We start from the raw sequence: 72,089 nt of genomic DNA, 5'->3' as shown, positions 1-72,089 counted from the left end.
GCATGAAATTGATCTCTGAGTGTGACTCTGAAAGGGGGGGGTGATCTCTTTGCCTCTGTTTCACATTGTTTTAGTCTATTTTTCCTGCATAGTTCGCAGATAAAATACAAAAACAATTTCTTTGTTTCTTTATTTTTGATGAAGTTCAGTTTTCTAATTCTAATTTTATATCCTGATTGCACTTCCCATTCAACTCTCAATCATTCTCTGTTTTGTAAATAATTATCGTTCCTACCATATTGAACATAGTTTCTTGTAAGGTGAATTGTGCTCACATGTTGCTAAGTAATTATCATCTTTTACCATGGTAGAGAATTGGGCCTTAAATTTCTTTTCTGTGTGCACATTATATGTATTTTTGCATCTATCCTCTAGAACTTGCCCTGTTTCTTAATTGAATTTGCATTGTGTAATTTTTTATCTAGATGATTGAGGTCTTCTTTGCACATACCCACCCTAGAACACCCTCCCGCCAAATTTCCCTTGTTCTACAAACCCTTCTTTTGCTAAACTTAGTCTACAAACATAATTTTTTCCCCTAAGAAAGGTATTTCTTTTGAGTTGCATCAAGAATGATTGCAAGAAACTAAGTTTGGGGTGCTAATTGTGGCTGTAGTTGCTTGAGGACAAGCAAGATTTTAAGTTTGGGGTGGTGAGCATTATACATGTCAATATTACATGTAAAAAAAATGCTTGAATTTGAAGAAAAGAATAATTGCCAAAGTCCAATAAATTACAAAAATGAATGAATGGAAGAAAAAGAAAAAAATATATAGAAATACAGCAAGGCATTTTTGATGGAAAAAGAAATTTCCACATAAGGCAAAATAATAAAAAACATGGTGAAAGAGTGCTTGCATCTCACTAACTGCATCATTTAATGCATTCCATTCTAGTTGTTGTACTCATTCACTCAAAAGAATTCATTCCTCTTATAAACCGACTTGAGCTTTTGCCCTTCCTTGATAATAAAAAAATAAATTGAACCTAATCTAACCACATTTGTGACTAACAAAGCCCTTATGATAGGTGGTCCATTGTATATAGGCAAAAGAGATTGAGAATATGGGCAAGTATATGGTAGGATGAGGCAAAATGTATGAATTGAGAGAACACACTTAGCCTGAAACATTAATGAGTGAAGAGTGAAACACTATATTATGAGCTAGATGATTTTTTTGCATTGTGTGAATTACATGAAACCTTGCTGGATTTTTGTTTCAGTTTAGTGAGACTTTGCATGAAAATAATTGGTATGAGTGTGATTGCTTTGTTGAATGAATCCATGATTTTGAAAATATTAGAAGTGCCAATTAGGGTCTAATATTGGGATGAAAATTTTGAGAAATTTTTTTGGATAAATCTAACCCTTTACCCTCAATTTTCTTGAGTTTTGATTTGCTTGAGGACAAGTAAAAGTTTAAGTTTTGGGTTCTGATGAATCCACAATTTATAGATATTTTGTCTAGCTTTTTATAGAATTTTAATATGAAAAATAGATTTAGAGATTGTAAATAACATAAAAACCTCATTTAGGTCAAATATTATAGCTTTCTTAATTTTTGTCTTATTTCCACTAATTTTTGTGAATATATTTTACAATTTTGATCATTTGAATAATTATGCAGGAAATTTTAGACAAATTTCATGAATTTTTGGCTTTGGAGAAAATATGAACTAATAGTAATCACTCTCAGGTACCATAGTGATCACTCTAGGGAGCTGATTCCAAGAGGTAGGCCAGAGTAACCATTTTCAGAAGCAGCAATGATCACTCAAGAGTTAGAGAGAACCACTAGGCCTGTGCGTAATCACTCTCAGAAGTGAGAGTGATAACTCTAGAAAGGAAAAAATCTGAAGTTGTTGCGCTTAAACACTCTTGTTTGCAGAGTAATCACTATGGGGCCATGTCAGACTTAGTATATATAAATTTTTAGAAATTAGGGTACAGATCTTTTTCATAATTTTAGATTCTTTTGCCACTTTGGAGCATTTTTGCAGAGCATAGGATCCTTGGGTGATAGCCAAGGCCAATCTTAGGGTTTGATTTACAATTTCTCTTCACTTTCCTTTAATTCTTGCATTAATGTCATTGAATTTCTTTTGCTTTCATCTTAAATCTGTAAGACCCATCCTCATGGAGGGCTAAACTTTCTTGTAATTCTTAGTGAGTTCATGAATTCTTGAATTCCTGGCTACGAATGTCAATATAATTCCCTTTCTTTTATGAATTTATATTTCTCAACTCTTTGAATTGAATTAATGTTTGAAAAAGGGGACATTGCTTAATTAACCCTAATTTGTTTTAATGAAATTCTTAACTTGGTTTACTTAATCCTAAGTTAGTTTCTAAGGTTGCGTAATCTTAGAAAAAATGGTTGGAGCCCATGTAAATTGCTTAATTCATATGGGACTCTGAGGTTAATTCTTACTTTTTGAGTTACCCTAATTCAGAGAAAGAAAAAAAGTATTGAATCTTGAGAGGGATAGGGATAGAATTACATGAACAAACTAAGGATTGCACATTTCATTGATTAGATTCATTAATTTCATCACTTGCCTTTACATTAAAATTGGAATCACACAAAACCCCCTTGTTTTAATTGCTTTCATAGTAAATGTTTACAACATGTTCAATGTATGTTACAAACCAAAGTCATTGGAGACAACCTAGGCTTGCATCCTAGACTACATAAGTTTTTCTGCATATTTTGATGAAGATTGATGACAAATCTTTTATGCAAAACGAAAATAATCTCGTTCATCAAATTGAAATCAAAACCTAAGATTGGCCTTGGCTGTCACCCAAGGATCCTAAGCTCTGCAAAAATGCTCCAAAGTGGCAAAAGAATATAAAATTATGCAAAGATCCGTACCCTAATTTCTAAAAATCTATATATACTAAGTCTGACATGGCCCCATAGTGATTACTCTGTAATGAAGAGTGTTTACGCGCAACAACTTCAAATTTTTTCCTTTCTGGATTGATCACTCTCACTTCCTAGAGTGTTTACGTGCAGGTACTTTGAATCTGGAGCTTTCTAGAGTGATCACTCTCACTTCTGAGAGTGATTACCGCAGGCTTGGTGGTTCTTTCTAGCTCTGGAGTGATTGCTGGTGCTTCTGAAAGTGGTTACTCTGGCCTACCTCTTGGAATCAACTCCCTGGAGTGATCACTATGGTACCTGAGAGTGATTACTATCAGTTCATATTTTCCCCAGATCCAAAAATTCATGAAATTTGTCTAGAATTTCTTGTACAATTATTCAAATGATCAAAATTGTAAAATATATTCACAAAAATTAGTGGAAATAAGACAAAAATTAAGAAAGCTATAATATTTGACCTAAATGAGGTTTTTATGTTATTTACAATCTCTAAGTCTATTTTTCATATTAAAATTCTATAAAAAGCTAGACAAAATATCTATAAATTGTGGATTCATCAAGGAGTGCTCTCTCTAATTGATCCTCCTTCTTGAGACATTCTACAAAACAATAAAATTAATGCAAAAAGAAAATATTTTCTCCTCTCACTAAGTGTTTTCACTCAATATATATTCACTCGTGTTTCACTGTAAATTGGCTCTTGTGTAAGAATTTCTCTCTTGCCTATTTCCCCTCAAGTGCTCTCAAGAGTTCTTGTGGAAGTCAACCTCCAATCCACACAATCAACCAAAACTAAGAGACGATCAATCAACGAGAAACAAGTGAAACCAACAAAAGAAAACTCTAAGACAAAACTAAAGAAGCTAACAAGACAATAGGAAAAAAAAGGACTAAATAAGAAGTAAACACACTCAAAAATAGATTGCAAATAAGACAAAATTGGAGAATTTAAAGAAGATTATGTAACGTTAAATAATAACTATTTTTTTTTCTTTTGGTATGGAATCAAGCACAATAAATGGCAGATTGGAAGAAATATATCAAAAACACACTTTTGTATGTTGCAATTTTTTTTTGTAGTATATATTTCTCTCTCTCCTCTTTTTTTTTTTAATGAGCATTACATGAACAATGTGCGATGAACAATACCTTTCAATCCAGTTCTAACCAAAGCTTTTGATACCAATTAATGATAATCACAATCCGTGTCGCCGAATTAAACGATCTTGAATTGGATTTCACACAATAATAATGAAATTATTAGGGTACAAATAGGAGTTGAAATAAGAAGAAAATTAATAAAAGTGAAAATAGAATAGAGACGAAAAATGGCGCCACAATCGCAAGATTGATAAGCCAAAGAATGATCGCCACAAGAGTCTTGGTCTCTTGATAAGATCAAAGAAAATTGGCTCACTGAAAAACCTAGAGTCACACGCTCTCACAAGATTGTTCAATATCAAATTGTATTCCAAACTAATTAAAAGTGTATCTACAAGAGCTTATATATGCCTAATGCTTGTAAACTAATACTAACGTAAATCCTAATGGGCTTCTTGTACCAACAAGCCTAAATTCAAATAAACTAAATAAAATAACAAGATTTTAACCTAAATAAAAACTCAAAATAAGTAATGACTAATATTAAAATAAATAAACTAAACATAATAATTAAACCCTAATAAAACTCGTTAGAGTTCAAATCTTCTAAGCATATTTAATTGACTATCTTGGGCTTTTCTAACTCTAAATTGGGCTCCCTTTCAAATAAGATAGCAACAATCTTTTCTAAGTCTCCATTTATTCTTTTGCCCTTACCTTTGAAGTCCTTCCAATGTCTTCAAGTCTTTGTCTTCAATGGGCCCTCTTTGATTCTCATCATTTACTGATTTTAAAAATCATTATAAAAAAAAACGTGAGATGTTGATTGATCTAAAATTAGAGTTATGTTTTTCTTTTACTTTGCTTGTAGCTCAACCTAAAATTTGTATCTTTTATTCCCTATCCTCTTGATGCTTGATTGTTGCTTGAATCCCTTAAGTTGTATACCATCGTTATTGACCATAACTTCTGCATCATTCCTATTCTTATCATAACTTTGTGTTTGTAAGCAAACCTTTGTGATTTGACTGATTAAACTATTACTATTGTCATCGACTAGCTGAAGGTGATGGTTTTGATGTGCAGTACTAAGTTTATGATCTCCTTCCACCTATTTTCCTTTTATATTGTGAATAATCACATAACAATTTTATGTTGTCCATCTCTTAAGTATGTACTTTTTAGGGACAACCTTTACGTCATTAGCTTCAAACACTTTCAAATGTTTCAAACTTTTTACAAGAGCAATATATAGTAATTGAGGACCGATCAAATGTAACTATCCATGATCTTTATTGATTGAATTTAGTTTCAATTAAAGGAGGAGTTTCAATCCTTTGTGATATGTAATAAGCCAAGAGTTGAGCAAACTCTTGTTGAAATAAGTTAAAAATTGCATATGTGTAAACCTTAGCTATTTGTATTAATAGTGGAGACACCTCATATCACAACATGGTTAACTTATGACAGAAATCATATTTACACTTTAACTTGTTGTAACGTTTGTCTTCTACAACCAATTCAAAGTGATCAAGTAATTTTTTTATGTCAACACCGAGTTTTATACATGCCTTGAAAACAAAATTTAAGCTTTCACTTAATTGAGTACTTTGCATTCTAAGTGTGAACACATCATTGAGATAACATGATGCCCATTTCTCCTTTATAGAATAAAGTAAATAATCCAAGAATCTTCTTCAACATTGGATTCTGTAATAAACTTTCTCAAAGTCTCCTAACAGTTCATTGAAGTATCAAACTCATACATGCATCTTTTCAAATATCTTAAAAAGGACTTCCTCCTTTCATCAGATTGTCAAGGTGTTTTATTATATTTTGCATTAAGTGTCATGTATATATAAAATGATATGTCTTAGATATTATTTGGACAAGCGCTTTGGCCATTGCTTGATCTTGATTTGTAAAAGTTGTTTAATGTAATTTTTTTTATTGTGCTTCCAAGAATGTTTCAAACAATCATTTAATCATACAACAAAGTTATCCCAAAGATAATGTTAGAATCTTGTAAATATAGTAACTGTATATTTTGTAATTATTTACTCCTCTATAAATTGGAATAACTCCGCTGTGCCCTAAACACACGGATTCAATATTTACTCTCTCAACATGGTATCAGAGCCTAGAGAAGCAACCTTAATCCTTCTTCTTTTTTCCCCGTGGACCCACTGTTCACCGATGCCTTTTTTTTCTGGTGCTGCTGCCACTGTTCTGCCACCACCGCCGCCGCTGCTGCCGCCGCCGCTGTCCGACCTCTGATCACTACGAAAACCCCGCCGTCGTTATCGCCCTTGTCAGATCAGCCGAACCCCGCTGACCGCGCCTTCATTAGAGCCCTCACGCGCCACCACGTGTCGCCATCTCCTCAGGCAGTTTTCTCATGCGCCGCCTCCTCTCTCAGCGCGTGACGGCGCGTCTGGCATCCGTTCCTGACACCGTCGATCGGGGTTTGCTCGCCCCTCTCTCCTTTACCTGTATATGGTCTCGGTATGCTGTTTGGACATTTACTCTATCTTGTTTTGCCTTTTTTCGCTGTTGTTTGGGCATTTTCTCTCTCTTCTCGCTGACCAATGGCTGCCTCTTGCACTCCAAAAGCTGATACCTAGATTTTTACCAACCATGTTATTGCTTCTCTTTCTTCTGAGCAATAGGATGGTAAGCACTACTCCTCCTGGGCTTCTCACATTGAACTTTGGCTTATTGGACAGGGTTATGAGACACATCTCACCCAAATAGCATATGGTGTCTCGGAGGCCGACCGTCCTCTATGGAAAAAGGTTGACGCTCAACTGTGTTGTATCATCTAAGCCACCATTCACCCATCTCTTCGTGATGTCTTTCGTACTCACAAAACTTGCAGGGCTGTTTGGACACAAGCCCAACAACTCTTTACAAACAATTCTTGGCGACTCTACCAAGTTTGTGAAGACCTCATGACTGTCCTTAGTGCCTATCAGATTAAGGATTCTATGTCGACCTAACTTGGCTCGATATCAAGCCTTTATTCTGAGTTCAACAAATTGCTTCCTCCTGCTGCCACTCCAGATGCAGAACTTGACAATCGCAAGAAGTTTTTCATGTCCTTGGATTTATACGATCTGCCCCCAGAATATTCTCATGTTCGTGATCAGATCCTGGGGAGCCTAACAGAAGCTACTATGGATAGTACTTGGGCGACCCTCCTCCGTGTGCCCCCCAAATCCTCCTCTGAGCCTTTGCTTCCCATTCCTATTGACTCTTCGACTTTGGTTTCTCGCAACACCAATCGACCTCCACAGTGCAAGGGCGGCAAAGGACGTCCTTGGTGTGATCATTGCCACTTCCTGGGACACACAATTGATAAGTGCTGGACTCTACATGGTCGACCTCCTCGCACTGCCCAGGTGGCCCAAAGTTCTGTGTCTCCTTCATCCACTTCTGCTTCGTCATTGGCTTCGGATCCACATTCATCACCTTCCTATGACGATTTCCTGAAATTGTATGACGATCGTCAGGTCTGGTTCTACTGCTGCTGTTGCACACACTGGTAATTCCTTCGTTGGTCTCTCTCACTCTTCAGGCCCTTGGGTTCTTGACTCTGGGGCCACCGATCACATCACTAGTAATAAATCCCTTTTTTCTTCTCTTTCTACTTTTGGTTATTTACCTTCTGTCACCATGGCAAATGGGTCTCAAACTCAATCCCAAGGTGTTGGTATTGTTCATCTTCTTCATTCTCTTTCTATTAACAATGTCCTTTATGTCCTTGGGGCACCCTTTAATTTATTGTCCATTAGTCAACTTACTAGGTCTCTTGATTGTGTCATATCTTTTACCAAAAATTCTATTTCCCTGCAGAATCAGATTACAGGGAGGACGATTGGCTCTGGATGTGAGTCTCATGGTCTCTATCAGCTCAACAAGCCCTCTTTTGTTGGTTCAGCAGCAGCGTCTCCACTTCTGATTCATGCTCGATTAGGACATCCAGGTCTTGATAAGTTGAAGCAGCTATACCCTAGTCTTTCTAAGTCAAAGTCTTTGTCTTATGAGTCATGTCAATTAAGCAAACATATTCGTCATTATTTTTCAAGTCGCATTATGAGTTGGGCTTAGTCCCCTTTTGTTTTAGTTCATTCAGATGTTTGGGTCTAAGCCGTATTTCCTCTACATTAGGATCTAGGTATTTTGGCACTTTTATAGATGATTTTTCCCGTTGTACTTGGTTATACTTAATGAAAGAACGTTTTGAAATTTTTTCAATTTTTCAGTCTTTTTTTAATGAAATAAAAAATCAATTTGGTATCCCTATTCGAACTTTACAAAGTGATAATGCCCGTGAATATTTGTCTACTCAGTTTCAGACCTTTATGGCATCGCATGGTGTGTTACATCAAACATCTTGTCCTCATACCTCCCAACAGAATAGAGTTGTAGAACGCAAAAATAGGCATATACTTGAGACCACCCGGACTCTTCTTCTCCACTCTCATGTTCCTCATCAATTTTGGGGTGATGTGGTACTTACTGCATGTTATCTCATTAACTGCATGCCTTCCTCTATTTTACAAGGTAAAATCCCTCATCAAGTTGTATACCCCTACCACTCTCTTCATCCTTTACCCCCTCGTGTCTTTGGTTTTACATGTTTTGCTCATGTTCTTGGTCCCGGCATTGACAAGCTCTCTCCTCGGTCTCATAAGTGTGTTTTTCTCGGGTATCTACGATCTTAAAAAGGATACAAGTGTTATTCCCCTACTCTTCGCAGGTATTTCATTTCTGCTGATGTTACTTTTTTCGAGTCCATTCCGTTCTTTGAACTTAGAACATCTACACTCGAGTCTTCCCCATCCATAACTGCCCCTAGTTCAATCCTTTTCTGTCCTCCAGAGGCGTCTCCATCCCCTCCACACTCATCTCCTCCACCTTTGCAGGTATATCAGCGTCGTACTCGTCCTATTTTGGAGCCACCGAGCACTAACAACACCATGGACTCACCTCTTTCGCCTCATCTTCCGGTCCTGCCCTCTGAATCTGACATTCCCATTACCATTCAAAAAGGTATACGTTCTACTCGTAATCCTTCTCCTCATTATATTTCTTTAAGTTATCATCGTCTTTCTCCTTCCTATTATTCTTGCCTTTCTTCCTTGTCCTCTGTTTCTATTCCTAAGAGTGCGGGTGATGCATTTTCCTATCCTGGGTGGAAACAAGCTATGCTGGACGAGCTGTATGCATTTCAGAACAGTGGGACTTGGAACCTCGTTCCTCTACCACCAGGGAAGTCAGTTGTTGGCTGTCAATGGGTGTATATAATCAAGGTTGGTCCAGATGGCAAGGTTGACCGGCTTAAGGCCCGTCTCATTGTCAAAGGCTATACTTAAATCTTCGGGTTGGATTATGGAGACACTTTCTCTCCCGTGGCCAAATTGCCCTCTGTGCGACTATTCCTGTCTATTGCTGCCATACGTCATTGGCCTCTCTATCAGGTGGATATTAAGAATGCTTTCTTACATGGTGATTTGCTCGAGGAAGTCTACATGGAGCAACCGCCTTGCTTTGTTGCTCAGTGGGAGTCCTCTGGTCTTGTATATCAATTGCAAAAATCTTTATATGGCCTCAAGCAGTCACCCAGAGCATGGTTCATCAGATTCACTACTGTGATTCAATAGTTTGGCATGACTCGGAGTGAGGCTGACCATTCTATCTTCTATCGTCACTCTTCTACCGGTTGCATCTATTTGGTCGTTTATGTTGATGACATTGTCATCACAGGTAGTGATCATCAGGGCATTGTACAGGTGAAGCAATATCTCTTCAAACATTTTCAGACAAAGGATCTTGGCAACTCAAATATTTTTTGGGAATAGAAGTAGCACAGTCCAAAAGTGGGATCATCATTTCCCAAAGGAAGTATGCAATGGATATTTTGGAAGAAACAATAATGTTAACTTCCAAGCCAGTCGACACTCCCATGAATCCCAATGTCAAGCTCCTACCAAATCAGGGGGAGCCTCTTCTAGATCCTGAAAGGTACAGACGATTAGTAGGAAAGCTGAACTACCTCATTGTTACCTGTCCAGATATCTCATGCGTAGTGAGTGTAGTAAGTCAATTCCTCAACTCTCCATATAAGGAACATTGGAATGCAGTGATTCGCATTGTTCGATACATCAAAGGAGCTCCAGGAAATGGTATTTTGTATGAAGACAAAGGACACACTCGAGTTGTGGGATATTCTGATACAGATTGGGAAGGATCTCCCATAGATAGAAGGTCCACCTCTGGATTCTATATATCTGTCGGAGATAACCTTGTCTCTTGGAAAAGTAAGAAGTAGAATGTTGTAGCCCAGTTGAGTGCGGAAGCGGAGTATCGAGCTATGGCTATAGCAAGTCAGGAGCTTATATGGCTCAAACAGTTGCTTCAAGAATTAAAGTTCGGAGAGGTCATACATATGTCACTTATATGTGATAATCAAGCCGCTATGCATATTGCCTCAAATCCAGTATTTCATGAGAGGATAAAGCACGTTGAAGTTGATTGTCACTTTGTTAGAGGGAAAGTCATGTCCGGAGAAATATCTAGTAGTTTTGTCAATTCCCATGACCAACTAGCAGACATCTTTACCAAGTCACCAAGGGGTCCTCGGATTAACTACATATGTAACAAGCTTGGTGCATATGACCTATATGCTCCAGCTTGAGGGGGAGTGTTAGAATCTATTAGAATCTTGTAAATATAGTAACTGTATATTTTGTAATTATTTACTCGTCTCTATAAATTGGAATAACTCCGCTGTGCCTTAAACACATGGATTCAATATTTTCTCTCTCAATAGATAACAACACCTCTATAATGGTTAAAAGCTGAAACAATGCTAGAGGATTATTAGCATAATTGGTGCAATATATAGTATTTAGCGATATGACTTCACCAAAAAACTTATAATCAATCATCATCTTTGCATCTGCCTCAAAAAATATTTCTGATTTGTTCCTCAACATCTATTTGATATGCATGAAAAAAATATTGGGTTATCTAATAATTATCGGTGAAAGTATTGCATTTGAAAACATACTTCTTTGTATACCATTCCTTTTCATCTCTTTGCCTTCAAATAAATTTTTTATGTCTATGTGAGTATACCCAACATTAGCTTGGTGTCCTACACATGTGCTCATGAGTTGAAATGATGACTTTTGTTGCAATCTTGAGGATCAAACCGAATCAATCTCATAAGCTTAGAATTCAGTCATCTTATGATGCGAAGCAAACATGTATGTTGTCTCTGAAAGTTGTAATGGGTGATTATGCTCTTCAACAAACTCATATATAACAGATTAATTATTGTTTTCCAAAGACAATGTTATTCTTGCAAGATATTTAGTTCTTATTTTTGGTTTGTGCTTAGTAACTTGTGCATTTCTTTTATCTTCCTTTCGAAATCCCTCTTTACAAAAAACATATTTACAAGATGTAATAACATCATCTACCTTTTGCTTGTCAAAATATTATTTCCTCACACCAAATCTTTTTAGTCTTCCATATTCAAACCAAAATTGCCATGCTTCTTGAAGACTTTCAAACTGTAACCTAACTTTCGGCTTTGATGCAACATACTTTCTCGTCATTTTCATCCTTACTCCACCAAAATAAGAAGGAACATTATAATAATTAATTCCTCAAAAACCTATTCTTAAATCAAAATAAAATGTCAAATAAATGTGCACCTTTAATTTACAATGATATTCATATTGTAAGGTTGGAAGTTTGTGTTTAAAGACACTGTTTGACACAAACTTGCTTAGGACATTACAAGGAGTTAGAATCAAATTGGTCCTTTCTTTATCAAATCTTTTCACAAGATAAATTAGTTCAATGTTTCTTCCCTTTAACATTTCTTCCCTAGGGAATCTTTATTTCTTCCTTAATATGTCATTATACTTATGTTTCGCACCAAAAAAATAAACATATCTACTTAAGCAAGAATAATTCGCTTAAATGTGAGAAATTTGCTTGTGGTAGAAATTTGCTTAAGTGAGAAAAGGGCACTTTATGATGCTTAGAATTTTTAAAAGTAGAATTTGTAACACCCAAAAAATATCCTTGTCTCCTATATGTTAAAAATTTAGAGTTTTGATCTTAGTTATTTTTTTCTAATATTCATTGTTAGCTTTAATCTATTTAGAATACTTCAATTAAAATTTTACTGAACTCACACAATATGATGATTTCTTCTCACTAATTCTCTTATACCACTTTGACTTTATTTCCCTATGCATCTACATGACATAACATGCAGCTCGGTTTTATTTTCTTTCCCTCCTATAAATTTTAGTCACAGTGCTCATTTATAAAATGCATAAGGAGAGGATGGTGTCACTGTTATTAGATTCCATGTCCACTTCTTCCACTCACAAAACTTTGAGTCTAAAATCCTTTAAAATGCCGAACCATCTCCCTGTTTCATTTAACACACATATTGCAGCAACCAAACAAGAAGCTTTGAATCCCAAGTAAACCTTGCATGAAGAAGAATACGATTGCATATCCTAGGGGCAGCAAGTGTATTTTCACTGACATATCAGCCTTAGTTTTGGGATTATGTGGCTAATGTGCAAACATGTGTATATTAAGGGAGAATGACAGTCTTTGAGTCATCCTTTCAGCCACCATGACACATTTTCTTCTCTTTGTTGGCTGTTGCACGATGTTCCACTTTGACTTTGAAAAGACTAGGTTGCTGAACCATCATCTCAAAATTTATGGCAATAAACTTCTCTTGGCATTTATGGCACCTTAGTGGCCTTGGAAATCAAAGTAATGTTGTCAATGATCTCGTCAAGTCTTACACAATTGCGCTAAAAATTTCTAAGATCTATATTACCGAAATAAGGCAAACAAAAAGGAGTATAACTCTAAACCTTTCTTATTTCAATTCCCACTAACTTCAAGCTTTGACATCTCTCATTCCTCCACATTTCCTCATTGTTCTGCATCCTTATCCATCATCTATAAGAGAGAAAAATCGAGGACTATACTAAGGTAAATGATTCACAAATTACACATTTCTACCTTCTAAGTTTTTCCTTTTATGTTCCTTCTTTTCCTTTCACTTTAAATCATTCACTGTCCATTGTGTAGCAAAATTGTGACATCCAAAATCTATATTTCTCTACTTTCTCGCAAGACTCATATTACCAAGTTAGGAGGAATCCATATTGCTTGAAACTTTGCTAAAATCTCTAATTGCATGTGACTAAAAAGTTCATTTCCTTACTATAAAATGGTGAATGGTAATGTATAAAACGTGAAAAAACTTGAATCGAAACCAAATAAAGGCTGGACCATTTTCTTTAGCCCTTGCATGTGGAGATTGTAATGTAGGATGTTTCGTTCAGAGCATATGCATGTTAAATAACTGAATAAAAATTAGATAAGAGTACTGGATGATCACATTTTATATTGTATGTGGTGGACACTAAATTGAATATGTTGTGTGCTATGTGTGTATGTTAGGTACTCTATTTTCATCTTTGAGTGTGGTTGTTCTCGTACTAAATATTTTGTGTGAAGTGTGTGCATGTTAAGAGAGACAGGACCGAGACCAACAAAAGAGTTGAATGAGTTCTCACTTTGTCTTGCATAATACATTATTTGATTATTAGTTCATTTTTTTTGCTACACGTAGTAATGATTATAGTATTGGATAGTATTAGCTCTCTGATTGTGAAAAGTTATGATTTGATGTTCTGTCAACATATGGAGGAAATAATAGTGTGAACACTTGTATAATTTATCTATGTTTCCCTCTCCCACAAAGAAGTTATTATATTGAATACAATTGAATGATTTTGTGTGAAAATATATTAAGTGGTAAAGCTAGTATAAAAACTGTAAACTAAAGATACCATTTATTTTCACTTTCCCTGCACCTAATACGCAAGGTTAGCTATTGATTTGAAAAGTAAACAACTGATGAGATTATAATACTGCATAACTATAGCAACCGTGAATACTAGAAAACCTTATAACTTGTGTAACCTTGACACGTCTGCTGACAACTCGCCTTAACTTAGTTTTAGGAAAATATAATATCAATTAGTAATAATCTAACAAAGCAGATGAGGGTCAAAAGATTTTAGTTAGAGAGAAATATTAGACACGTAGGTGGCAAGTAAATCTTATGCACTTTGGAACACAAAGCAAATATTAGGAGACTTGGTGTAAAATGTTAAGTAGGACCAAACATGGAAAAATGAATAATTAATTTAGGGCCTAAGAAATTAAAAGAAAAATTGAGAAGGATGACGAGAGCAAGAATGGAGTAAAGAGACTAGTAAAACACTTTAGACCCTAATAATCATACCTTATTTCATCACCTAGTTCAATCCCATTAATAGAAGAGCAACAAGACATCTGACAAAGCCTTAAAATTTGGGGACCTTAAGAAAAATAACCCATTAGTAAGCAGTTCCAATGTAGACAACTTTTAGATTAATAAACATTAATAAATGGGAATAAGTAGATAGTTGAATAATGGGAAGAGTACAAATGATAAATTCTCCTGACATTTAGAATTTTAGAATCCAATTTTCGTAAATTAAAAAAGCTATAACATGAGAGATAATGAGAGGAGACTTGACTGTTATTAACTTCCTAGAAGAATAAAGTGTAAGGTATTTGTCATATTAACCAAATTAAAATTTTGAAATAAACTGTAAAGAATTAAAAAGAGCATATAGTATGATCATGCATCATGTTCAAAAGGAACGGAGACAAAAATGAAGGTTACAGATGGCACAACTGTGGGGCGCTTTGTGTTAGGCTCAACGACGAGCCTTGAGGGTAGCAAAGGGTGGGATGACCCAATGGTGCATATTAGCTCACTGTGATCGGATCACATCGCCAACAAATCCTTGTCAAGCTTAACATGAACACCTATTACCAGGATCTTTGTAGGCCCATTCCTAAATGATGCCCTTGCAACATGAAAATAATGAATATTACAAATTGAAAATGTGCTGAATATGATAGTAGGGAATTGAGTCCTCCGATCACCTTGAGGTTTGAAATTGATGTTATTTTGAAAGGACACGAGATTCCCATACATTGCATAAAGCCAGCTAAATGAAGAGAATTTCTAGAATTAATTTGCATTATTACATTCATACTATAATTGATCTTATTGTTTCCACATGTGAATATGATAATATTTAATTATTCGATGAATAAGTCATTCTTGTATATCCATTACGTGATTTCATTTGATTACATGAACTCACCTTTTTCTCTTTTCTTTCATATGTTTGTTCGCTGATGTGTATTGTGTGTTGCATACAGATAAGGTCAGATATGATTAAGATGTCAGTGCTACCGATAGCAGATGACTTATGGATTTTTTATAATAGCACTCAGCAGATCATCTACCAAGGGTTTGCTAGGATGACTCTTGGTTTGATTACTGAGTTGGGATGGGAACCCCGTTATACTACAGACCTCCCAGTCGAGATTATTTTTCCTTTATCTTTGTATGCTATTGCTATCCCTTTTCCCCTCTAGAACCGCTTCAGCCCCATGGATAATGATATCCCTGCTCCTAGTCCTATCCTAGATAGTGCCCCTTACTCCCATGTACCTCAACCTTTTTCCCCTCCTCCTGTCGAATCTGAGTGCGTTGACATCCAAGGGATTGAGTCATTTGTCCGACCCTGCTCGCCTACTCCATCTCGTCGACTTACCCATTGATGAAGCTAGACCTTCCCACCGTAGCCCTTCACCACCTTTATCCTCTCCACTCTCTCACATACCTCCACCTACCCCTGGTTAGCTGGAAGATATAGATGAGGACCTGCTCAGTCTGCCTACCGATCCTGATGCGACATTATTCACGTCAACATATTCTGATCCCTCAGAGTAATATACTCTTCTGGACTGATGTTTTCATATACTTTACTTTTTGCATGATGAGACTGTTTTGGGGATAAGATTGAGAGTTGATTATTGCTTTTTGTTCATTTTGGCTTATATTACGATATTCTCCTTGGAGCGTAATAGGTGTTTGACACTCCACTTTTCTCTCCTTAATCTTTTAATGGTTTATGTATGTGACTTTTGTATTGCTAACCAACTTGTTATGAATGTACAATGAAAGTTTGCTTAACCTTTAAATTGTACTTGGATTGCATATGAAAAAATTGTTCCCTTAATGATGATAATAACGTAAACCTCACATATTTACATAGACATATAACTAATCGAATCAAAATAGATTATGCACGTTAACCTTTCATATATATATATATATACTTGGAAAAAGTAATGCATCCTCAAGTGCATGTTCGTTGTAGTGAGTTTGGAATGTTAAGATATCATAGAATTAAAGATTAAGAACATTTACACCCTTTCATTATTCCAACCTCCTCTGCTCTTATTTCAGGATTTCCTCTTTTCTCCTCAATCTTAATCCTAAACCCAAAATATTTCTCAAGGACAAAGCCACATTGCAACGTCAGGTCCTTTCTCTTCAACCTTTTCACAATAATCTTTGGTGTTGCTTTTTTAATCTAAATGTGGTTTTAGGACATATATTTCCTTATTGTCATTTTGGATTGTATACCTTTGATGTATTTTAATCTCATACATGCTTCCATTAAACTGATAAAAAATAATATATTTAGATTATATGTGCATACTATCTCATTTAGAGTGCATGTTGTTTCTCTCATAGATTTTGTCTAAAAATTCTTGCACAATTATTCTAGTGAGCCAAATTGTAAAAGATAATTATAAAATCAATATAAATTGAACCAAGAACAAGGAAGTTAGAATAATTGGCATAATTGAAATTTTTGTGGTATTTACAATTTCTAACTTTATTTTTTCATTAAAAATTTATGAAAAAGATAGATAAAATATTAACAAAATGGATTCATCATTCTCTCCGCTGTTAAATTTGCTTAAGCACAATGAGCTTGCTTTAGCGAATTGTTTACATATGGGGAGATTAAGTGCAACAAACGAACTCTATGTGCTTAAGCGAATATATTAGCAAAATAGTGAGTTCATTGCCTTGTTACTCAACTTTATATATTCTAAAATTGATTTTTATTTTAAGATGACACCCAAAAAGTCTATTTCTCAAAGAAAGAGGTAAAGACCTGATGTTGGCCAAGGTTCACAACAACATGAAGAACTTATGGATGACCAACAACAACTATTACCAACAGAAACAGAATTACAAACACCAGCTTTTTCATTGGATAAACTTAGGTTTGGAACTAAGGTAAAGGCTTAGAGATACATCAAATTGGAGCCAAGAAAATTACTACATAAGAGGAAATTGGTATTAAAACAAAGAGAGTATGAGAAATTTATGCAAAAGATTGTTAGAAGGAAATTACAATACTTGGCAAATCTCCCCAACCAAATACATGAAGATATTGCAAAAAAAATTTATGCAAATGCATGGTCGTTAATTACAGATAAGTCAGATAGAAAGTCATGGGATCGAAGTTATATCGTTACTTATGATAATGAGGCTATTTCCACACTGTTAGGAAATCCTATGACCTTAGTAGAAAGGAAGCTTTGCCAATGCCATCAATGCAGAAAGTGATTCATAAGTTTCCTAGATGCAAAAGTAGTTAAGATGTGATGCATTCCTAAAAAATATTGAGACAAGTGCTACTGGAAAGCCAATAAGGTTCAAGAGGCAAAGGTCGAACACTTTTGCACAATTCTATACATCTTCCTTTTTGCCAACATAGCCTATCACACATAGCTCAGATATCTGTATGCCTTGAAGATATATGATTTATAGCTTCATAGAGAAGATAAGTATTGACATAACAACAATCATTTCAGATGAAATGCACCTATTTGTCATGTTCAACACCTCCACTTCTATAGTAGCAATAAAACCTTTGGGATTCTCATATCTAATCACTGCTTTTTGTGCTTCACAAGATGCTATCATTCTTGACTGCTTCAACCAAATAGTGAAGTTGAAGAAACCTACGATTAATTTTCACTTCATCAGAAATTACTACACTAATCCATTAGAGCATCCTATTGCACCTTTTTCTCAACCATCCTCATGTGCAACACCTACACCAACACCACCAACAACTGCACCATTTATGTTTGACATGCCACAAATAAATTCTACCATCATATGCCATATGATTCGCATAGAGCAACAAATAAGTATAACAATAAGACATGCATGCAATTGAATGAGGCCTTCTACATGTCAATCTTATTTCAACAAATCTTTTTACATATTTGAAATTGTAATCCATGTTTAACATAACCCTAATTTTCTCTTTCCAAAAGTTCACACTACACCAACATCATGGACAGACTTTTGCTTTCCATAACCTTCATCATAAGCTTTTGCAGTTGTTGTATTACGGCCTGAAGACAACTCTACTTTCCTAACTCAAGAACAATTTGCAAAGGATAATGTGGTCCAACTAGAGGAAGGACCCTAGGAAGACATTCAAGGAAATGAATCAACAGATGGAGAACAAGGTGACCAAGCATAGGAACAAGGGGGACAAGACAAGGATCATGCAGCAAATAATGAGGGAAATCATATTGAAGACATGCAAGATGAGAAGTATGTGCTAGACATGATCACTCCAGAGATCTGAAATCATTAATGAATGTATTTAATATCAAAGATTTTTTGTTTTGTCATGAATTACAATTGTAATATTTCATTAATGGAATAGAATTGAGTATTTTTCTATGTTGGTGTTTGCTTATATTTCGTATATTTATCCATTTTGAACAACTATATTGTTGGATTGGAATGAAATATATAAACACATTTTGTCCCAAATTTTCATGATGTTTGTTTCTACATAATAAACTCATTTTTTCCATTATTTGTTTAAGCGACTAATTTTTACTGAAATAAATCCTAATTCGTTGCATTTTAACTAAGTTGGCTCAAGCAAATACCAAACTTGCTTAAGTAGATCCATATTCATTTAAATGAATGACTAGATTTTGAGTCATTGCTCTCTATGCCAAACTCCCTTAACAATAATTAAATAGGCTTGAAATGACTTAAGTGAATTTTATTTTGCTTAAGTGATTCTTAATGCGCTTAAGTGAATTACAGAATTAAAATCCATGACTCTCAGTCTCAAATTCGTTTAAGAGTAATTAAATTTACTTGAATGGACTTAAGCGAATACTTGTTCACTAAAGCGAATATTAAGTCAATTAAATGTGAAATGCTTAGTTTCTTTTGTCTCACTTAAGCTCATTTTACACATTGACAAGCATATATTATCTCGCTTAAGCTCTTGTTTAAGTAAGATTAATTTATTTTCACTTAAGCACTAAAATTTACTTATTAAAATAATTTCAACTATAGAATTATGTTTGCGCCAAAATTATAGAAAATTCATAAGTGTTTATTAACGTATTGATTATTAGGAGTTTTTAACTAAAATGATTGAAGAAGGTTGAAAATAAAAAGAAAGAGGAGTTATTTCCCCATTTGAGAAAACTTTTACCTCCATAATTATTTTATATTATGACTACTTTTTCTTTTATCAATATACATTTCTTATAAGATTTGTTGATGTTAATTCATACCTTTGTATACTTATAATTCAATTGATAGTTTAATTATACCATGAAATAATTAATAAATTTTGTATCAGAGTGTTTTTTTAAAAAAAAATTCTGAACCTTTAAATATATTAAATTGGTAAGGGTTTTGAAAATTTAGTGACCAACATGTGCATATATAATAAATTCAGTGTTAGAGGTTTGTAAAATTTTGATGACTAACACGTGTACGTATAATTAAATTCAGAGCCTAAGATATACATATCATTGCAAAATTATCTATGTAATTTTCATTTGGTCAGAGTGTTCAGAAGTTGTGTTTTACTTTGCTTGAATATGATCTGACATCTTGGCTGAATATTTTATTTTTGAACTTGGACTTGACCTGGGCATATTTAACTAATGATTGAGTTGGGATTGAGAAAGTATACAAATTATTATACCTTTTATCAAGAAAAATATTTATTAATTAAAGATATAAAAAATAATATGATTATGTAGAATAATGGATTAAAATGGGAATAATTATTAAATGATTAAATTGAAAATATTAAACTAAAAAAGGATAATAGTGAGATAAAAAATGTGTAAGGAAGAGTGGTGAGTTGGGGGGAATATTGATTAGTGGAAAAGCATTTGCTAGTTGACACTTGACACAATTATTATGAGGTGGAAATCCAAACGGGGATGTCTGTCTGGACATGCCACGTCACGCAGGTTCTTTTTTGTCTCTCCCGTTCCCGTTCCCGTTCGTTCCTTTCCATTTTTATAACGCATTTTCAATTTCGCGACCAAAATTGAAAGTGATTCGCGTGTGGGCCCCGCTAAACAGTCCTATTTGGGCCTTTCCTCACTGTGATTGGCCCTTCCCCTCCCGTATCCCTGTGCCACTTTAGCATTTTCTACAGTGCGCACCGTTTCTTATCCTTCACCACCCTCTCTTCTCTCCCACTCAACTCATCTCCTCAACCCCCAGACGCAAATAACGTTAACAAACAAACAAACGCTCAATCAGACTCAGAAGCTCTTTCGATCTTTCATAACGCCTTATTCATACTTGATGGGTTTCTCTCGCCAACAACCTCTGTGATTGTCAACCGCGTTTTGGATCTGTAATCAGAGCAGAGGATCGCTCCAATGGCTGGGAGTAACGAACTTAACGCCAATGATTCTAAGGTATTCAGAATCTCTGCACCGCACTTTTGGATTGAATTCGATTTGTTGATTGAACTTCATATTGTAGAACCGTACGGTATCTCCTGCTTACTTTCTTTCTTTCCTCTTTTGGCTTTGATTAATTCTTCATTTCTTGTTTTTCTGCATACTGTTTGATAATCTCTTGTGTGATTCTTTTTATTATTATTCTTTTTGGTACTGTGCTTAAATAAAACAATGACTCCTGTTTTGGTGATTCATCGTCTTCGTTTTGGTTTTTGAGTTTCGATATTTTTGTTTTCATCGAAGAATAGATTGAGCTTTGCTTTGTTCTGGTGGTGTAATAGTTTCGGTTTTCGTTGGATCAATTCGAGGTTTCACCTAACGCGGCTTCACTGTTTAGGGTTTGGTACACACTATGCTGATTTTAACTGTTTGGTTCATTATTTTCTCCAAAATTACGGGGTTTAAGCATTTTATTTTAGATTTATTTTCTGATTCTAATCATCCATTTTTTTTTTGTTGTAGATATTTTTCTGATTATCCTCAATTTTTTTCACTTAAAAATGGAATAAAATTTGGTGTAGATGGTGGTTCCGTTGAATATGTGGGTTCTGATCTCCAATTTCAAGTTGGCGTACAATCTTCTTCGTCGTCCTGACGGTACTTTCAACCGGGATTTAGCAGAGTTTCTTGATCGGAAAGTTCCGGCAAATGCTAACCCTGTAGATGGAGTGTTCTCTTTTGATGTCATAGTTGACCGCGAAACGAATCTCCTCTCTCGAATCTATCGTCCTGCAGAGGGAGAAGTGCGCCAAGTGACCGTTGTTGACCTTGAGAAGCCCGTGAGCTCTGAGGTTGTTCCTGTTCTCATATTCTTCCATGGTGGAAGTTTTGCACATTCTTCGGCAAACAGTGCTATATATGACACCCTGTGTCGTCGCTTGGTGGGTATTTGTAAGGCTGTTGTGGTCTCCGTGAATTATAGGCGTGCACCTGAGAATAGGTACCCCTGTGCATATGATGATGGGTGGACAGCTCTAAAGTGGGTTAGTTCTAGATCTTGGCTTCAGAGTAGGAAGGATAAGAAAGTTCATGTCTACATGGTTGGGGATAGCTCGGGTGGGAACATTGTGCACCATGTTGCCCTTAGAGCTGTGGATTCGGGAATTGAAGTGTTGGGGAATATGCTGCTCAACCCATTGTTTGGCGGGCAGGAAAGAACTGAGTCTGAAAAGCGTTTAGATGGAAGATACTTTGTTAGAGTTAAGGATCGGGATTGGTATTGGAGGGCTTTTCTTCCTGAAGGGGAAGATAGAGACCATCCTGCATGTAACCCTTTTGGCCCCAAAGGCCGAGACCTTGAAGGGATTGCTTTTCCAAAGAGTCTTGTTGTAGTTGCTGGTTTAGACCTTGTTCAGGACTGGCAGTTGGCTTATGCCAAAGGGCTTGAGAAAGCTGGGCAAGAAGTGAAGTTGCTATTCCTGGAGCAAGCAACGATTGGGTTTTACTTGCTGCCGAATAATGAGCACTTCTCCACTGTTATGGATGAGATAAAATATTTTGTGAGCTCTGACTGTTCATAGGCTTAACTTTTGCTATACACAAGGGGACGTACTTAGAAGATTGTGTAGGTAATAGGTATGCTACTTCTTAACTTTTTTCACATTTTGGCTTCTTTACTGTAGGACTTTGCTCCCGTGATTAGGTACTTCTCTGGTATTAAATGTGTCGTGAGATTGGTGTAATCAGCATATAGCTGTATGATGTTTTCCCGGGGCACATCATCAGGACATTGGGTGTTGCGGATGGATGAAAGCTTTTTAGGACAAAGGGGAGCTATGGCCATGTTTATGGGAACCACGAAAGTAGTGATTACCCACTCTGACTTCCAGCCAAAAAGGAGAGGAAGACATTATTCTATTTCTGGGCGTGACCTTGATGCCAATCAGTGGGGCTTGTCGTTGTCTGGCAAGTGTTATATATGACTAATTTTGGAACTCGGATAGGGAAAGTATCAATGATATGTTGGTGCTGTTAGATTATATACGTCTGTGCTATCTTCATATGAGTGTTTGTTTTAAGACTGTTGACTTTTTTCTCTATATAGCTAATTTTACGTTCTTATGTCTTGGGTTGTCCTTCTTGTTTGACGATGGACACTCTTTGCAAGTGTAAATGGATGTCTTTTCGGCGCAATGTTAGGGCTTGTATTATGTTTGCTTCTGTATATATAGATATTTTTCAGTTTTTTCTTATGATACATTGGTTTAAGTTTTAATTCAACGTGCTTTATGTCCGTCAATTTTCGTTCATTAATAGTGTACTAATATCCGTTCAAGACCGTTTACTGCAACTGATATTTTGACTATCAAGGTATTTGGTTCAAATTGATCTTTACAAAAAAATTACATTTTAAATGTCCTGTAAAAGATTATAATAGTAAATTATTTTTTTTTAAAAAAGTTTAACCAAACAGGAAAATTTCATTCCTTAAAGCTTATCACGAGTAATTTTGAAGTATTGATGGCAGAAGATACAACAATTGTCTCTTTTGAAAAAGTAAAAGGCCCACTGAGACATGTTACCACTCAAACTTCTCTTTTCTCTCCGAGTACCCCATAGGCCCGGTTGGATTTCACGTTTGCGTCCGTGGTCTCGCAGAGCATATTTGAACCGTTTGCGTTGGAATGAAAATTGGATCACGAAGAAAAGATAAATTATTAAATGGATTCGACGAATAAGAATTTATTCGAACAACTGTATGAGATGAATATGACCCAACGCGTTTTATATAAAATTAATAATATCACATAAATTGTTATATAAAACTAATATCATTTTGAATAATATTACCTGAATCACTATATTTAACACATTATACCAATCACTTTATAATAAAAAATCATTTGTTATTTTAACTTCACAAATTATACCATATATAACTAATCTGTAAATACATAGTATTCTTAACATATCTTAGAGTGAAGGTATCAAATTCACCAGTGTATACATTATTTTAAAAGATTATGCTATATTAAAATTTAATTGAGTGTTTTGTTTGTTATATTTTATTATTAAGATATAAAATATCACTTTTATTTAACAAAAGCATAGTAACGGATATTTGAGTGGTATTGTCACTGTTTTAAGATCATTATCACTTTCATATTTTTCTACAATAAACATTGAATGATAATTAATTTGAGAAAAAAAAGGCTTACTAAATTTTCTTGTAATATTGACACTTTAGAAGGTGTTTCTCTGCTGAGTCTTGTTTCTTGATTTCATGTACTACATTAGTATACGCCATCGACTCCGAATTTCAAGCAGTTGGATTAATCTTAAAAAAAAAATTTTGTTTTAAAAAATATAACAATTAAGATGAAATTGTTAAATTTTCAAAATATCTCTGATAATTTAACACTTTCTTACTTACAGTCCGTCTTACAGAAATATTTTCAGCAAAAAGAAGTGAAGAACACCTCACATGTATTCCACTATTAGTTTTTTTATTTCCGATTTAAAATTTTCAACAGAAATAAGATTATTTAAAAACTGATAATTATCGAGGAAGGTCTTGTATGTTTTAATGTTAGAAAGTTAATTCTTGCACTTTTCAATAATAAAAAAAATTCTTCAATAAGAAATATAATTCAGATTAATTTAAGTTAGTTATCAATAAATTTTGTCAAAATTAATTCTATAATCTTAACGATCACAAAGTACTTGAAAACTACCGAAAATTTTCTCTTTTCACACCCTATAAATATATTCTTCTGTTCTTTGTTTCTCTTTACGTGGTTCACTCAATACATGTACCATGTGATGTAAAGGTACGTGGAAAAAAAATCACGTGAGAAGATAAGTTTTCAAAACATTATCAAGAACATAAGTTCTATATACCAATTCTAGTGTCATTACTTGAATGTAGAAAGGAAATGGAAATGCAACAGAAAAGGCCACAAAAAGTTTTAATCAAGCTAAAAATTATAAAGAACATCTCTATAAAAAGACTGGCCCATTGAATATATCTTTAGTTCCAGATAATTGCATTGCTCTCTTTCAGCAAACATCATTTCTCACTGCTTCTTTGCAATTATCTCGAAACACAAACAGAATAACACAGATTTAACCCAAACAACATATTGTTCATTTTATAATAAGTAAGCACATGACATATTTCCTCAAGCTTTTGGCTCAGTACAAATTAAAATGTTATTCTCTAATAAGGACCAATATATATAGTAGCTCAACCACAACATATATTATAACGAGCAGATCTTGATCCTTACCAAAGTAACAAGAGTCTAACAAAGAGAAAAGGACAACCATTCAGCGTCCTCTAGCAACATAAGCAGCTAAGGCAGCAGCAAAAATTGTAGTTGCAGAGGATATGGCAGTCCATAAGCTCTTACTTTTATGTGCCTCAGCCACAGTCTTCTTCATTAATACAACTTGTTGCTTCATGTCATCCACCATCTCATTCTTGCTTTTGAATGCCTTCTTTATTGCATCTAATTCTTCAACATATGGCTGAATTTCTCCTTCCACAAGCTTCTCATTGGACACCACTTCCTCTCCTCTGTCCTTATATTGACAAACAAGTGCAGCAGTACCCTTCAACTTTGCCAGGGCCTTGCTCGAATTGGTGCACCACAACTCAACCTTTGCTCTCAAATCATCAGATTCACGTTGTGCCTCCACAAGACTACCCTGCAATGCACTCTTTTCCTTCATCAAAACATCCACACGGTGTTCGAGCATAGTGATCTTCTCAATGTGCTTCTCACCTACACTTTTCATCTCTTCCAACTCAGCTACACTTCTTTCAATCATTCCCTCAGCTTCTGCAACCCGCAACTCCAAGTTGCCCACTTTCTTTTTCTCCTCTTCAAACCCCTTTCTGATGCTATCCTTCTCAAGCACCATTTCATCAACATCATTTTTATAATGATTCACTTGAGAAAGCAACTCCTTATTTTCCTCTTCAAATTTCCTGCATTGCTCCTTCAACTTATCCACAACACCCCTCAACCTATCCACTTCTCCTTTCAACACAACAATTTCATTCTCGCGGTTAACTTTGACATGCTCGACCTCACTTCTCACTCTAATTGCTTCATCAAGTTCATGTTGCTTCTCCTCCAACTCCTTCTGAACCATACCGAGAACCTTATTAACAGCATCCTTTTCCTCCTTTAACATCTCAACACACTTTTCCACCTCCTTCTTCTCTCTCAGCAATGCACTCATCTCCATTGCCATCTCCTCTTCCTTCTGCATGGCAATGCCAAGATTCCCTTCCAGTTGGAGAACCTTATCACGCATGAACCCTTCTTCATTGCGGGAATTTCTCAAAGACTCGCTGAGTTGCTTCAACTCCAGTTCAAGGCCATTGATTTTCAACTCTTGAGCACTGTTCAGCTTCACAGTCTCACTCTTCTCCCTGCTGACCCGAACAATCTCTTCTTTCAACTTTTCAATCACCTTAAGAGATTCTTGGGATTCCCTCACAGCCAAATCCCTATCCTTCTTGTGTTCTACAATGACTCTTTCTTTCTCAGACACTTCCTCCATTAACTTATCACCTTCCAGCCTCAGCTTCTCCGCTTCTTCTAGAAGCTTCCTCTCTCTGCTGGCGGTCTCCTCCAACCGCTTGGACTCAGCAACGACGTCGTTCTTCAACTGGTCCCTCTCCTGGGTCAGCACGCTGAGTGAACGCTTATCGTTATGGACTTGAGAAGCGAGGTCATGCACTTGGCGCTTAAGAGCCGCAACCTCGTACTCCCTCTGGTTCTTGTCTCCGAGGAAACGAAGGGCGACTTCTTTAACCTGGGACTCAACGAAAACGAGAAGGACGTCGTTTTGAAGGTCGACGGCGAGGTTGTCGTCGGAAGCAATTGCGGAACGGTGAAGCGCGAGCTGCAAGGACTCAATCTGCTGTCTGCGATGAGTGGTTTCTTTGAGAAGAACGGAGTTGAGGTTTTTGAGGTTCTGAATCTGAACGGAGGGGTCAATGTCATCGGTAGCCGTAGCCATTGGTGGCGTTTCCGTTTGAGGTTTGGAATGAGATTGGTGGGACAGTTTCTTTTTGGCCATATTAGAGAGAGTGAGGGGTTTTCTAGGGTTTTTATTTTTAACGGCGTGTGTGTAGTGTGTGTGTGTGTGTGTGTGTGTGTGTGGAATCACAATGGGTGAGCTTTCTTTGGTTTTACTTTGTTTTGTTTTGCGTTGCGATTCAAATACCACAGAATATGAAGTGGCAGAGAGATAAATGATGTGTTCTGTTCCCTTTTCAAATTCAAATTTTTGGGGCCCAAACCCAAACCCTCTTTGCGTTTTTAACTGCTTCGGAACTCCAACCATCCATTTATGCTGTGGCGGCAATGCTTATCCTTTTATTATTTAATAATAATTAAAAAAAGTGAATCGTTCCTTTTAAATCATGCCTGTTCAACTTTTTTAAAATGAATGGAATTGTAATTAAATGTATGTATATTTATAATGAATTTTAATCTTTATGTTTATTTCTAAATTAATATATTCTTATTATAAATTTTTAATACATTTTTAGTATATTTTTTAATAATATTATATTTTTTCAATTAGTGTTCTTATAACACTTGTTAATAAAATACATTAATATTAAGTGAATTTGTTAAATGATGGATTTGGGTGTTTTACACAAAGTCATAATGCGTGAAAAAAGAAGCAGCAAGATACAATCTGCAAACACACAGGGCTTTCTGTGTATGATTGTGAAAATGACTTTGTTAAAATATGCAAAACTTATTTTTGTAATTTTTATTATTATTAAGTAGATAATATTCCTGATGCACATTAAAAAAATATGATGAAAGGTTTTTAGGTGTTTTGTTTATTAAACTGTGTATCATCTGGTGTCATTGTGATGATCATATATATATATATATATATATATATATATATATATATATATATATTATAAATTTTATGTAATTTGTAAATATATAATAAAATGATAGTTATTTAATATATTTTAAAAAACCCACATAAAAATAAAATGAGATAAAAATTTAAATAACGTGAAATTTTCTGAACTTAATACGGTTTATGATTTTTTAAATTTAACAATTAAATTAATTATTTTTTAAAAAAGGTTTTAGATGCATCGTTATACTAAATTATTTGGGTAATGTCATTTAATGCTATAAAATTAAAAGTTTTATGTGGAATTATTCATTCATATTAAATAAAAATTAACAAGTAATTAACAAGTGAAATTAATTATAATTAATTACATTATTTAAAACAATAAATTGATCAACTAACTGTAATAATAATGGGATTTACAGTATCAAAGATTTAGGAATTAAAAGAGATTTATTAAAAATTATAATAATATAAGAGAAAAATATTAATTAGAAGTGAAAAAAGTGAAATCTATATAATTTTTAATAAATTTTAATCAATAGTAAGAAGTGTGTTAGAGAATGCATTACTAACAATTTTTATTAACTAAATTTTTTAACACACTTCTTATTATTGATTAAAATTTATTAAAAAGTTATATAAATAATGTATGTATCACTCTTCCTTATTCCTAATTTAATATTTTTTTTTTCATATTTTTATAATTTTAATATGTTTTAACCAATAATAATGGGCATTCTTATTAGCAAATAGTTATAAGTGTGTTAAAAAGAGTATTTTAAACTTTTTAAACTTTAATTTTCTTGTTTAGAACAAAGTTTTGCTACTTAATATTTTAAATACTAATTAATAAAAAAAGGGTAAATTTTTTTTTTATCAAAAATTATATTAAAGTGTATAAACTAATGCATTTTGGATATTTGTTAGTGTAAGGTTTTGTATAATTATTTGCCTCTTGTTTTTTTTATTCAAAAATCATAACTATCGCTTTCATCTTGAATTTTATGGTTCTCACTCGTTAAAATTCTTACACATGTCAATAACATTGAATAAACTTAACTCAATAGTTAAATGTATTCTCTTGCATTTTTTATCTTTTAAGATTTTCACAAGTTTTTCCTTTTTTTTTAGTCTCTCTTTGATAGTTGTGAGAAAGTGATGAATATATTTTTTTTTCTTTTTATTAGGACACTATATAATCCTTATATTCTATGTGAAAGGAGAAGAAAGAGTTTTATTTTATTTTATTTTTTAAAATATATTTATATTGATTCTATCTTTTATAATTAATAACTATCATTTTAAATTTCATAAGTAGGATCAAACCATAAGTTATATAAGCCATTTAATAAATGTTTTTTTATGGTAATAAAATAAATTAAGAGTGATATTACGTAAATGTCCTAGATTGTAAAGAATTATGAAAATATCTTATTTAAATTGAATTATTTATAAGACAGAAAGCAGTTTCAATCGACTTAAAGCTAATTCTACCTGTTATCTGTGACGTGTGGAAGTCAATTAAAATTCACACATCAATTAAAATTGATTTTAGGTAGAGGTGAAAGAAGTTGATTTAAATCAACTTTAGAAGGCTTTAGAAAATTATATTATAAGACTTTTGTATGCTATATATGCACCAACCATAATTAACATGAGAGAAAGAAGGTTCTTGAGAGAAAGAAAGAGGAAAAAAGTCTAATGTAACTGCAATGAAAATAGATAATAATTTAAATTAACTTAATTTTATTATTTTTTATTTAATATAAATTTTTCATTAATTTTTTAATTATCTAATTAAAAAGATTTGTAAATATTAATTTAATTATTATATATTTAATTAATTGTTTGTTATATATTTATTTTTTATGATAATATATTCTATGATATATATATATATATATATTGTATATATAACACATAATATTTGTTATATGTTTAATCAATTGTCTGTTATAGAATTGTTAGTGTATTAAATATTATGATTTTTACTATTTGTTACAATAAATTAAATAATATTAAGATTTAGATTGTAATTTGGTGAATTTTATAAATTAAATTTAGTGAGTGTTTAATATATTTCAAGAATTTTAATTGATGTTTTGTCTTGTAGAAATTTGTTTATTTATTTTAATGAACTTTATACATTAAAATAATCTTAATTAAATTATATTTTTTGTTAAATTTATTTTATAAGGTAGTTAACTTAAGTTTAATCTTGTTGTAATGTATTTATTTAAATTTTATATTGTATATAAACAAAATAGTAAGTAATATTTTGATGTAATTTTTAGTTGTAGTAAACAATACTTGATATATAATTTTTTTTATCTCATAGGATATTTGAATTTTTAAAAGTAAATGCTATAACATGATGGTCACTCGAGATCCAGATTCGAGAATGAAACCGTTTTTTAGACTAGTTTTGGCATATTGAGTAAATGATGTCAATATTTGATTTTGATCTGTGGAGCGCAATTAGGTCGAATCATACACATTTTATCTTCCATATATCACTTTAGAAGATGTTGTGTTTTAGCTTTAAACTAAAATATATTAAAATTGACTTCAGTTTTGAATATAAATATATTAAAATTAACTTTAGCTAGTTATACGAAAGTTGATTTAAATTGACTTTATTTTGTGTGTAAAAAGTATAAAAATCTTCAAATAAAGTCGACTTCAATATAATCAATAATTAGAATGTGAAAGATAATCGATTTAAATCGACTTTTTTGAAAGAAAATTGAGAAAAAAAAATTGATTTAAACTGACTTCTATTTCAACTCCATGCAAAAATTTAAAAAAAGTCGATTAAAGTCGGCTTCTGATAGAACAAAGTCAAGACAAAAGTATAAACTTATTCAAAAAACATCATATACATTTTAAATTATTTTATTTATGTTAAAAACCTTTGAATAAATTGCTAAACTATTTAACAATTAGTATTTATCTAACATTATCTTTACCTAAAGCTTTAGTAATATTTTTTAGATATATTTTTCTTTTAATTTCTTTCTATCACATTACTTAACTTATCTCATACATTTTTCTCTTCTTTTAAATTATTTCAAAGACCAATTTAAGTTATTAATAATTTTGTTAAGAACTAAAAAAAATGCACAATTCACTTTTATGTGAACTAATTAAGTGTTAAAAATAAAAGAAAAATGAGAAAAATACAAGAATGTTGGATGGCTTGTACATGAATGAATCTTTAGTCTACATATGTTGCCTAAGCAGGAGACACGTATGTTTGGAGAAATCCTTGGTGCAGCGATTGTGGTTCCATCATATGACCCTTTCATGGATCATTTGAGTCGATCAATTGCCGTTGGCAATACTCAAAGAAAATTGATAAACTTGTTGGAATGTTAAACGAGTACGAACTCAGGAAAGTATCGGTTGACCCTTCAATCATGGAACTCATGCTTTTCCACACACACATAGGATATCTGTCTTTTTGTGACCTTCGATGATCTTCAACCTCTATGTTTGCAATATGTTGAAAGCAAGTCGCAGGTCGAGCAATTTGATTTTTACATTTTGCTGGCAGAAGGAATCGTAATTCTCCATTAGTGTAAGCACTAAGTTTTGAATTAGAAGTTCACTTTTGAACATTTCAGAACACTTCAATAATAGAGCTATTCTATATTCTTCATATACCAAGTACTAGACTTTAAATTACAAGTACAAAGAAGATTGCTGACTTGACATTTTAGGTTGTTGATGATTCGATCGAAGCCCACGTTTAATTCTGTTCATAACACGTGCCTTTTACCACACCAATTAAAAAGTAACCCCTTTATATTTCATTGCGTGGGGCATTGTAGCCTCCTTGCTTTTTCATATGCATGCACCAACAACTTATGTTAATCTTGTAATTTATGATCATATATTAAAAATGCAGACCAAGGCTTGTTAATGTGATCTGAAGGAAAGTAAAATATTTGGTTAACAACTTTAAATCAGAATCTGCCCAGCTGGAATCTCTTCGTCAAATACACTTGCAAAGCATTATTTAATTAGATTAGCACCGCAACTTCCCATTGCATCGGTTTGATTTTTTTCTCAAAACTTCACAAATAATCCACTTATGATAAAATTTTTAAATCTTGAGATTCCTTATCAAAACAGTATAAACCCATGAGCTATTTTGAGAGAAGGAAATTGAACTAGAACTTGAAAAGCTATTGTCATCATGATGTGGAAACAGGACCAAATACATGGAATTTGTTTGGTCATCAGCTAATGTTATTGACCTTCAAACAGTGAAGTTTGTGGCTGTGAAATAAGCTGTTATGCTAAGGTAAAATCTCAAATCTGTCAGTGAAGGTTCAGAAGTGCCTATCTCTAACAAACATTGATTTTTTTCTTTAATAGAAGTATATCAAGTATCATAGATTGTTTATATTTATTCAATTAGCAAACATTTTACAATACTACAAGTTTAAGAAGAACAGAAGTAATTGATTAATGCAATATGGTATTGTGTAACCAACGAGAAAAAAAAGATGGGCTAGTCTGTCATTACTGATTAGAGTGATTAGAGCTTAGCTTGCTTTTGGATCTTGTCTGCAAATGACGTGCTGACCGGGAGACATCTCACCTATCTGGAAGAAGTTGACCTTATAACATATATCCATGCATTGAATGTAGTACATTGTTCAGACCAAACCGTGACTAGAAATGTCGCTCACACCAAATCAACATGTTACCAGCGTGGATTTTCTTCTTTTTCCTAGACTATAAATTCTTATATTCTCCTAGACAGTTTAATACTCATTCTGATTATATTTATGGGATTCTTTTAATTAAACCACATAGATTAAGAAAATTAGTTAATATATGTGTTTTTGAAAATTCAATTGCTGCATTTCAAGCTTACTTTTATTAAACAAGTCAAACTCTATTATCATGTTAATGGTCAAGAAGTTTTAAAGGTTCAATATTTATAAAGGGCAAATATGAAAAGAAAATATAATAAATGCTTCTAAATCTAAATCTTATATTAATTATCACATAAAAATCTTGAAAGGAGTCTTATGAAAAGGTTTGGAGGGAGTGGAAACATTACTTGCATAAACATTCAAGAAGTAGGATTATATTTAAAAGATTATTTGATAAATTCAAATTGATTCTCAATCGTTCAGACTATTACTCTCTCATTACTTCAGAATTTCTCGTTTGTGTCTCTAACGCGCCTATTTCTTTGCTGACAAATTGTGTGATTCTCGAAAAAAACATGCCAACTAGGTGGATTCTAAGAGCAGATGCACGGTCATTGAACGTAAATCTAGGAAACTTTGCAATTTGTAATTGATCAGAGATTCACGTTTTGCACGTTATCAGTACTCATTTTCCCATCGCTAGGATGTGCATTTTGTATGGGGTTATGGACCAAGACTAAGCATATAGCGCTCAAAAAGGTAATGAACTTGAGTATTAACACTGTTAATGTTAAGAAAATTGATGAAATTTCTATTAAGGTACTCTTAAGTTTAAGCATTAAAGTTTGGTGCGTTAAGAAAATAACATCTAGCTATCTATATATGATTGCATATATTAGTAAAGGGAGATTTTGAAGTTACTTAAGAAAATATGCTATTAGCAATTTCATTTTGGTTAGTTTCAAGTTTCTACTGGTTTATGCATTGATTGCAAGAGCGAATACCGCGCTTTTCAATTCGTTGGCAAAGAAGAAGATAGTTAATATTTGCACAGCACAGCCGAGAGATCCAACCTCTATTTTTTATTTAAACATTAGGAGCATGGGTTATTCACATTGCTTTTGGACTAAATATGGATCAACTCTGGCTTAAATGATAAATCCACTGGACAAAATCATACACAAAGTGAAAATACAACATAGAAGTGAGGTTGTTTTGTGTGCAGATTAGACATGATTTCTTCGTAGTGTTTTTTGCAATTGCAAATTGAAATTGTAGCAAAACATCTCTGCCTATCCACCTGCCGCCAAAAGCTTTTGCTCCATCTACAATCAAACAAACGGAAAGATATTGACAGTTTCTCATGATTTTATAGAAAGCATAGACAAAATCCTCATCCACTTACCCTGAATAGTGTTTCAAGCTTGTTTTTCACCAAAGAATACTCACGTTTCACCAGTTGTAAGTTCATAAGACACCTGAAAACCAATCCTTCATTTCGTATCAGAATATGGAGATTTTTCTTTTAAGAAACGAAAAACTATCAAACCACACGAACAAGTACAACACGATATTTTACAAGAATCATAGCCATAGGTATATGTATTTTGATGTGGAATTGTTAAGAAACTTAACCCTTCAACGTTTTGGTCCTCGCATGAGTTTCGGAAGGAAATGCAGATTCTGTGAACTCTCTGTGCTCCAATGCTGCATTTCCCAGTAACTTGATCAAAATTATGATAGTTGTAAAAACAAAAATTGAGAAACTAGTTATGAAGAATTACCTGGAGCTGCTACCCTTCAACTGGTGAACATGAGCATCCAATTTTTTAAAATCAATGCTTTGCTGGCTTCTGTTTGAGATGAATGAATTAACATTAAAATCAAAACATTCCCAAAGATGCATTTTTACTTGGTCTAATAATTTAAAAAAGGTTATTCTTGTTCTCTTACAGTGCTATTGTGAGCTCATTAATAAGCCTCTCTGCATCTTCAAAAAATAGAGTCACCACTTCAACTACAAAATCCGGGTTACTTTCATCTTGAAGTTGCTGAAGCTGGTTAAATTGATCATCTAGAAAGCCCTTTTTAAAGAAAAGAAAGACATCACCAAAGTGAGCAATAGCAAACCAAAGCAGAAAGCACATGAAGTAAATACTACAAGAAACATAGCTTATGAGACTTCCCTTTCTATTTCACAGTGATGTATGATGGCAATTGTATATTACTTCTGATGACCCTTTTAACTATTTCACATAAATCAAGAAATGTAATAGCATGGTGACTTACCTCGTGGAATAGAGAGGCAGTGTAATCAACAATTTGCCTCTGCAGCTGAACCATACCATCCATTATTTGTCTAAAGATGTAACCACCTACTCAATATTTTAGGTACACATTTCTTCTGCTGCAGAGTTTATATAGTGCGAATTTTGTTCTCTATTGGGGCCAACTATCATTTGTGTTTTAAACTCATTATTTTTTTAATATGAAACAGTTTTCAAAGACAGTCACTTATTGTGTTTCTGTTCATTGATTCCCCATCAACCTATCATTTATGGCCAGCTTAACCTCTCCTAGGTTAAATTAATAGGATCAATAGATCTAATCCAAGACTCACGCCACGTACCATTCATTTTTCCATCTTTTTCATTTGGTAATTATTGCCTCCCTCTTTTTTATATATTTTTTTGGTAGATATTACCTTCATGTCTACTTTTTTTTTTTTCTCTTGCATTATTTTCTATTAATGTTATCAACTAGTGCTTTGAAGATGCTAATTAACATTCCCATTTTTTTAAAGCTAGTTTATCTTTTTGAATTCCATCCCTCAACCCAAGTTAGTAATGGCATTTTTTTGGGTCAAAGTCTTGAACACTAAACCTCTCACTTCCCACTACCCTGCAAATTCTTGCAAAAGATAAGCTCAATTTGTTATGTTTTGAACTACCAAACACAAGTAATAAAATGAACCTCACCTACAGATCATTATATGGAAGAGGTAACGTTCAAACACAGTATTTAAAGTAGTTTTATGTTTGGTATATTTTAAAAACAAAATACACAACATGGCATAAAATTTATAATGTAATACAGTTTAATTTTCCTGAAGGGATAATACCAGAAAGAACAAATCAGAAATTATGATAAGTTACAAAAAAGTAAGTCTTTGATATAATTTTTAATATTTTTTAAAGAAATTTCTATTTTTAAAAATTATAATTATGTTTATTCTTTTAAACATTTTAATTCTTTAGAAAAAATTCTTAAAGGAAAACTCAAAAGAATCAAATGGATTATGATAAACTCTAACCTTGACTAACGGTAAACTGGAGGGATTAAGTATGGGGCAACATTCTTTTTTCTTGGCTATACTTCACACTTCATTGTGATTGAAGAGAAGGGAAAAGAAAGTTTAGAAAGGGTATCTTAAGATATTTTTTATGGATTATGTCTTTTCCAAATGACAATGATATGTTCAAAGCAACAGATAGTGAAAATTTAAGTTATCTGTCAATTTTACACTAATTTGGTACGATATAGGATTAGACTACTTGTTATTTCATAGCATATCTGGCGTTATTTGCCTACTCTTAGTGCATCTCTATCCCACGTGTTATTCTGTAGCATATTTAATTTTTTTAATTTTAAATGCACAATTAATGCTTTAACTTTATGTTAATATATTAATTATATTTTTATTTATTATAAATATTAATTTTAAATATATTTATTTAAAATAAAAAAATTCTACTCCCCTTCTTTCTCACTTAAAATGATTCATAAGAAATTCTAAAAGTATGCTTTTGCAAGCCAGAGACTCATTATTTCTCTAAGGTGCTCCTGTTATTGCATTTGTTGTACATTTTGCTGTTGTTGATGTTTGATTGGATGATATATTTCCCCTGAACAGCTGCTTTAGTTTACCATAGAATATGGCACATATGCCCCACAATGAGGTAGGAAAATGTTGCTCTGTTTAATTTAGTCATGACAGCTATGCAAGTTTATAAAATTTTCTTATATTTGTTTTTACCATCAAATTATATTTTTCTTACAAAAGTTTATCAGTTTTTATAAATAAAATCAATAACTGTGTATGAAATTTACCTTTTTTCTACAACCGTGACTTGATACCAATTGAGAGATTCATGGTTAACATAAAAGATATATTTTTATTCAAAATTATCACTAAAATGAATGCATGTTAAACTTAAATTGAGAAGACTCATCTTATTTTATTTTTATGTAGAAGACAGATTTAGTTTGAGTATAAAAAAAATTAAGCAATTTGATGGGTAGAACAATTTGGATGAAAAGGTGGGATCCGGAACCTCTCATGTTTACGCGGGAACATGACCCTCATGTTCAAATTCGCTTAAGCAAATTTTGAACGGCTTAAGCAAATTTTGAATGGCTTAAGCGAATTTAAAATGGCTTAAGCAAATTATGTAAAAAAAAAAGTAAATTATGTAAAAACTAACAGCATGTTATCAAAGGATAAAATTTTACAAAATTTATTATCAAAGTCAATTCTACTCATCCAGAAACATTTAACTGTAACAATAAAACATGAATAAAAACTCCATTTTATTCCATTCCATTAATAGTATACAATTATTCACAATGAAATTTACCAAAAAAAATTTATTAATACATAGACAAGTAAAAAATAAAAGAAGCTGAGGCATTTTATTCCATTCCATTCATATCAAATATCATCCGGGAATAAATGGGAGAGGATGAGGATAACGCTGCTGCTGCAGCGTTATCCTCATCCTCTCCCATTTATTCCCGGATGATATTTGATATGAATGGAATGGAATAAAATGTCTCAGCTTCTTCGTTATCTTCATCCTCTCCCATTTATTCCCGGATGATATTTGATATGAATGGAATGGAATACAATGCCTCAACTTCTTTTATTTTTTACTTGTCTATGTATTAATAAATTTTTTTTTGGTAAATTTCATTATGAATAATTGTATACCATTAATGGAATGGAATAAAATGGAGTTTTTATTCATGTTTTATTGTTACAGTTAAATGTTTCTGGATGAGTAGAATTGACTTTGATAATAAATTTTGTAAAATTTTATCCTTTGATAACATGCTGTTAGTTTTTACATAATTTACCTTTTTTTTTACATAATTCGCTTAAGCCATTTTAAATTCGTTTAAACCGTTTAAAATTCACTTAAGCGAATTTGAATATGAGAGTCATGTTCCCGCGTAAACATGAGGGGATACGGATCCGAAAAGGTGAGATTTCAATGACATCATTTGATAGGTAAAAAAAAATATAAAAAAGAGTTACAGCTGAATTAATGTGTGTTGGGGCTGAAGCAGAGTAGTGAGTAGGGGGCAATATTTGAAGAGTGCATCTGCATCAATAACCTGTCTCTTTAAGCACCCAACTCCTGGGGTCGCTTATTCTCTTTTCAAGCTCCTATGGTTGTTGCTAGGAGAACCATTATTCCTTTTTGGCTTTTCTTCTTCCTACTCAAATTTTGTTTTATATTTTCATCACTTTTATATTATATATATAAAAGAAACAATAAAGTCTCTAACGACTAACATTCATAAATCATTAAATAAAAATAAGTCAATATAAAAAGAAAAACCATTAAAAATAAAATAAAATAAACAAACATTTTAACTACGAACTATCAATTTCTAAATTGATTTGAAATTAACCTACAAAATTATTTATTATTTTAACAATTTATTAACTAATGTTCTTAAGCATTGATAAAATGAATGTCATTACATTAAAATTAAATATTTTTCAATTAAAATAAAAAATAAATCTTATTTTTAAAAAAAATTAATAACTATAACTAAATGATTCTTAACCCTCCTTTAAATATGTGAAAAAAGTATATGAAATAACAATAAGACATAAAGCTTGCTTCTAAAAACTTCACTCCAAAAAAGATAATGATTATAAAAAAATATTTTTCTATCTCTCAAATAATTCTTTTAGAATAATAATGATACTGGTAAGTCATCTAGATGTTCATTAGATAAATATTAAGATTGTGTTTCTAAATAGCTGATATTGGAAAAATAATTTATAATGACTCAGTCTATATGTAAACTAAAGAAATTTATTTATAATTTCATACAAGTTTTTCATTAATAGTATCATAAGTTCTATCAAGTTATTACTTCGTATAGTTTTAAGATAAACATAGCTGATAATTGTATCCACTATAAGTTTAGTGAAAATAAATATATATTCTTAGTGTTATATGTTAATAATATATTACTTGTTAGCAGTGATATAAACTTATGGCATGAAATTAAAAGATTTCTAACAAAAGATTTTTTATAAAATTTTGAAATAAAAAATTTTAGTAAAATTTTTTTGTATTAAATATTAAAATATTAAGAGATTTTTTTCATAATATCTTAAAACTATCCTAAAAGAGCTATATCGATAAAATTTTAGATAAATTTGACATAAAAGATAGTAAGCAACGAGATATTTATGTAGTTAAAAGAATATAAATTTAGTTTCAAACAGTATAAAAAAATGACATTCAAACAAATGAGATATAAAATATTCCATATACATGTTCTGTGAAAAGTCTTATGTACACTCAAATATCTAAATATGTGAGAAAAGTATATGAAACAACAGTGATAAATGAATATTCTTTTAATTTTACTTTTGCATTTTTATTAAGTAAGTAATATAAGAAAATATTGCTGACATATGCGATGTTATTTTACGAGCTAAATGGCATGCAAAAACAGGGGAACAAGTAAGACAACAGTCACGCGTTTGTTCCCTCCGAAAAATAATGATAACGTGAAAGTTGTAAAATCATTTATAAGAAAACGTGTTTTTATTCTGAAAGGAAGAGTGGGTTGATGGATGAAAAATCACCAATCATAGATAGTTAGAATAATCCCATAAGTTGGAATTCTTGTCAGTTTCAGTTTATACATTTATTCAATTGTTCCACTTTCATTACACACTCCATTCTCGTGCCTTCTCTCACCTTATTAGGTTGCCTTCGTTTAGGATAAAGTAAAATTAATTTTGAACTGTATATATATACACACACACACACAAAAATATATGGTTCTATTTCAAAATGTGAAAATTATTTTTTAAATTTTAAAATAAATAAAATTTGACTTGGTGTGACTCAAGGAAATTTAATATTCTCTATTCATACCTCTAAATTACTCATGCTCTATTGTCTAAATTGTGCTAAAGTTCACTTTGCTTTCCAAATACATAGCATGGGTTGGCACACAATGTTTCATATATTTTCATCGCAGAAAATCATAGCTAGGGTTATGCTTGTTGACATAAGATACCCATAATCTTTCGTGATCATGCTACACTAACATGTTACATGTTCTTCTTCCTATACCTTAAATGTGTATTATTTGCATTCGAGTCTTGTATAATTAACAGAAATGTCATCATGCGAAACATTCTTTTTAATATTTTATTACTTATTTTGTAGGGATCACAGAAAAAAAACTAAATCACAAATTATTACTTTTTTAAACCTTAGCATAAATTTAAAGGGACATGAAAGGTAAGTAGCATGATTCAAACGCTGATACATGCAAAAATCACAATCCTGTCTATCTCTTGTCTTTCCCTTAGTAGTCTGGAAGGGGAGGGTAAATTTTTTTATTTTAAATAAATATATTAAAATAATATTTTTAAAAAATAAAAGATATAAATTGATATATCAACATAAATTTAACAAATTAATCATGCATTTATCATTATAAATGGCATATATTTTCTTAATTTAAAAGTAAAAATATGTTTTCTCTTCTCTTAATTTCCAAAAATTCTTTTAAAGATGTCCAAAGACTTTGTTTGAGAGTTTAGAAGAAGTGAATGGAGAAAAAAGGAGAGTTAATACAAAACTTTCTAAATTTTAAAAACTTAAAAATATAGGATTAAGAATATTTTTGAAGATTTATAAGCATTCTCCTCCTCATCTAAAATCTCCTAATCAAAGATAATCATCACATAAGATACAATCTTCTACAGTTTTGACATGCAGTACATTTTTGCTTAAATAAAAATTATCTCTCTATAGATCTTTTCCTTCACTTTCTTTTCCGTTAAAAACTAACTCTTAAATAAAGTTTTAAAAATTATGTAAAAAAAATCTACATTATTTTGAATTTATTTTCATTATTCAAGCACCAGAAAATCAAAATTATACGTAACATAATCTTATATAATATTTTTATATAAATACATTTCGAAGATACATCATAAAATTGAAGTAAAAAAGCTTATTGTGTGATTTGATGCAGCATGGAGGTTAGTATGAATGTAGTGCATCCTGATTTAAAGGAGGGCACGAGCGAGTGACAATGACCCATGTAGCACACAAATCTGTGCAGTGGTGATTGAGGAGAGGCAGAGAGAAGGGTTGGGTTGGGTCCCCTGTTGAGGTAGCCGAAAGTGGGTTTGGCAATGGCACATCACAAACAGAGTCTATAATTGGAGATTGAAAACTGGGAAGGGACCACTCTTATTTGTCTTTGAGCTTTTGATATTGAAGCATCCACTGTAGAGCCATTATTTGCTATATTTCATGCACCTTCCCACCACTGCATTGCCAAAAGAGTACAAAGGTGTAGGATGTCTCACCATCCAAATTCAATTATTAATAAAACTACTTTCCCCCTTCTTCTTCCCTTCCCTTCCCCTCCCCTTCAATAATGCTACTCCTATACTCTACTTTTAACCGTAAGTCTTAGAAACAAGAGATCAAAACACTATGCACTAGTGAGTTGCAATCATATATTTTTTTTTGCTTTATTTTTTGCCTCTCATTTAATAAATACAAATTCAAAACACACTAAAATATATTAAGAATTATACTGAAGTGTATTATCATATAATTTTTATTTATTTATTACAATCATTTCATTTTTCATTTTCAATTTTGAACCAATTATCGAGAGGCAGCGCCCCCAGAATGGTTCATTATTCCTATAAGGAAACTTCGGAACACAGTGTAACATATTTTTAGTTAAAATTTATTAAAAATGATAAAAATATAAAGAAAAACCATTAAATTAAGAATAAGATTCATATGTTCTTTTATAAAATATAATTAATGATAAGAAAAAGTATTTAAAAGAGAATAATTCAAACATTTATCTTTCCTTCAAGCAATTTGGAGAATAGCAGATCTTAAATGAGTTGATATATGACTGACGCGTGGCTAAATGTATTGCCTGAGTTGTTGGATACCCCACACCACACCACACATTAACCTTATCAACACCTTACACAACACCAACTGTGCTAGATTGCTGTATGGGTAATAATTATCTATATTTTCTAATTTGAAACTCAATTACACTATCATTCTCTCTCTTTCCTTGCTTTGAAGGAAAATGTGGCTTATTCCACTGTAACAGTGTTCCCTGCAATGTTGGGATGTGTTGGATTGCATCTAGGCCATAATTTCTAATATTTTTTCTTTAATCATTGTTCATATTAGAAATTGTTTATTGCTTGCACGTACGTAAACATTACATCTTACAAATCTTTTAAATAATTATTTATTCTATTTTTTATCGGTTCATTTTTTAAAAATAATATTGATACAATTAATGTTCTCATAACTTTTATTGAGTTTGGTTTGATTTATTAAAATGTTGCACTTTCACTAAACATAAAAAATGATTCATCATAGATAACTAAAAATATTAGTATTTTTAAAATATTTAAATTATTTTTAATTTTAATCTTTTTAGATATATTTTTATTTTTAGTCCCTTTTTTTTATAAATTTTTATTTTTAATCATTAATGTTGATTTAGTCTTGTATCAAATTTTTATTTGACATGTAAGTGTTAGAAACTAAAAATAAAAATATTAAAAAAATAAAGATTAAAACACAAAAAATTGTTTCAAGGGACTAAAAAAAATGGTAAAATGTGAAGAACAAATACATATTTAAGACTTTTAAAAATTAAGTAATTAATTATATAAATTATTAGTTTAAACTGTTTAAACTAAAATTAAGTCTTTTTTTTTTAATTTTTAGTCTGGATGAATCGTCAAAGAAATTATTTGAATCATTAAAAGGGATACTTATAAATATTTCTTTTATCAAAAATGCTATTCCAACACTTAAATAAGGTGTCGGGGTATTGATGGAAAGACTGTTATTGGCCTTTATAAAAATATAAGTGAATTAAATGTAATACTAGGCTAAACTAACCTATGTTGTCTCCTGTGAATTATTGAGTGAGTGACTAAATATCAAATATATGGTGTGCATTGTATTTAGAAAATAGGTGTTTGGTTGTGATTTTAAATCCTTAATCATTCAAGATAGAAATACGAGATTATATTAATCCCTAGTTCATCCACAATTGGTTTAATCATTAGTTAATCAAGAATTAGACATTAATTCCCTCACAGACTTGAATTAATTGGAACAAGTGTCAATTAATTCTTGAATTCTCATGTAAGATTAAACAAATTACATGAACTCCAATCTCTAGTCCTTGAAATTAAGTAAACCTAAAACCTAATTCAGAATTAAGCAAACTAAATTATGAATCCCTTGTTAAGAAAAGAACTTGGATTGAATTAAGAAAACAACTCTTGTTCAATCCTAACTTAGATTTCAAGAGATTAGGAAAAATAAAGTCTATGCAAGAGAAAATTTGTATTAACAATCAAACCCAAACTTCAAGAACCTTTGTGAACCATACTAGGAATTAATCCTCAAAATTTAGCCTTCCATAAAGATAGAATCCAACATTACAAGCATTTGATGTTCAAAAAACCAACAAAACAAGGTGAGAAAAGGAAAAGAAATGAAAACCCTAAAATGAAGCTCTTGGGTAGTCGTCCAAAACTTCTATCCTAATCCTATGAAAGTGGAGAAATGAAAAATTACAAGAAATGGCAAAAAATCTCTATCCTAAAAGTGAAAATCTATTTATAGTAAAGGTAACGCTTTCTGCAGTAATCACTTCGGCTATTGAAAGTGTTTACACACAGCTCCATGTATTTTTTTCTTCTTTGTAGTGTTCGTAACTACTATGACTAGTGAAAGTAAACACGCGCAGCTTCGTTTCTCTAAATTGGCTCTGAAGTGATTACTTTTAGTGTTGGGCATAATTACTTTCACTTGAATCTTGGAAAATCTTGTTAGAGTGATTACTTTGGGTGCTGGAAGTAAGTATTTTCACCCAATTTTCTCTCAAGAGTTTAAATCCCATGAATTTTGTCCAAAAATTCATGCACAATTATTCTAGTGAGCAAAATTGCAAAAGATAATTATAAAATTAATGTAAATTGAACCTAAAACAAGAAAATTGAAATAAATGACATAATTGACATTTTTATGGTATTTATATTTTCTAACTCCATTTTTCCATTAAAAATCTATAAAAAAGATAAGTAAAATATTAACAAAATGTGGATTCATCAAGTATAGACATTGTATCCCTACTTTACTAAAATAACCAGTTGGACAAATCTAATTATAGACACTAATACAGGATATCAAACTTTATAAAAAACCTTTTCTTCTCCTGTCCACTCTTTCTTCTTCGTTACTCTCTCCCATCCTTCTTTTCTCCCTTTCTACTCCTTACTCTTTGTGTTATGAATGCAGGATGGTAAACCTCACAAAAAAAAAAATTCTTCTCTCCTGCCTACTCCTTCTTCTTCGTTACTCTCTTGCACCATCATGTTCTTCTCTCCTACCCACTACTTCCTCTTCACTTACGCTCTAACTCTCGCACCATCCTAAGACTTCTATCAAAGCTCGTCCACCACAAATCCATTTCTCCCAACACTATTTAATGAAAATATCTTTGATATTGATAAGCATGATTATAGTGATGAAAGTAATGGTGATCTAAAAATTTTGCATAGTGTTAAGATCCCTGAATAGTCAAAGAAGCACACTAAGAAGAAATATGAAAAGGTCTGTTTTGAAGAAAAAATAAATATATTTACGAAGGTTTGCATTGAAGATAGCACAAGAAATCTAGGAACGTTTGCACTGAATAAAAGAAGAAGAAATCTGGCAAGGTATGTATTCATCAAACTTGTTTTCCTTTATGATTCATATTGAGGTTTTATGTTTGATAGTTTAATTGGAATACATGTATGCAAGCTATATTCCTTAGTCAATGCTCACCAAATCATTTACAAACAATTTGTAAGATGTTGACATAAGAACAACAAGACACAGTCATACATATGGAGTTTGGAGGACTTCTCCATGTGAAATGTACAAGACTTGATAGAAGGGTGTGTGCTTAACATTGGTAAAGTACTTTGATTTACATCAATTATGCATATATACTAAGGGAGAGGAGATTCGAGTTAGTTATCACGCGATGTAGGCAAAGTGTTTGGCCTATCATAAGGTGGTATTTCAATTGTCCATATTGCATAAGTTAATTAGCATGGGACTCATTAGTATATTTGTCAAGTTTAAATATATGTGTTTGTCTCATATCATGATTTTGCTTTATTTCATGAGTTTTATAAATATTCTTAACTATTAGTTGTCAATTAATTTTTTTACTTGGGAACTGAAAATTCTAATATTTTGGATGAAAATAGGATTGAACATTCTAGAATGTGCCACAGCGGATCAAAGGGCAATGTTGAGTGAATTTGATGGAATAACAGATGTCCAACTAAGTTAGATTATTGGTAAAGGTAAAGTCGATGACTAATTTAGAATAGCATTTATCTTGTATGTGTTGTCATGTTTTTTGTGCCAAACTTTAAAGATGGCACCGTGTGCAAAGTTGTTCAGATCTATTATTGATATACAAAACATAAAAAAGTACAATTGGAGCTTATTTATTTTTAAATGGCTAGTAAGGCACTTGAAATCATATAAGGCCAGACAGTACAAGAGTAAGACAACAGGGATAGAAGGTTATATCTTTTTCCTCAAGGTATGGTAACTTATTTGTTATAGTTTAGCAAATGTTAACTATGTAATTGTTAATTCTAATACTTGACTCTCGTTGACTAAGTTTCCTTTTCTATTGTGCTATATAATTTAATTTTAGGATTGCTACAGGTTTTGTATTTTCATAAATGTTCACTTAGCATTACCTCATCGAACAAAGAATGTCCACTAATTCAATATTTGGGATGATGACATAGTAGACAAATAAAGTCGGGAAAAGAAGAATAATGTGCTGGTAAATTCTATTGATCTAATTTGAAGATACCAATTTGTGTTTATATTACTCTAATAGTAACCAAATTTGAAAATAGTTGATATGAAGACTTAAATTATTTATAATTCATGATAATTTTTTTTTTATCTTCAATAGGGCCTATTGTACCATAAAAACAATTAAGCTAATTTTGTTGACACAGTGTGGTTGAAAGAGAATTTTGAAACTGAGGTATAGTAAATGTTGTTTGGATTTATAAGATTATTTCTTTTTCTGTTGTTTACATTATTGTGTTGTGGTGCTTCTTCGTTGTCCAAATAATTCATATGTGATTAAATATGTAAATGTAGTTGTTTTGAAACTTGGTTGCAAAGAGTATTAAGATGTATAAGGCATAAGAAGAAGCTACTCTAGCTAGTAATTGTCTTATGTTATCTTCATCCACAAGGATGAATGCTTCCAAAGAAAAGAAAATGAGAAATACTGAATAGGAGATTTTAAGCTTTAAAATGGAAATTCCAAGTTTAAAAAACTCTAATCGCAGAAAGGATAAAGATGAAGATATAGACGAAGGTGATGGAAGACTTACTTATGGTCCTATTCTCTTTACCAATGAAAGGCATGGTCAAACAAAGACACTCAATGCCTTATATGAGTATTGCATTAGGAAGTCAAGACCACTAGAATCAAAATAAGAGTGTAGATTTATATGTCTGTATTTTATAAATTTTTGTAATATAATTTACTTGTGTACAACTAGTGAAACATAATATATTTTATAATTGACTAACAATTTGTCCTTTATGATTTAGAGTGCTAGTTTCAATGTGTAGATACTATTTGAATTGTGTTGACATAATAACTATGGGACATAGATACAAACTTTGTAACAATGTATAGTGCACCATACATATTAGGCATACTTGTGTCAATATGAACCTTGTTGTAACACACTGTCTTAACATGCTTAGGTTGTTAGTTTGGCTAGTTCAGTCTTCAATGACATAAAGATTGTCCCAAGTTTAAAGTCTCGTTACTGTTTATCTTCATACTTCACGGTGATTGCAACTTCTTTTATATTATTTTACATCAATATTTAATAAATTTAATGTTATTCATTTGTCTAACTACATGATTGTGTAAAAGTTGATCTAAATAATTTCATAAAGGATAAGCATTTTTCATGGCGCGAGTTACCCTTCTTTTTTCCTGCTAATCAGAGAAGTGTTGTCACCTGTAGTTTGGTATTTAATTTCAAACAATGTATCAAATATTTCTAAAAAATATTGTAAAAGACTATTGCAATCCTTCTTTTGTTGTAGATATTTGCACCAATCTTGTATGGAAAGCATTGGTGGTGCTATATGGTGGACTGAAGATGAAGTTATACATGTTAGATTATTTGTACTTTAGTCACATCGGTAAGATGACATTTTTGGTAAGTTGATAGTATGGAAGAATTGACTTATTAACTAGTGACATTATTTGCTTATTTTCAGTAGGTGCATGTTAAAGCTTAATAATATTTGAATAATGTAAGTCAAACGATTTGAAGAGATATTAACATTGATTGATCAGAACTTGGCCATTACTAATGCCCAACTACAAATTGAGTATCCAAGTATCTCCAGACAACATAATGGGTGAGTTTGTTTTCATTTTTCATATATATGAATGTTGTTTTGAATTTACTCATTATTGTTTATCTTTTCAATATAAATTGATACTGAATGGATACTTTACTATTTTTTATACAATTATGATTGTGGTGTGCACACCATTAAATACATGGAGATGTGGGATGGTGATGCAACCTATAAAGGTGATTATACTATGCCTACATGGAATAAGGTGCGTAAATTGTTGTCTTGTTTTTTTATCGAATTAACATTAATTGCTCTAAATGAAAATGTATAATGCCTATAGGATGAGGTTGCTAGCATTCTTGAGGATTTGTTAGTAAACGGGGTGTTGGATGTCAGAAATCAAGAAAGAGAACTTGTGTGCGAAGCAGTTAAAGTTGATGAGGTGTTATTAACTCCTTCTCCATCTGTTCTTACTAGTCTATGCTATGAAAGGTTATCTTTTCCTCTGGTTGAAGCCCGCGAATAGGTTCGTGTATATGTACACTAATAAATTGTGTTGATAAGACTAACTTCATGAATGTTTCTTTAACCACTTACTATTGATTGTTGATGTTAACAGGTGTTGGTGAAAAAGTAAATGGAATTGAATGCCAAGCAACTAACAAGAAAAGCTACGGACATATGATGAATCTATATTTTGTTAATATTTCACTTATTTATTCAATAGATTTTTAATAGAAAAATGAAGTTAGAAAATGTAAATACCATAAAAATGTCATTTCTGTTATTAATTTTAATTTTCTTAATTTAGTTCAATTTACATAGTTTTATGATCATCTTTTGTAAATATGCTTATTAGAATAAGTGTGCAGAAAATTCTAGACAATGATCTATGGAATTTGAGCTTTTAAGAGAAAACTGGGTGGAAGTAATCACTTCCAACACTCAATTGTTTCAGTAAGCACTTCCCAAATGTTAGGTTCTAAGTTTGCTTAATTCTAAGAACTAGAAATTGGAGATTATGTAATTTGCTTAATCTTGCATAAGAATTTAGGGTTAATTGATGTTTATTCCAATTAATTCAATTCTGTGAGGGGATTAGTAACTAATTCTTGATTGATTAATGATTGAACTAATATGAATGAGGCCAATGAAAATAACATAGACTTTATGTTAGGCCTTTGGTTATGTGTTATGGGTGAGCTTAAGGGAGAGTGACTTACAAAAAACTTTTGAGCTTAAATGGTGGTGTTGAGAGAAATAGATTTGTGGTAGACGAGCTTTGATAGGAGTCTTAAGATGGTGCAAGAGTCATAGCGTAAAGCAAAAAAAAAAAGAGTGGGTGGGAGAGAAGAATATGATAGTACAAGAGAGTAATAGAGAAGGAGGAGTGGGCAGGAGAGATATTTTTTTTTTTTTTTGAGGTTTGCTATCCTGAATTTGTAATGCAAAGAGGAAGGAGTGGAAAGGGAGAGAAGAACATGATGGTGCAAGAAAATAACAAAAAAGAAGAAAGAGTGGGTGGGAAAAGATTTTTTTCTTTTTTTGTGAAGTTAGATATCTTATATTAGTGTCTATAATTGAATTTGTACAACTGGTTATTTAAATAAAGTAGAAATATGTGCCTATACTCCAACACTTTATTTGGGTGTTGGAATAACATTTCTGTTTCTTTAATAATTTCACTATATTTTTTAAATACATGTATACAGAAAAACAAAAGATATAGAAATAATAAAATATAACATTACATACAGTGTTAAGATTGTAGAGTTTAAATAACTGAATTACTTATAAAACAACAAACTATAAGTAGCAAAATATAGGATATGTTTGTTTTATATTTATACTATATTTAGAAAAAAAATTAAAAATTCTTTTTAAAAGAGAAATCAAACATATCCATAGTATCTTATTATCGGGTACCTCTCGGGTAACCTCAGCCTATACTTGCGAAATCCCAAACATGTCACCAATTCCGTGAACCTAAAATTTGGAGTAGCCTATCATTATTACCATATTCTAACTCCAAATAAATATAACACCTACCTTTTTTTTTTTTTGGAAAATTATTTGAATTTAAAAGCCATGTAATCTGGTAGAGTTAATATGCTAGTTATATGTACTTTGCTCTCTAGTCATAAAGGAGTCAAGAATATAATAGGAAATGGCATAATCATTTTGAAGTCCATACTTTTCTGGATACTATTTTTTCCAATGGGCAAATGAATATCTTCAATTCAGCAAGCGAGTCACGGGAAATATAAATAATCCTGCGTGAATGAGTACAAAAGAGAGCAGAATAAAACAAGCAAGCTATCTGCCCCCTCCCTTCCCCCCTTCTCTTAGATCCATTCCCTTTGCCTCCAAAGCTATGAACTATGATGAAAGAATATAATACATACATATAAAGAACCCACCCAGTGCCCACACAAATAATTTGTAGTTATGAATTTCAATATACATCATTTACATGAAATCAGGTCAGAAGAATCATTGGACTGGGAAGGGATGTTGAGAGTGAAGAACATTAAATTCCTTGAATCAATGGTCAGTAGCATTTAGCTTGTTGCAAATCACTTGTACTTGTCAATTCATTTTTCCTTTACACCACCAATTTACAGCAATTCGAAGAGAGGGAGGCAAGCATAAAATAAAATAGTAGTGATCAACCTGCAACACAAACATTTTGTAGTTTTAAGGAAAATAAGAACCAAACAGGCAAGATGATAACTAAAACTGAAACCATTCTCAATATCTTCTGTTCTTTTTGTTTATATACACATCTTGGAAGTGCTACGCACACATACATGCAAAATGATCACTAAAAATGAAAACCATTTTCAATGTTCTCTGTTTTTATTACACACATATACAAGTTCTACACACACACATGCACACAGAGAAATCAACTATGGCTGAGCTGAATATCATTGAAATCAAAAGGTTAACCATTTCAGATTCATACCTTCCTCAGAGAAGTCAAATACGTCACCAAGCATGTCATCATTATCACCATCTTCATCAGATTTCTCCCTGCCACAGGGACTGCTACAATCCACATCAGTAGTAACTTCTGTTGATTCATGACAGTCAACTGATTGCTTACAATAACCTTCTTGAAAAAATTGCTCAAAGTCTGGTGAATCACGCATTGTCTCCTCACAATTAACATTCGTATTCAAATCACAACCACTAAAACTTGAATTGAAACTGTCACTGGCTTTTTCATGTTTTGAAGATGATTTAACCTTTGCACTTGCAGTTATACCATCAGCAAAATGTGAGGCACCTGCTGAAACATCATGTGTTAACAGTTTCAAGAATTAAAAGAGGTGAAGCTGACACAGCTACCTCTCTGTTCTTGCAATTAATCTACTTATTAGACAAGTTAATCGACGAAGAAAAATTTGCTGACAAGTCTGTGACAAAAATTGTCAAGAACAAAGAGTTACATAGGTCACACCAAAAATATAATAGAAGACTTTACACTGAATTGCTTATCTTACCAACACATGCCTTGTCAGCTAAGCCAGGTACCATCAACTTAGAATGGGATATTGCAGCATCTTCTGACAACTTCTCTTCAGTTCCATGAGAATCAGATGAGGAGCTAGAGCATCTTCCCATAAAGATAGCCCTAACAATAATTGTAGAACATTTTAGCATGTGCATGGACAGTTATGCACACAGTTTCAAATTTCTATCGCTAGAATAACAATGATCAAGCAACCCTCCAAATTTAAACTCTAACAAATGAGAAGTAAAAGCAATGCTCCCCTAAACATCATACTCAAATATCATTGGTCAATAAACAGAGAACCCAATCAAAGTTAAACTTTAAATTCTAACCACAAAACCATCCATACCTAGACTCCAAATATAAACCACGTAAAAGCAAAATGGAAATGAATAAGAAAAATAATATTACTAGCTGCTTGACACAAGCAGGACATCTCAAACTCCCATGACTTCCGAAATATATCATTTCAACTAAAATAAAGCATCTCAACATAGGACTTAGAGGAGAGCAGCATTTTTAAGTACAGATAAAAATTAAACAAAGCTATTGCAACAAAAGGATTGGAAAGCTGTCCCCACAAGAAATTGAAACGACAACACAAGTGCAGAGCAGTAGAGAGAGTATTGCCAGGTGCAAACTTGCAAGTAAGAAAAAGTAATCCTCAGCAGCTCAGAAAGAGAAGACTCAACAAATATTCACAGGTGTAGATAACATAGAGCCTGATATATAAATTGAATGTGTGCCCCATATCTAGAATGATAATTCTCTAAGTGGACAAGACATAATATCTAGTGGACCAACAAAAAAAAAGCAGATAAGTGATCGTTACCTGTCACCCCAAGTAGACTGAGTTCTATGGAAATGGTTGAAGATGGGCAACAGATCCTTCTGTCTTATTTCAACCTCATTAACAGGAATATTCTCTATTTCAATCTCTCCAGTGGCACTAAGTTCACATAAATGCCGCTCTCCAGCCTCCAAGGGACTCATCACAAAGAAAGACACCTAAAAAGCAAGGAAGAAATAGTTTGATTGAAAGGACAAAATAACAAGAAGAAAAGTGACAAGCAGGAGTGTTCAGCACAGAAACCAACTTAATACCTTAGACTCCTGCCAAACAGCTATCCTCCCAGAGCTTATATGAACCTCTGCATTTGAGAAGTGACATTGCTTATTTAGTTTTATAGAATTATTGTTCCCGACACTATTATCCTCATAATCTGAACTATCCAAGATCATTTCTGCAGTTTCCAATCCACCAACAGTATTTCCTGATATGCACACGTCTTTTTCTGGCCAATCAGATCTCCTACAAACATCCCACCATTGAACAGGTTCAACCTTCACACGCAAATCTTCTTCTTGTATCTGTGCTGAAGGAACTGGGGCTGTTCTTGATGCAGTTTCACTTGGCTCTGCCACCAATGATGGTAGTAGTTTATATTGAATTAAATGACCAGACGGAGTATAAACCAATAAGTGCTCCATAGCATGAAATTTTGAGTACGCATTGTGTGAATCATGAGGAATGGAACTATGAAACACAGCAGAAACAGCACCGGATGGAATTGAGACTTTCCCTGCCGCAGAAGATGCAGCATTACTAACCGTATTGAGCCATCCAGCACTGCTATTTTTAATTCTGCTAACCACCGAAAGAACAACAGGAGGTGGGGGTGTCAGGCAAAACTGCTGCTGGTTTACTGTGAAATGTGGAGTGAACCACCATGGTAGAGGAAAAATTGGCAAAAGAGCAGGCCCTTCTGTGTCCTGATTGTGCATAAGAACTGTCTCACCACCAAAAGGGGCAAGAACAAAAATATGACAAGTTCCCTTCGAGGAAATGATGGCAACCCACTGACTGTAATGGCTAAAACAAATATCTTGTATTACCTGTATAATATACACAATGCAGTAAAAACCTTCACAACTCAAGCAAATAAATATAATGATGATTTAATTCTGATCTCCTGCAATATATTACCAAATCAGTAAAGTTTGAATTTTTAACTCTTTTAATTATGTTTCAATATCCCTAGATGATAGCATAAAAGCGTACACTAGCAATTGATCAATTGGCTCTGAAGGGTCTAAACATTAAAGACCATAAAGAAACACTGAGAACAGAAGCATACAGCTGATGTCATGCCACGGTGGAGCTTGTAAAGGTGCACATGTGAACAGCTCCAATCACTGGTTTGTGAACTTGATCCATTTCTGGTGCAGGATGGCATAATTCGAAATATATTAATATTGTTACCATGAATTGAGGCTGTAACTAAAAGTGTCCCACTTGGGTCAAAACACAATGCAGATATTGGACTAGTATGGGCCCTAAATTGTGCCAGAACAGCTCTGGAAACAAAATCCTTGACAACAACCTGCAATAGATCACTTATATTAGTCAACAAACAAAGAATAATTACTTTCCAGTTTCAACTGACATAAAACAATGATGAAAAGAAGGGGGAGGAAAGGGAAGAGACTACAACAAAATACTCCGTGCTATTAACTACCTTAGAAAATTCTTCTTCTATTGCTAAGCTGAACCAATAGATGATCTCATGCAAATTGTAATACATATGCCAATATTACTTTAAGAAAGAAAATATCTAGTCAGCAATTTCCCACATTGCAAAGAAAATCAGATTATAACGTGTAAAGTTATCATCAAATAGAAAACTCACCATCCCAGCTGTATCTATTTCTGTAGAATTTGATGTAAATCGATTAACTTTCCAGCTTGAGTTTGACGATACAGGAGAACTGGATCCATCAGGTATAAGATCTTGATAGTATTTAGACAGTGTTTTGTATCCCATATCACTAAGATTGATCAGCCCAGCAGCCAAGTGCTTACTAGATTCCATGGCATATCGGGCTACTAGGCTTCCACTGCTGGGTGATGTTGATGGGCTGACAGTAGGAGGAGTAAGATTCTGAGGACTCAAGCGACCTGTGCTTAACAACAATGGGCTGTTGGAGGCATAAGCTAACCACCGGGGCCCTACAGCCATAGGACCATAGCCAATATTAACCCCAACCATTCCTTGGGCCCCCAGCTGAGGTACAGGGTAAGTGAGAACACTGAATTTATTCTCAAGAGTTAGAGCATCAAAACAATATATCTGCCAGTAAAGTGTAAATGAAGAAAACAAATTAGCCAGATTTTACTTGTTGGCAATAGCAAACTACACTGCTGTATATTACAATAAAATCATATAAAAATAATACATAAGCAATCATCATTACATGACATGATAATCTACCAGTATCCTACAACCTTGCAATATGCCAAAGAAAATCGATAAGACCTAGTCAGAATCTATCAAAAACAATCATAAACTCAACTTCCTCAATCAGGTAACAAGTATTTTTCCACATAAAAGTGCCAAAGCAAATTAAGAAAGTACTTGAGTCAAAAACTTACTTGAGTAGCAAGACCCACGGCCACAATTTGAGGACTGCATCTAACCATGTACACAGTTGAACGGAATCTCAGAGCATGAACATAAGTATGGGACCTTAGTGAGTAAAATCGAACAGCTGTAGCTGAGCTGACAATATTTTCAGCTTGAGCTTCATTATGGACGTCTCTGACATTTAGCATTTTACCAGGGATCTTTGATTTATCGCATGCAACAACCAAGAGTAAAGGATGTGATTCTCTGAATCCTTCACATCCCTCTGATTTTGCAGGGACAGGCTGCATCTGTAAAAATGAAACTGGATCATCACGTTTCGAGACAAGTTCCCTGACATTAGAGGCATCTTCCACATCAAGAACTTGAAAGCCATTGGAATAACCAAGTAAGAGAACGTGTTTGAAAGAAGACGGACCAACTTCTAGCCTGTCAAAGCAAGCCCAAAGCACCTGCATGACAAATAGAGGTGAATGATTCTGACTCCTTCATTCATAAGTTTACAGTTGAAAATAAATTATGAAGTTTGCCACAGCAAAGGGCTGATCAAAATACATGTCCATAACTACAATTTGGGGTCTGTAAATTATTCGGTATTTCCACGCCACAATCAAAGTTTCTTAAAACTGGCACGAATGTAATGCTATATTCTACATTCCAGCTTTACCGTATCCCCAATTATAAGGCGTACAGCATTTACAAACTACCAGTACCAAATTAATTCTGGTCTGCAATAATGAAAAATTAACAAACCAATATCTCTTTAGTGTTATGCAGTTAAATAAATCAATATTGTTAATCAGAACATTCCATACCTCTTTACAAAATACAAAACCAAAAAAGGATAGAAAACGATTAAAATTAAGTACTGAAAAAAATCGTGCCATAGTCATGTGGATTAAGTCCTTAACCTCACTGAATAGTCCCGAATAAATGCAATTCAAACATTCGAGACAAAACAAAAGAAATAGGAATAAACGGTTCATTTCGTGGGATGTGCAGCAGTAAGAATAGCATTTCCATAAGCGCGCTGATTTTCACACCACTCAGTCATCATAGCAACCAAACATTAGCAAGCTTTGGCTGAACTAAATTTTCCTCGACAAAGAATGATCAAAACTCAAGCACGTTTGACTTCTCATTTTATACCTTTGAACAGCATTCACAAATCACAATTTCACAAGGCAACAACACGAAACTTCGGAACTGTAGCACGCACGCAAAATGCTACCTGGTCTTTGCGGTCGTGTCCGTCGCCGGAGATGGAGGCGGCGACGGAGGCGCCGGCAGAGCGGAAGCCAGAGGAGGCGGTCTTAATGCACGACGATATGAACTTGAACGAAGAAGGAACGAATCCATTGCTCTTGCAACCGTTGTCCTTGCCCTGGTTCTTCATAATAATCAACGAGGCGATACCGGTGAGTTACCGGGACTTCCGTCCGCGCCGACGAGAGTCGCGGAACGCAGGCGATCGAATATAGCATAAGATCGAGAAGCGTCGGGATTCGCCGTACACGGCGGCGGAGAACTCCGGCGTTACGGTTTAGTTGGTAGTTGAGGAAATTTGACCTTAACGAAGACGGTTCCTTTTCTCTCTCTGTCTCTCTGTCTCTCTCTTACGTTTAGACTCAGGGCGACTCTGCTTGTGCTTGGTGCTAATCGCAAAAAAGCTTATTTCCCTAATGTCACTTAGCTCCCGCAACAATTTCAAAATGTCCGTTACATCCCCTTGAAATATTTTCAAACTAGAAAATTATCATCCAGCCTGTACACACCCTTTCATTATTGGTGGATTGGTGTGGAGGCAAATTGGTCATTTGAGCTGGGCACGTGGGTGTCGTGGTGTTTTGGCATTAGAATAGGGGCATACTTGAGTTATGAACAATTTTAGGGGAGAATTCTGATACGCTTGTTTGTAGGAAAAGGCTTTAGGAATCAATACACAGTCCACACGGCATCTTGATTACTAAACTACAAGCCGTGGGAATATCTTAGACTAGATGCCCAACCATATTTTTATATTTTTTATTGCCTTCCAACTTCAACTTGTTTACCAACAATAATTGTGTCGTAATTGTAGGTAGAGTTTTCTACTCATCACTATTTTATTACCATTTTAATAACTGTATCGATGTTTGTAAGTATTTTTTATTATTCCTTAATTAAAACAAGTTTTACTTTCATAATCAATACAAATAAGTATACTTTACATTATATAAACTAATAAATATGTCCCACTGGTTTATTTTATTTTTATTAAATTAATTTATTTTAAAATATAAAATATATAATTTAAATATAAAAATATACAAATATAGTAAAAAAAATTATTATATTAAATATAATTATACTGAAGAAGATTATGAAATATTTTTTTATATATAATATTTTTTATATATTTTATATACTTGTTATCTTTTTTAGTAATAAATATTTTTATTTTTTTGTTTATATTCCTAATAGGGGATTAATGTTCTTAAGTAGTATAATTGATATTTCTTCTTTGAGTTGCAAGTAATGGGGAGAAAATCTATTAAAATTTAAAGTATTTAAGAATTTCACGGGATACATAAACTCTTGTTCAATGATTTTATCAGATGTTTTATCAATCTTATCAAATCTTCTGTAATACTTTATTGACCCTTCAATCATGTTTATGATATAATTATTAATATCATCAATAATATCATTTAAAGGAATAAGTATGACTCTCTCTTGAAGGTATTTTTCATCCTGCATTTGTTGTTGAAATTTTGGATATGTACTTTTAAAAATTTGTTTGAGTAAATATTCTATTGGCTTAAGTACATATTGGGTTGAAATTATTATCCACATAAAAATGTCTTCTCCTTCTTTACTAATTATTGGTATGTTTCTATCTCTAACTTGTACGAGTCATTTATAGTTTTTTACTTATGTATTTGTTTATATTTGTTGAACTAAATATATATGATAAATTATTTATTTATAATTATAATTTAAAATTATTAATAAAATTTTACTATATAATTATTAAAAGATGATATCATATTTTTTACAAAATAAATCAGTAGACTAATATACACAAAAATAAAATTATATTTATTCAACTAATGTATGAAGTTTTAAAAATCTGATTTCAATATTTATATACAAAACTATCTGTTAATATCTAAAAATGAAAATATATTAAATTCTTTATATATAAATAAAATTATTATACAATTTTTTTAAATAAAACTTGATAATAATGCAATATATATTTTGAATTTAGAAATTTACTTGTTAATAAAAATAAAAAAAATATATAAAATTGAGTTGTTTTAAAATGATTAAATTATTTTATATTGCTTGATAACTTAATAGAATTAATATTGATTAACATTATAAACAAATTAATTTTATTTGGTAACTGATTAAGTATAATAAAATTATGTTGTTTGAGTCATAAAATTAAAATAATAAATTTATCAATTTTTTATGCTTTTATTTTCAATTTTAAAAATATTTAATATGATTTGTTTTTTATTTATTATTATAAATAAGAATAAATAAAAATAAATGTAATTATAAAGTAATTTAATGATATAATAATATTTAAAAAGTAAATTTAAAACGCTAGATGAAAGTAAACATGTAAATTGAATTAAAGATAAATAAAAAAAGTATATTATTATTAGGTCTGTAATTATTTTAAAATATATAAATATAACTTTAATATAAACATATTAAAATATTATATTGTCATTAAAAAAATAGATGTATTTTAATCATTTTGACGTATATATGACGTATTTGATATTTGATGATTGCTTTCAGATATAATTTTTGTATGATGTCCTCGTGTCTATTTCTGTAGTCTAATATTTGATACATCACTTAGTTTTACAAAAAAAAAAAATTAATATTTAGTAAACCTGATTTAAATATTTTTTAAATTAAGAAATATATAATTTTAAGAATATAACATAATAAATAATTATATTAATAAAAAATATTTGTATTGAATTAATATTTTTATGTATAATACTTGTATTTTAATTTATATCCTAGGAATTAATTGTAAGTCCATAAAATGGTTGAATTTTTTCATTAAGAAGCATGGTTCTCTACGTTTGTGATTAAATAATCTCAGAAAAATTTTCAAAAACATTAAAAATTGTATTTCAATTTAAAAATTTTGAATAATCATATAGTGAGAATATAAAATTCTAATAAATAAATATAATTTGATATGTTAATATAAAGAATATTTTTATAATATTTTAAACACTAACCTCTATATTTTTTGGATTTTAAGTCTTTTGCTAGTTGTGAAAATTTAAATTTCATATTCATAAAATTTTAAAAGTTCGTAAAGAAAGATATTTATTAACTTTTAAAACAAATGATATATATAAAAATTAAATCTAAAATTAAACTTAATTCAAAGTTAAAACATTATTTATTACAATATAAAATTATTAAATATGCAAATCGAACGATTACCTAAAGATTTAAATATCAAATCATATTATTTTCATTGTTATGATATTTAATAATATTTAATTTATTTCAATTATTATAATTAATTAGTTTTAATTTGAGAGTTTTTGAATTTATCATCATCATTATAACATTTTATAAACAAGTTTTTGCAACAAAATCATTAAGTATAAATATTTTTAATTTTTTAATTTAAAAAAACTAAATTTGTCATTTAATTATTATAATATAAAATATAAATAAAATACTGTCTATATTAATAGATTATACATAATTATGATAAGTCAATTTCTATTAAATTATTTTTAAAAAAAATTAAGAAACTAATTTTACTAAACTAATTTATTAAAATATTATCTTCAATAGAACTTATGTGCATGACCACTCTAATAACATCTATTCATAAAATAAATAAATTTAAAAAATTAATTGATAAATTAAGTACAAATGATATAATAATTTTAGTAAAATTTTACAGCAAAATACCTGTTAAATACAATTACAACATAAAAGGATTGTTTTCAACAACATCAAATATATTTTTGTTCTTTGTCATTGAAAATTTGTTATGAAATATATTTTTCCATTCTTTAACATACCTCTAAATCTATAAGAAATACCTCGTACTATGAAATGTGTATGTAATTGCTCTGTAGAAAGAAAAAATTAATCAGTTAGCAAAATTTAAAATAAATTAAGTTAATTAATTATTATACAATAACATAATTATAATTTATTAAAAATAATAATTTTTAATAAAGAAAATATAAATACTAATACATTTTCATCAATTAGTACTATATGAGTACTAATATATATTTACTGTATCACACAATCGTGATCCATTTATCTTTATTGGAGCTTGTTATTCTCCTACAAAAGCATGAAAAACATAAAAGTAAATAATTACTTGTAATATATTAAATAAAATAATGATAGATTCAGTTAAAAATAAAATTCAATACATGATATCATTTAAAAATAATACAACTTTGTACTTATTCAAAAAATTAAATTGAAATATATAACACAATTTTGTAAAACAAAATAAAAAATATCAGTCTTAAAAACACATATACTTACATGGACACAAGTAATTATTGACAAGCTAACATGATTGCAAAATACAAAAAAAAAAGATAATAGAAAGAATAGTGAATCACTAAAATAAACTCTAACTCAAAGATATTTGCTTGTATCAAAAGTGGATTTTATACCTCACTTATTATACCTCCTATAAAAAATGAGTATTTGCTTGTATCAAAAGTGCCTAGGAAAAATCTCTTATTCAACTCTAACTAAAACTTTGACTCACAGAAAAGTAACCATAAATGGATGTTATTGACTTACTCGCTTTCTTATCAATTGTATGTCTTTGATATGATTTTTTTATGTTTGATACACAGATGAGTCATTCAATAGATAAAGATAAAATTTCTCTTCTATACTCGTTGATTCTTTAAAGTCTGATTTGTGAGCTGCTCAAAAAGAGATGCCTAAAAGAAATGGTGAGCAAGTTTTTAAAAGTTATATAAACATGACTTATATACGTGGAGATGAATATTTAAGGCAATTTATAGTATGAATATTTATGTTGCCATTTGTAACATAATATAACCATCAGTTCTATAAACATTTTTTAAATACAATTCAAAGATAATAAATATGAATAAAATATAATTTTAATTTGTAAGTTATACATTTCAAATTTTAATGCATAAAGTAATAATTAAGTGTATTCAATTAGAGTGACTTTAAATGTTCTAAATTTTAATGCATAAAGTAATAAGTAGGTGGAGTCACATATATAAAAATAATTTTATACGTTTTAAAATTTAATGCATAGAATAATAAGTAGGTATATCAATTTTACATAAATAATATATAATATGTAGATATAGATTAATAAGTGATGAATAATGTATTTAAATTATTATTTCGTTTAACTTTAATTTTTAGATTATTTTTAAGATGCAAAATAAAGACATTTAACTTTTGTTGAATCATTTTTTATGGTACATTACTTTTTAGGGAGAGAGATACTAATCCTTTTCAAAATCAAGGAAAGCTGTGGCTAGATGCCTTTCTTAGTTTGGTAATTCCTTAAAATTTTGTTGAAATATTTTGTGATTTTAATTAGTATTTTATATTTAATTATTTTCATTGTTTCATTCTAACATTTATAATATTAAATAGTAAAAAATATTTATTTTAATTAGAACTATAGAAAAATAAAAATCAAATGATGAGATTAATAACATTGTTATCAATTAAAAAAATGAGTTAATAAAATGATGAATTTTTTAAGCTAAAAAAGTTACTCTTGTTATTATTTATGTACTAATTAGTAATATTTATTTGAAAATAAATTATTAATAATTAATGTTATTTTTGAAAGGCTGTTTTATTCAAGAAGTTTTAAGGTCTCAGGCAAAGACATTAGTAATCTATGCTGGGTCTAATCATGAAAGAACGAGACAGATTCAATTCAATGAAAAAGATATGGTTCACATGCAGTGACAGAGAGTCAGCGTATTTGCATTAACCAGTGACTCTGTTTCTCCGAATCAAAAAAATTGTTTCTGCAAAATTTTGATGCGTAACGTGAGATTAGTTCATATTAACTGTAAATTTTTATCTCATAATGTATGTTTCATTGGCTCAAGGTTAATCCAAACAGACAAATAGGTGATTTGAATTCTCTCCATCAACTGCATAATACATCAATAGAGATATATATACATGGATTATGTCATGTGAGACCCTTAATAGATGCAACACCAAAAAGTTTTAAGGGACAGCATAAAGTATCTTTTGTACTATTCTTCAATTTTAACTTAAAAATAATACCAAAAACACTAATGATTCTATACCTAAGTTTGATCATATAAGCATTCACCTGTACATATAATAAGGATGACAAAACAAACTATACAAGTTGGTCCATGCTAATTTAGATAGCCTTCAATGTTTTGCAACTAATGGTGAGGGATGTTCTTAGCTATCAAGACCCAAGGCAACCTGCTTATGTCGTTTGAGATCTCTTAGATATTTGGTGGAGTTGTATTCTTGCACATCAAGTAGCTCTTCTGAGTATGTTCTTCGGGGACGCCTCCTTGGGCCTTCTTTTCTACACTCGTTGATACACTCATCACCTCTTAGCATTGTCACAACCTGAAGCCATCAAACAAAATAACATCAATTTTTGTGAAATTACACGCTTTCTGCAACCTTACTATCTTTCTCTTTTCTTTTTTCTGCAATCTATCTTAACTTGCATTAAACAAGTGAAGATATATTTCCTAATGAAATAGATAACTTCCTAAGATATATACACAGTTCGGTAACTAAAAATAACAGTTTCCTTGCATTAAGATGATGGTAACACCAAGTGAAATTTCAATTTGGATGAACTATGTGCATGTATCTAGCTCATTGTGTACTTGCCTGTCTCATGCGGGGGCGTAAGATAGGAGATTGATCAACACACAGTGATGCAGTCAAAACTAAGCGCCTCATCTGTTCTTGGTCATAATTATTGCCAAGAGAAGGATCAACAAGGTCCTTGATATGATTAGAGTCAAGCATAGGTTTTGCCTACAATACATAAGAAATCATAGTGCTAACTGCTTAAGGCCTTTCATGCAGTGACAGTTTGAAAAATACTATATGCCATTTTATTGGAAAATGATTTATTTACCCATATCACAACACTCTGCTGCAAATGATTCAACGCCGGACGCCCAGTTATGATCTCCAAAAGTAGGACCCCAAATGAATAAACATCAGTTTTCTCGTCTACTATGCCGTGCATGCAATATTCTGGAGCAAAATATCTGCCAATCAAAGTAATTAGGGGAATATATTAAATTAAATCATGACAACCCAAAAAACTCCAGCTAGCATTATTAGTACTATTTTATTTGCATACCCAAATGTGCCTTCAAATTTTGATACATTATGATGAGTCAATTGTTCTGGTAACCACTTTGCTAGCCCAAAATCACAAATCTGGAGAAAATCTCAATTGATAAAGGAGTGATGAATTTGAGAAAGATTGCATCAAGATTACAAGCAGAACATGTACAAATATAGAACACAACCACAAATTAATTGAGAATACATTGATGGAGCCTAAGATTCAGTGTAATGAAGCTTAGCAAAAACCTGTGGCTCAAAATTCTCCGTGAGCAGAATATTTTCTGCCTTAATATCTCTGTGAATGATTCTCCTGTGACAATTCTCATGCAAATAGAGGAGACCATCAGCTATTCCCAGAGCAATTTTATACCTTCTAATCCAATCTAATTTGTTTTTCTCTGAACCTGGCATACACTACGAGAGAAGCAGCAGTAAATACCTTTTCAAAAGCAACTTTTCATATAGAAAGTCAGGAAACTAAGCACAAACCATGAAGAAGAGATCCTAAACTTCCCAGTGGAGAGAGTTCAAAAACAAGGTGCATTCCTCCCTCTACACAACATCCAATTAGCTTGGCAGTATTGGGATGGTCAACATGAGCAATTACACCTAACTCAGAAAGAAAGCCTGCGGTCTTTTCATCTGTGGTCCCGTTTGTCATTTTCTTCACAGCTACTAATTGCCCATGTTGTAGACACCCCTGATAAACCTCGGCAAATCCACCTCTTCCAATTAAATTCTCTACATAGAAATAAAAGGGTGAGAAATACATATTCCAATAAAACTATGCAGAATTGAGTAAAGGGCATATTGCAAACCATGGCTAAAATTGTTGGTTGCATATTTGAGGTCAGAGAGAGTGAAAGTGGTCAAAGAAGACCTGAAGTTGTATAGATTAGAGAGAACAGCATTTTCTCTTGTGCTTTTGCTTTTCCACTTCGGTATCTTTGGCACAGAAATAGGATGGAAGGAAGTTAGGCGCTTAACCGATTTCGTTTTCCAAAGTTTGAGGAATTTGGACCAGTGAGAGCGCGCCCTGGAGCTTGAACACGTGGTATCAGATTCTTGTGGGTGAAGAGAGTCATAGTCTTTGATGCAGGCTTCTAAGACTCCTCTTGGAGATGTCTCGTCTTCTTTCTCTTTCTCCAAGTCCAAATGCCTCAAGTCTAGATAGAGCATAAAATGAAAATGAGAAATTGCAATCGAGGAAGGTGTTTGTGTCAACAATTGGGATGAAAAGTGAGGAATTGGAAAGAACCGTGTGCAGAAGATGATGAAGAAAGCGGAAATGTTGATCTTTTGGGATTAAGATGAAAAACTTTGTCCATTGGGACTTTCTTTGATTTAAGAGCAGAGCTTATCCAATGCATGGCACAAGTAATCTCAAATATTAGAATTTGCAAACAAAAAGGGACATTGCATTATTGGAAAAAGGAAGGTGAAAGCATGCATACCATAACCAACAATCCATTGGCCATGAAACCTTGTAACATTGGGTTTCTTTTTAATTATAAGCAGTGTTTTGTTTTCTTCAATGATTTAGAAATTTAGAAAGAGATTTGATGTGAATGTGATCCATAATGCATAATAGTAGACACGAGTGGTTGGAGAGGATATAAAAGGTTTACAGCGACATGTGCTCTCGACCAACGCCAAAGAGAGAACCCAAGTGAACGACTTATAAGAACTCACCGTTGGTTTTCCTTATCTTAACTCATGCCCCCCAAATTCACTTCCAATTTTGGCCTTCCATCTTTCCTTACAATATCTTATAATAAGAAAGAGAGTATATCAAATAAGATAAATTATGGATTCAAATAGTAGATTATAAAACTCTGACGGACATGTGTTTTCTTTAGTTTGAAACCAGTAAAAATAAAAGTAAAAGATAATGGGAAACGTGGAACTTGTGTTAAAATTTCTCGGCAAATCAAGTTAGAAAAGGAGAGAAAAAGTAGCCAAATAATATATAAACTCTTATATTTTATTGTATCGTAAAGGTTTACATGTCATTTAAAATGATATATTTTTTCTCTATTTAAACAATAATAAAGAAAAATTGTTATTTATTTATTTTATCTTCCCTTCCCATGTTCAAATAATTGCTAGGTATTTTATCAATAAAAATGTAGAAGAGATATAGAAAAATAGCGTGAAATGAACTTTTTTATAAAGAGTAATATTATTTTACAATTTTTTAATCATTTCTACAGAATGAAGAGATAAGAAGAGAAGAGAAAAATGTTGAATAAAATAAATGATGTGATAGAAAAAAAATGTATAACACTAATTTTAAAATGTTATTATAAGATTAGCATTACTCTTCAATTAATATTAAAAGAAAATAGACAGGCTATAGGCATTTGTGATTCCGAATGAAAGAAGAAATAGCAAGCGACAAGTCTATTTTGCATTGTAATTTGTAAGTGCTCCATTGATGAAGTATAAAATGAGACGTGAATAGTGATATCTGGGCATTTTAAAGTTGTTGCATTTCTGGTTTCTTCACGCCCAAGAAAAGCATGAAACAAATTCAGCACATCAGATGTTACTTAAGGCAAAAAAGTAGGCTATATATATTCCATGAGCCCAGGACGCCAGTGATTCCATAATTATCCATGAGATTAACATGCGTGTATTGAGCTAGGTTGTCTGCATTTTCAAATCATAAGCTTAATATCTTCCAAGAGTTACTACTATATTATACTTGCAGCTATCTTAAAGGGTTGATTTGTTATTCAATATATACTACTACTGCATCAAATCTTAATCAAGAAGAAAGACTATTTCATGTGTTTACAAAAACAAAACATGAAAAAAGAATCTTCTCAACTCGATCTGAACTTTCATTTAATTTACATCTAATGTTTAATGAAGTAATAAATTATAACTCATTAGATGTAAGTTAAATGAAAAGTTCTAATCGAGTATAAAAATTTTTAAATTTAAACTTACACACCAATGTAAAAAGATCTTTTATATATATATATATATATATATTATAAAAGAATTGTAAATACTTATAGGTACTTGTTTAGTTTTATGTATTAGAATATACAATGAACGTATCAAAATTATAGCATGTGATATTTTATTTGAAATTAATTTCTCTGATTTTTTAAAATAATCGTTTTGTCCTTAATATATCATGCTTTTTAGTTTCGGATAATAAAACCGAACTGTTATTAGAACATAATAAAGGCACGAGTGGTTCTTTAAAATAAAATTTTTGAAAATTTGTATATTTTTGGATAGAGATGCATGATAAAAAAGAAATAAAATGCTGAAATTTTGATTCTTTATGATATCTCCCAGTAAAGAAAACAAAAAGATAACTTTGTAACCATAGGCAATAGTAATAATAATTATGATTGAGAATTCTGAATAAAAAAACTCAAAATACATCACTTATCTTATGAAATGGGTCTACATATTTTGCACCTTTAAATTTGTACCATCTCTTACACGCACAGTCCTAAAAGCTTCCTATGTTTTAGCTAACTGAGTAACCCAAAAAAATATGAGGATGAGGATATTGGTTGAGAATGCGGAAGAAAAGTAGCAATGTGCCACCTTGGGAGGAATGATAGGCCATCTTAGTTGGACTCGGCACCATTTGCTATTGCTAACTTTGTTCCACCACTACAGTTCGTTGCTTCATATAATCGTTTTCTCCCTCTCTTCTCAATTTTCCCCTTCCACTGATCTCTTCACCTTATCATCATCACCATATCCCTTTCTCTCTCCCTCTATCTTTGGGGGTGAGAATAATATTAATACTCTCACCCTCTTCCCATCTCCTTAGTTTTTCTAAATTCTATAATCATATGACACAACACTCCCCTCAAACCAGTTTAAGAGTTTTTTTAAATATAATTATCTATAAATGTGACAATGACTTTCTTCTTATACAATATTCCTATTCTTCTCTCACTTTCTTTCTCTTTCCTTTTTCATGCCTTCAAGAAGAGCATTCACCCTTTCTTTTGTTTTGCCACCACCTTCAACAACTACAAGCTTCATCTCAAGCGCCACAATTCATCCACCAACATCATGCATCTTCTGGATTCCCCTCCATTGCCAAAGCCCTCCCTTTCCCCACCATCACTACTTGGATTTATCAACAATAATGCCAACGAAGAGATTGAAGGGTTGGTGACTAGCAATGAGAATCTCGAGTTTGAAAGCATTGATGAGAGGCGAGTTAATGCTGAAATTGATGACAATGAAAACAATAGTGATAATGACGACGATGAAGATAGCTGTAGGAATGAAAGAGGAAATTGGAGGAAAATGAATACATTTCCACCCCTGCTTTCTTCGTTGAACAGGAATGGACAACCAAGTTTTAGACTCTTACCAGTGAGAAAAAATGGAAGGTTACAACTTAGAAAAGTTAGAATAAAAAGAGCCAAAATTCTATATGCTATGCGACAAGATGGACGGCTTAAATTGTTTCTGGTTCCAGATCGTTGTATCTTAGATGATGTAGAAGAAGAAGAAGAAAAGGCAGATAAAAAACATGTAGAAAAGCAAATGAAGGAAGAAGAAAAGATAGTAGAGCCGCTAGGAGAGTTAGAGGAAAATGGTTATGATGATGTGGTTGAAGAGGTTATTAGAAGTGAGGAAGAAGATATTAGGGTTGGAAAGTGGAAATTTCCCAGTGAAAGGTTCGAGAGGTGTCATGAAGGGGTGAATCATATTCATTCCCATCATGTTTATGAAAGCCACCACCACCACCTACGTATTTGTGAAGTTAGCACTACTTGACATTTTGGGAGGTTCATGTCGACACGCCTCGTTTCGATTTGTTTTAAGGAACCTGAATATTATACGTCACCAGAAGATTAATTCTCCTTCATGTTCGTGCTAGCTTTCGTTGCACAATAAAGCACATAGGTTGGTTCGAAGTTGCATTGCTCGTGTACATATATATAAATGGAGTCTTTGTTTCTTTTTTTCTTTACTCGTAAGATTGTAACATAAATGTTAAAGAGATTTAAGATGTAAAAATTTAAGCAGTGGGAATCAAAGAGATGTATAAATAATGAGAGAGAGAAAAAGTTTGACGATAAAAAGGTTTGAAATTTTTGTTGTGTTTATAACATTTTGAAACATTACGAGAAATCATATTTATTTTATTATAAAATTTGTCATTAAATATATTAAAAAATTGATATTAAATAATTTGTGATAATATTTAAATTCGTCACTTGAATACTCAAGTCATTAAAATATTTTGTAGCCACTTTAATAAAATATTTGTTATCGTAAAAGTTAAAGTTATTATTATTGACAAAATAAATTATTACAGGTATAAATAATAATTATAATGATTTATTAGTTACTGTTATTATAAAATAATGACCAATTTATTCATTACTACTATGAATAATTTTAACTACTATTTTTTTACAAAAATATAATTTAAAATATTATAATTAATAATTAAATATATAATTATTTAAATATGTTATTATCAGTGATATTGATTGTCAATCCTTAAAATTAATGTTTTAAACATCTTATTATTCCCTTCCTTTCATATGTTTTGTTGTTTGAAGTTTCTACACACAAGTTAAGAAAGCATTAATTATGTAGTATATTATTATATTTTTTTACTAAAATACCCTTATTTATATCTTTATTAATTTTATTTATTTATTTCCTAATATTTTAATATTCATTTACAATAATAATTTTTCACTACCTTTATTCTTCCATCATTTATACCTTTATTGAAATGGGTTTCAGTGGTAGTGATTTTTTATTATTATTATTATTATTAATCTTTTGTTTCTCACAAAATTTTTTACCAAGTTTTATTGAATTGATTTCTTGTTACAAAATTTGAATATTTAAAAATTTCTGTTAAATTTGCTTATGATTGATAAATATAACTATAAAGAAAGATCAACGTACCCTTTTAGTTAAATAGATTTAAATATTGATTTAACAAATTTTACTATATCAAATGGGAGAAAATAATGTAAGAAAGAAAAACTTTATTTGCTAGATATAAATGTTGATGCTTCAGAGTTTCTTACCTTTGATCATAGTCAAGATTCTTCACCTACTCATGTTTCATCTTTTAACTATCGTATATTGAATTTAAATAATGAACTGTGTTTAGAAGATGGTGTGTATAAGCTTGAAAATAATGATCCATGTATAGAAAGTAACATGCATACAAAAGATTCATTAGAAGATGACATGCATAGGTGGAAAAATAATGGCCTAGAACATGACATTCATTAAGAAGTATGTAACATCCTTATTTTATTCAAAATAATAAGAAAATAATTCCGTAATTAGGAGAGAAAGATTTAAATTAAATTCATTTGCCAGCTAAATATAACATGTGGAATTATAACATTTTTGTTTATTTTTCTCAAATTTACAAAATATAAATAACAATGTAATGGAAATCAAACCAATTAAAAGAAACATGAAATAACATTAATATATATTGTTCTCATAAGTCCACAAGGAGTTGACAAAAGTGATCGTTCCAGAGAAGCTTCCATCAAAGCAAGATGAGCGTTATAAATTTTTTTCACAAAAGTGATTGTTCCAACTGCGCGTTATCACTTTTCCTTACAAAAGTGATCGTTCTAGAGAGCCCTTTAGCAAAGCAAGCTGCGTGTGATCACTTTTCCTTACAAAAGTGATTGTTCTAGCTGCGCGTGACTCCTATTGTTCACGAAAGTGAACACGCGCAGACCACGAACCTCTGCGTTGCTACTTTTATGAAAAATAGTGATCACGCCAGAAAGGTAGCAAATTCTATATATAAGAGATTAGCCCAGAAACTTGTATCTTTTCTCATTTTTTCATTTCCACACCTTAGTAGAGTTAGAGAGGGAGATTGGGGGTGACTTCCAAGCTCTAGACCTTGAGGAATCAAGCTGAGGATTAGATTTATGAAGAAATTCTGCAGGTCCTCTTCTTCTACTCTTTCTCTTTCTTTTCTTTTAGGAACATGTTCTGATTTCTTTTTCTTATGGATTGATAGATTCGATTTTGATATTGTAAATTGATTGTGGATCTGGATTTTAAGATCTTGATTGTATTAAATATTTAATTCTTTTCTTAATGCAATTCTTGAATTAGCTATTCAATTGAATTGAACCTAGAGGATTTTCATCAATGGAAGTTGAGTTAATTTCTCAAATATGAATTGAATATCATGGTTATGGATATCTTAGGGATAAAAATTTGTGATCTTGTGATATCTTAATTTCTCATACTTAATGCAATGTTTGATTGATTTACATCTAAGGAATTAGGGTAGTTAATTAAATATTAGGATCATTGAGGCAAGGGATTGTCCTTTGATTAAATAAGTGAAATTGATCATCAATCAATTAAAAAACTTAGAGTTCAGATCTACTTCAGTTTTGCAATTGATAAAGAGGTGAAATCAGTCCTAACTTCATTCACATATCATTTCATTTCTAAATTCGTTACTCTATTTTGCTGTTATTTTCTGATTTCTACAATTTATTGCTTTTGTTCTTAAATGATTCAAAACACTCCAAATTTTGTTTAGCTCAACTAGTTATTGATTTGTGAAGTGGTAATTAATAGAATAAATCCCTAAGGACGATACTTGAGACTCAAATTGAATTCTAAATTTTATTACTTGTTACAACTACCTAGTACACTTGCTAGTTACTGTTCTCTTAGCTTTGTGACATGTTCAACATTCTCTTTTTTGCTCTCTAAGTATATAAGGATGTCATCAATGAATACAACCACAAATTTATCCAGAAAAGGATGAAAAATCTTATTCATATAATCCATGAACACAGTTGGGGCATTGGTCACTCCAAAAGGCATAACTAAGTACTCGTAGTGTCCATAACACATTCTAAAAACAGTCTTTGGTATATCCTCGGATCGTACTCTGATTTGATAATACTTCAATCTTAAATTGATCTTTGAAAATATTGTTGTTTCGCGTAACTGATCCATCAAATTATCTATTCTTGGCAATGGATATTTATTCTTAATCGTCACCAACAGTACTGGTACTCCCCATGGTGACACACTCAGCCTAACAAATTATTTCTTAAAGAGTTCTTCTAGTTGCTTTTTAAGTTCTGATAGTTCCAACAGGGACATCCTATATGGAGCTACGAAAATAGGTCCCGCTCCTGGTACCAAATCAATATTGAATTCTAATTCTCGTTCTAGGGGTAATCCTAGGATTAGGGATGACAATGGGTAAAGTACCCCGATGGACACCCGCAAAATTTACCCACAGTGGGTAGGGTATTTACCCGTTATATGGGTACGAGTATGAGTGTGGGTATCTAAGTACCACCTCGTCCCATACCCGCATATATATATATATGCTTGAACTTTGTTCTACAACTATGCATTGAATTTTTGTATTATTATATTACTTATGTGGAGTTATAAGAGATTAATATAAAAATATATTTAATAATAAAGCAAACGAAAAAAATTTATCTTGGTCTATATTTTTAATAGAAAAATTTATTCTATATTATATCATTTAATTAGGCTAATTGATAAATCCACATTTTACTATATTTTTAGCCTAGTTTTTATTAGTAAATAAGGAGTTAAATAGTAAATAAACTTGAAAATACCATAAAATTTGTATTAATATTCATAATTGTGTAAATAGTTTAGAATTTTAGATTTTATTCCAATTCTGGATAATTTTGCTTAAAAAGACTTAACTTTGTGCAGAAACTTGAGCTGAAGATGTTTGAGTTGAAGATTGAACTGAAGAAAGTAGAGGAATTGAGCTTAAAAGATAAAAAATCAAGTGTTATGTGTTGGGCGTAGCCACTTTGGATGCATAGAGTTAATAATTTGAAGAGGAAAATCCATGAAGATCAAAGAGAGTGTCCACTCTAAGTGCTGAGAGTAGCCACGCCCATAATTGAGTGTCCACTCTAACTGCTGAGAGTAGCCACACGCAGAAGAGTGTCCACTCTAATTGCTAAAAGTAGCCACTCAAAGTTGTGCGTGGACACTCTAGTCACTTAAAGTAGCCACGCACAAGGCTTATTTGCATAGAACACATACGTGTGGACACTCTAAGTGCTAAGAGTGTCCATGCAAAATAACAGAATTTGGGAAACTACTTTTAAGTATCAATTTTGGACGTTTAGAGTTCCCAATTCAGCCTTAGAAGCTTCTGGAAGGCTTTCTACGTTATTACTCTTAGCGATTAAAGTGTCAACGTGGAAGGTGGCGGGAAAAATTATAAATAGCTGTTAAGAGTTCAGATTTGGAAGTCTTTGGCCATTTTTTGTATTCTTTCCATTTCTACACCTTAGGAGAGTTGAGAGGAAGATTGGGGGCGACTTCCAAGCTTTGGACCTTGAGGAATCAGACTGGGGATTAGATTTATGAAGAAATTTTATAGCTCCTCTTCTTCTACTCTTTCTCTCTCTTTTTCTTTTAGGAACATGTTCTGATTTCTTTTTGTTAGGGATCCATGGATTCAAATTTGATATTGTGATGTAATTTTGGATCTGGACCTTGAAGTTTTGATTGAATTGAGTATGTGATTCTGTTCTTAATGTAGTTGTGAGCTAATTCTTCATTTAATTGAACATAGAGGAATCTTTATAAAGAAAATTGAGTTTATTTCTCAGATCTGAATCATATGCCTAGGTTATTGAGATCTTAGG

The 72,089-nt window shown here is 31.8% G+C and overlaps 6 protein-coding genes across 11 annotated transcripts; 2 read left to right on the top strand and 4 right to left on the bottom strand.

Annotated features, from left to right (window-relative positions):
- Positions 1-20,445: 20,445 nt before the first annotated feature.
- Positions 20,446-23,033, top strand: LOC113872193 (gibberellin receptor GID1C). Of its 3 annotated transcripts, XM_027509536.1 has the most exons (3): positions 20,446-20,753; positions 21,047-21,141; positions 21,261-22,934. In XM_027509536.1, the coding sequence occupies exon 3, from the start codon at positions 21,320-21,322 to the stop codon at positions 22,316-22,318; it is 999 nt and encodes a 332-aa protein (XP_027365337.1). In that variant the 5' UTR covers positions 20,446-20,753; positions 21,047-21,141; positions 21,261-21,319; the 3' UTR covers positions 22,319-22,934. The 3 variants fall into 3 exon arrangements, with proteins under 3 accessions (XP_027365337.1, XP_027365336.1, XP_027365338.1); XM_027509535.1 differs by lacking the exon at positions 21,047-21,141 and having other exon boundaries at positions 20,448-20,753; positions 21,320-23,033; XM_027509537.1 differs by lacking the exon at positions 21,047-21,141 and having other exon boundaries at positions 20,480-20,753; positions 21,261-22,960.
- Positions 23,034-24,690: 1,657 nt separating this feature from the next.
- On the bottom strand, positions 24,691-27,040 carry LOC113872401 (myosin-2). The gene has a single exon (XM_027509933.1). The coding sequence runs from the start codon at positions 26,832-26,834 to the stop codon at positions 25,068-25,070; it is 1,767 nt and encodes a 588-aa protein (XP_027365734.1). The 5' UTR covers positions 26,835-27,040; the 3' UTR covers positions 24,691-25,067.
- A 6,569-nt stretch (positions 27,041-33,609) lies between these two features.
- Positions 33,610-34,669, bottom strand: LOC113873256 (histidine-containing phosphotransfer protein 1-like). The gene is made up of 6 exons (XM_027511304.1): positions 34,607-34,669; positions 34,271-34,401; positions 34,102-34,170; positions 33,953-34,024; positions 33,723-33,795; positions 33,610-33,642 (listed from the first exon to the last, which is right to left on the bottom strand). Exons 1-6 carry the CDS (start codon positions 34,667-34,669, stop codon positions 33,610-33,612), a joined length of 441 nt encoding a protein of 146 aa, XP_027367105.1.
- Positions 34,670-49,135: 14,466 nt separating this feature from the next.
- Positions 49,136-55,730, bottom strand: LOC113870869 (autophagy-related protein 18h). Of its 4 annotated transcripts, none has more exons than XR_003505704.1 (9): positions 55,259-55,668; positions 54,036-54,479; positions 53,293-53,733; positions 52,741-52,986; positions 51,707-52,498; positions 51,435-51,610; positions 50,592-50,722; positions 50,051-50,504; positions 49,136-49,755 (listed from the first exon to the last, which is right to left on the bottom strand). XR_003505704.1 is itself a non-coding variant. In XM_027507386.1 (9 exons), the coding sequence occupies exons 1-9, from the start codon at positions 55,421-55,423 to the stop codon at positions 49,751-49,753; spliced, it is 2,727 nt and encodes a 908-aa protein (XP_027363187.1). In that variant the 5' UTR covers positions 55,424-55,668; the 3' UTR covers positions 49,137-49,750. The 4 variants fall into 4 exon arrangements, 3 of the variants coding, with proteins under 3 accessions (XP_027363187.1, XP_027363188.1, XP_027363189.1); XM_027507386.1 differs by having other exon boundaries at positions 49,137-49,755; positions 50,051-50,377; XM_027507387.1 differs by having other exon boundaries at positions 49,139-49,755; positions 50,051-50,374; positions 55,259-55,730.
- Positions 55,731-61,242: 5,512 nt separating this feature from the next.
- LOC113873153 (receptor-like cytosolic serine/threonine-protein kinase RBK2) lies at positions 61,243-63,781 on the bottom strand. Its single transcript, XM_027511156.1, has 8 exons — positions 63,671-63,781; positions 63,231-63,578; positions 62,902-63,153; positions 62,659-62,816; positions 62,423-62,502; positions 62,192-62,327; positions 61,939-62,088; positions 61,243-61,665 (listed from the first exon to the last, which is right to left on the bottom strand). The coding sequence occupies exons 1-8, from the start codon at positions 63,738-63,740 to the stop codon at positions 61,489-61,491; spliced, it is 1,371 nt and encodes a 456-aa protein (XP_027366957.1). The 5' UTR covers positions 63,741-63,781; the 3' UTR covers positions 61,243-61,488.
- A 2,525-nt stretch (positions 63,782-66,306) lies between these two features.
- Positions 66,307-67,182, top strand: LOC113871648. The gene has a single exon (XM_027508746.1). The coding sequence runs from the start codon at positions 66,307-66,309 to the stop codon at positions 67,180-67,182; it is 876 nt and encodes a 291-aa protein (XP_027364547.1).
- The last annotated feature ends 4,907 nt before the right edge of the window (positions 67,183-72,089 follow it).

Source organism: Abrus precatorius, unplaced genomic scaffold (assembly GCF_003935025.1).
Source record: "Abrus precatorius isolate BTA unplaced genomic scaffold, Abrus_2018 Scaffold7, whole genome shotgun sequence".
In the NCBI taxonomy this organism is placed as follows: Eukaryota; Viridiplantae; Streptophyta; class Magnoliopsida; order Fabales; family Fabaceae; genus Abrus; species Abrus precatorius.
The sequence above is the reverse complement of the archived record's forward strand: the minus strand, read 5'-3'. Positions and strand labels throughout refer to the sequence as shown.

Excerpts from the sequence above, each read along its gene's own strand:
- LOC113872193 (XM_027509535.1), top strand. The coding sequence starts at position 20,715 with ATGGCTGGGAGTAACGAACTTAACGCCAATGATTCTAAG. Across the intron at positions 20,754-21,319 it reads TTAACGCCAATGATTCTAAG|ATGGTGGTTCCGTTGAATAT; the intron begins GTATTCAGAATC and ends AATTTGGTGTAG.
- LOC113872401 (XM_027509933.1), bottom strand. The coding sequence starts at position 26,834 with ATGGCCAAAAAGAAACTGTCCCACCAATCTCATTCCAAACCTCAAACG.
- LOC113873256 (XM_027511304.1), bottom strand. The coding sequence starts at position 34,669 with ATGGATGGTATGGTTCAGCTGCAGAGGCAAATTGTTGATTACACTGCC. Across the intron at positions 34,171-34,270 it reads AATGAGCTCACAATAGCACT|AAGCCAGCAAAGCATTGATT; the intron begins GTAAGAGAACAA and ends CATCTCAAACAG. Across the intron at positions 33,643-33,722 it reads AGCTTGAAACACTATTCAGG|ATGGAGCAAAAGCTTTTGGC; the intron begins GTAAGTGGATGA and ends GTTTGATTGTAG.
- LOC113870869 (XM_027507386.1), bottom strand. The coding sequence starts at position 55,423 with ATGAAGAACCAGGGCAAGGACAACGGTTGCAAGAGCAATGGATTCGTT. Across the intron at positions 53,734-54,035 it reads CCGTGGGTCTTGCTACTCAA|ATATATTGTTTTGATGCTCT; the intron begins GTAAGTTTTTGA and ends CTTTACTGGCAG. Across the intron at positions 51,611-51,706 it reads CTGTTTGGCAGGAGTCTAAG|GTGTCTTTCTTTGTGATGAG; the intron begins GTATTAAGTTGG and ends CTTGCTTTTTAG.
- LOC113873153 (XM_027511156.1), bottom strand. The coding sequence starts at position 63,740 with ATGGACAAAGTTTTTCATCTTAATCCCAAAAGATCAACATTTCCGCTT. Across the intron at positions 63,579-63,670 it reads TTCATCATCTTCTGCACACG|ACTTGAGGCATTTGGACTTG; the intron begins GTTCTTTCCAAT and ends TGCTCTATCTAG. Across the intron at positions 63,154-63,230 it reads AACCAACAATTTTAGCCATG|AGAATTTAATTGGAAGAGGT; the intron begins GTTTGCAATATG and ends ATTTCTATGTAG.
- LOC113871648 (XM_027508746.1), top strand. The coding sequence starts at position 66,307 with ATGACTTTCTTCTTATACAATATTCCTATTCTTCTCTCACTTTCTTTC.